This window comes from Rutidosis leptorrhynchoides, chromosome 7, assembly GCF_046630445.1.
Source record: "Rutidosis leptorrhynchoides isolate AG116_Rl617_1_P2 chromosome 7, CSIRO_AGI_Rlap_v1, whole genome shotgun sequence".
Lineage (NCBI taxonomy): Eukaryota > Viridiplantae > Streptophyta > Magnoliopsida > Asterales > Asteraceae > Rutidosis > Rutidosis leptorrhynchoides.
In genome coordinates, this window is record NC_092339.1 from 20572274 (window position 1) to 20644362 (window position 72089).

Below are 72089 nucleotides of genomic sequence, written 5' to 3' on the forward strand. Positions count from 1 at the left end.
AAAAATGTCCGTCCAGCAAAATGATTCAATCGCACGAAATGGAAAACAATGGGGTGGGCAGACCCCTAGGTGGTGGCTTGGGCGGTGCCGTGCCATCGGCTTCTTGCTGGGCGGCGGCCTGGGCGGAGGTGGAGACACCATCGTTGGGAGACCTCTTATAGTAAACGTGATACACTGATACGTATGTTTCTTGTTGTATTCATTAATCGACATATCACTAGAGAACTCATTAGCGTAGAGTTAGTCTAAAATTGTCTTTTTACACCAGTCTTCAAAGTATTTTTCGTTTTATTCAAGAATGAATAACATATATGAACTTGGTTATGCAAATTTTTTTAGATAAATAAATCAAAAAGTCCTCATATCCGAAAGTGTTTAGAGATATTCCTTTAAAACTTTGAAAATTAGAATAATGTCCTCTGATCATGCATCATTCACCAAGAATGATGCGTGCAACTTAATGTGTAATGTGTGTTCATCGAGCACTTAAGCAAGACAAGCAAATGGTAACACACACGGTGCATGTTTTACATTTATTAAAGCACCCAATTCTTAAAACTCACATGCATGAAAACCTAGAAATGCGCATGATACTACAATTTTTATGAATTCGTTCGCTTTGTCTGTTTTTTTAGGCCAAGGTTATATGTTCGGTGTCCAGACAACGACTCGAGCTATGTACACACGATTCTTTAGAATAAGGGCAGACGACCCACTAGGGCCAACACTCCTCTAGCCGAATGGGTGACCTTTGGTATGCTTTGTCTCATACGAATGACGTGAGGTACGGGAGACGGGAGTTATATTTAATGACAGGTTTTAGATTTGGTGTCATTACTGACATGAACCATTATATATATAGCGATCTATGAAGAAAAAAAAGAGGAAGAAGGGGCAGTAGCGTGATGAATGTTACACTGGTGATGAATAATATTACGTTGCTTCCCCCTCTTATCTCATTTTATTACTCCACCATGATCACTCTATATATATATATATATATATATATATATATATATATATATATATATATATATATATATATATATATATATATATATATATATAGCCTCTATCTAGAAAAGAAATCAAAAAAATCCGCCACCCTCACCAACTAATGAATAATGTTTTCACTTAGTCATTAACACCAAGTATCTTTTCTTATCATTACTCTTATAATTATCTCTTTAATTACATAATATGCTTATCTTTCAATTATAAAACCATTATTTACCACACATCCCTTGTCAATTATATATCCTAGCAACCCATAGTAATTTTTTTAACAGCGATATCGAAATCGTATACTCTCATTTGTCACCCACACACGCGTTAAGAGGAAACCCAATTCGCGACGATGCTGGAAGTACCATCGAAGGTTGGGAAAAACCCCCCAGAGACCTTCCCAAATCGCATTAATATTGGCAGTACCATCAAAGGTTGGAAACTCCATGCTTGGAGTGGGAACTGAACCTGGTTTGGCAGTACCCCAAGTTAAATCTCATCCCATACCACTCAAGCCAAGCTTCGGTGGTGCAACCCATAGTAATTAGTGAAGTAACATCTTTCACTCCCTAAATAACACCAATTATCAACTCCTTTTTTCATCATTATACTCTTACAATTACATAATATACCTCTCTTTTAATTATAAAACCATTATTCCCCACACACTCCTTATTAATGATAAGAATGTCCTAGCCATTTTCTCTTAGAGAGAGTAATTTAAGCTCCGTTGTATCTCCCATCTAATTTTGAGACATTATATTATATATTATATAAAACGTACTAAAAGCCATGACGGTGTCACTGTCCATAGTGACGGTCCGGTATTTATCCTCAAATTCAGAGGTAAATCGATAATTTAAAGTTTTTTTTTATTACCTTTTTTCATTTCTTTATTTATTTACTTTTTCCCTACTTACTTTCATTTTCATCTACTATGATGATTTTGAATAGACTACAAAATCATTATAATTTTTATTTTGAACAACGATATCGACATCGAATGCTCTTATTTGTCACCCACACACGCGTTAGGAGGAAACTCTTCACGCACCATCGCCGCATTGTGTTAGGAATTCGGTAGGCCCTAACAAGACAAGTGATTGATCTCAATCACTAACCCACGAACGACAAACGAATTAAAACGATAAATAAAGTACAAACGACACGGTATTTAACGTGGTTATATCCCAACTCCAAAACGCGGAGAAGGGTTTACTCCACGGGCACAAAATAGAGATTTTTCACTATTATTTTCGTGCACGCATTACAATGAGGCTAGAGGTTATAATTTACAGGAAGAGGTAAACTTGTCCACCAAGTTAAAATTATCCTTCAAGCAAAAGACATTCTATAATTATCTATTACTTGCTCTATACTACATTCCTACTAGAAGATTTAATTAAGGTAACATAATCTCTACGACTTGTTCACCAAGTCAAGCTCCTTACAACTTGTTCACCAAGTCAAGCCCCCTACGACTTGTTCACCAAGTCAAGCTTTCTTCGGATTAGTTGGGGGCTTTCGCTTAGTTTTTTTTATTTTAATAAAATTGTATATTGACACTTTTTTCCCCTAAGAAAAAGTAAGTTTGAGGGGTCCTTGTGTAAAATGAGGCAAAGATGAGGGACCGGATATAGTGTGAACGCAAACGTAAAACTACATTCTAAATACTTTGAAACTACAAGAACTTGTGTGGTTATTAGTATATGTAGGTAATAATAGGTAATAGGTAATTATAAACCACAAATGTACATTCCAACAGTATAAAGTAACTTGAAACATATCTATATCCAACCCGTTTAAGTTGTAGAAATACGATAAGATTCGCGAAAGTTATAATTTTAGTTAAACTGGATGATTCAAATATAAAAAGATGATAAAAATATTGAAAATTTGATATAATATTTGCACACTATATATATATATATATATATATATATATATATATATATATATATATATATATATATATATATATATATATATATATATATATATATATATATATTTTTTTTTTTTCACATCAGTTTGGGATCACCCAGAGGACCTAACCTCCCACGCATTCATCTCCCGTAGTTACATAACCCGCCCCCAACTACTGCCATGGAGGAAATCCAGACTAATCCGAGGGCATGGCCGGTAAAACCCCCATCCCCGCTGCCCCAGCACTAAGCGAAAGATGACCTGGATACAAGGTTACAAAAGACGTGAGAGGGGGTCGAGACGGTCAGGTCCTAAAAAGTATGAGACGGTCGGGTCGGGGGTCGAGACGGACGTTGACCAAAGTTGACTTTTAAATATATAAGTATATAAATGTATATATGTGTACATATTTTAAAGTCAAAAACTTTAATTAACTAATTTGTACCCATAATAGCTATCACCGTAAATATAATACAGAAAATTCAAACTAAAATACGACAAATTTGACCGATTTTACCGAATTTCTGGCTTTTGTGAATTTTGAGATCTTTGACCTGATTCTTTTCAACTTTGACCGGAATTTTGACCGTTGACTGTCATATTAGACGGGGTTTTCGAGACGGGAACGGGGTAATCATCAAACTGTCGCAACGGGTGTCCCAACGGCTCGAGACGGGGTGTTTTGCAACAATGCTTGGATGGATACTTCAGGTCAGGAATAACGTTGAGTGCAATGTTGCACTCTAGCGGAGTCGAACTCCTGACCTCTCGCTAAGAGAGTCAGACCACTACCAGCTGAGCTACAACTTAATGTTTGCACAGTATAATTTTAGTTATTCAAGTATTACATATTTACATTAGTATATTATTAGATATTACCTATTTTAGTCTGTTCTTAAACTAAAGGCATCCACAAAGTCTCTCATTTGTATATTATCTGAATCTGAATTTTCACGCTCTAAAAGAATATAATACTAGTTCCTAACTAATATCCAATTTCTCCTTTGCTTTTCTTTCAGAACGATAAATCCAAATCTTAATTGAGGTGTTATGAATAATCAACCATTTGTGATAGTAATTGTGACGTGACCAAATTGTGTTTTTTCCCCCTAAGAAAACGACCATGATGTGGTACAGTTGTGGGAAAAAAAATGTAGTGATGAGAATTGTTTAAGAAAATATTGTGAATGATGAGGTAAAATATAAATTAGAGTGAGTGAAAAGGTCAAAGATAATGCAAACTTATTATACACGTGTTTTATAGCTCGTTAACATCGATTTTTTTATTCGAGAAAGCCCCATTTTTGTTACGGGAGGTGATCCGTACACCACCTCTATTTTGCCATACACCACTAAATAAATTTTTTGAACATTTTTACCCTTCTTTTTGTTCACCACCAACTCCCCTTAACTTCTCAAAGGAAGAGTAAAACTATCTAAATAATTGTTTTGGTGGTGTATGACAAAAACAAGGTGGTGTACGGATCAACTCCCGTTTGTTATATAGTGCCTCTGGGTGTTCTAGGTGTTCTTTTTTTTTTTACGGCCAAAGAATAATTATATTAATAAAACGCTTCCTAGCAAGGCGCTAAGGGAGAAATTACAAAGGCATAGAGAGCCAAGTGTTCCAATTGAAAACTAACTTGCCCCTATGTTTTAACCAACGAAAAGAAAATAATCTAATAACATAAAAAAGACTATCTCTATTACAAAAAGCATCAACAAAAACAACGCCGTTTTGAAATCGCCATAACGCCCATAACAGAGTAACCACCGAAGCTATCACTTTCTTCTTTTGAACACATGATAATTGAACCCCCTCTAACCAAACAATGAACGTGTCCCATGAAGTCACAGGAGGCAAATCACAATTTAACCACACCCGTAAAAGACGCCATAGATCCGATGCCAACGAACAACTGAAAAAAAGATGATCACAAGTCTCAACACCATTAGTACAAACGGGGCAAACAACAGAGTTGATATCGATTCCTTTCGCTGAAAGATTCCAACGAACCGATAATGAATCGGGCCTAAACCTCCAAATAAACACATTGACTTTTCTAGGTAGAAACTTATACCAAGAAGTCTTAGAATTCGAAACAGGGAGGATTTTGCGGTCAATATAAACGCGTACACTCTTAACAGTGTATATACCATCGACCGAAATCAAGCAAGACCAACAATCTTCTCGGTCTGATAACGTCACACTATCAATGTCCTGGACCAACGCATTAAATAGCTGAATTTGTCTGGACCCAAGTTCCCTGGACCATGTCCAGGTCCAAACTCCATTTCTACATTTATTCGCTATAGAGTCATTTTTATTAACGTCCAGGTGATAAATACGATTGTACCGATTAGCTAGAGTATCGTTCCCGCACCATAAATCGTGCCAAAAACTAATGTTCGCTCCATTACCGACTTGTAAGCTGAACAGATTAGCAGGAATATTGTCGATGGTAGTATGTTTAAAGCTAGTCGAAACAATGTTGGACCAAACACTCGGATGATTAGCTTGAACCTTATCGAAACTTTGGCCGTGGATAGATTTAATTATTTTCACCCAAAGATCGTCGGGTTTAGTGAGATAACTCCACTTCCATTTAAGGACGAGTGCAATATTAAACACTTTTAAACTCCCAATATTCAAACCGCCATTTTCAAACGAAGCCAAAATTTTATCCCATTTCACCCACGACATCTTTTTATCTGACTCGCTACCGCCCCAAAAAAATCTTGCTCTTATAGACTCAAGAGAATTTAATACTTTTTCTGAACATTTAAATAATGATAACAAATAAATACCGAGGCTTCCCATAACTTATTTCACCAATGTGAGACGTCCGCCGGATGAAATAAGGCAAGCTTTCCAAGATGATAATTTAGAACGGTACTTGTCTATAAGTGATTCCCAGTTCGAAATAAAATTCATGTTCAACCCAATAGAATACCTAGACATTTAGTCAGAAAAGTACCTGCACTAGTCCTGTAAGCATTGGCAACCGAACAAACTTCCTCCTCGGTAACACCTATGCCAAACACATGTGATTTGGCTACATTTATACGTAAACCCGATGCAAGGTAAAATACTTCCAAAATAAGTAAAATTCGGTTCAATTCGTGTGTACTCCATTTAGAAAATATAATAACATCATCAGCATACAAAAAATGAGACAGATGGATGTTAGATTTTCCAACATTAATCCCACGAATAAGATTACATTGATTCGCGCGGTGAAGGGCTAAATGTAACCCTTCCATAATCCATAATAATAATGAAAAGAAAGGGGCTTAATGGGTCACCCTGACGAAACCCCCTTTTGATGAGGAATTCACTTGTCGGGCTACCATTAACAAGCACCGAAGTTTTCGCTGAATGAAGGCAATTAAACTCCAATAGCACCATGTATCACCAAAACCGAGCGACTTAAGCATGAACATCAAATACTTCCAACTGACCGAATCATAGGCTTTTTCGAAGTCTATCTTAAACAAGAGCATGTTCATGTTCATCTTTTTATACCATGCAATAATCTCGCTAAGCATTAGGGGTCCATCAAGAATCTGTCGCCCGGATATGAAAGCGGACTGAGTGGGACTAATTAATTCGTCAATGACAAGAAGTAATCGATTCGTCAAAATCTTCGTAACAATCTTGTAGAAAAAACCAACAAGCGAAATCGGTCGAAAATCCGTTATGAGTACCGGATTATGAACTTTCGGGATAAGTGAAAAAAAGCTGATTTAGCACCACGGGGCATAACACAAGTCGTGAAATACATACGCACGTCCCTACAAATATCAACCTCGAATAAATCCCAAAAATGTTTTATGAAACGAAACGATATACCATCCGGCCCGGGAGCTTTTGAGCTACCACAATCCCAAATCTCTCATTTAATTTCAGCATCGTCTACATCTCTTTCAAGAAAATTGTGTAAGTAACTAGAGGGGGGGTGAATAGTTACTTAATATGTTTTTAACACTTTTTCGATTGATCACGAAATTCGATTTAACTTCGATCAATCAACTCAACTCAAACTTGATGTGTATAGTGTCTATGTTCAAAATTGAAATGTCCCGTTCATATTGATTATAAACGTTCCATATTAATTGATTTCGTTGCGAGATTTTGACCTCTATATGAGACGTTTTTCAAAAACTGCATTTATTTTTAAAACAACCATAACCTTTATTTTATCTATAAAGGTTTAAAAAGCATTACGTAGATTATCAAATAATGATAATCTAAAATATACCGTTTACACACGACCATTACATAATGGTTTACAATAAGAATATATTACATCAAAAATAAGTTTCTTGAATGCAGTTTTTACATAATATCATACAAGCATGGACTCCAAATCTTGTCCTTATTTTAGTATGCAACAGCGGAAGCTCTTAATAATCACCTGAGAATAAACATGCTTAAAACGTCAACAAAAATGTTGGTGAGTTATAGGTTTAACCTATATATTATCAAATCATAATAATAGACCACAAGATTTCATATTTCAATATACATCCCATACATAGAGATAAAAATCATTCATATGGTGAACACCTGGTAACCGACATTAACAAGATGCATATAAGAATATCCCCTATCATTTCGAAAAATCATTCGGACATGATAAAAACGAATTCGAAGTACTAAAGCATCCGGTACTTTGGATGGGGTTCGTTAGGCCCAATAGATCTATCTTTAGGATTCGCGTCAATTAGTAGATCGGTTTACTAATTCTTAGGCTACCAAGCAAAAGGGGCATATTCGGCTTCGATCATTCACCCATATAATGTAGTTTCATTTACTTGTGTCTATTTCGTAAAACATTTATAAAACTGCATGTATTATCATCCCAAAATATTAGATTTTAAAAGTGGGACTATAACTCACTTTCACAGATTTTTACTTCGTCGGAAAGTAAGACTTGGCCACTGGTCGATTCACGAACCTATAACAAATATATACATATATATATATATATATATATATATATATATATATATATATATATATATATATATATATATATATATATATATATATATATATATATGTATATATATATATATCAAAGTATGTTCAAAATATATTTACAACATTTTTAATACGTTTAAATTTTTTAAGTTTATTAAGTCAGCTGTCCTCGTTAGTAACCTACAACTAGTTGTCCACAATTAGATGTACAGAAATAAATCGATATATATTATCTTGAATCGATCCACGACCCAGTGTATACACGTCTCAGGCTAGATCACAACTCAAAGTATATATATTTTTGGAATCAACCTCAACCCTGTATAGCTAACTCCAACATTACTGCATATAGAGTGTCTATGGTTGTTCCAAATAATATATATAGATGGGTCGATATGATATGTCAAAACATTTGCATACGTGTCTATGGTATCCCAAGATTACATAATATATTAGAATACATGTATAATACAATATAAGTTAGCTAGGATATGATTAATATAAATTTGTTACCAATTTTCACGTAGCTACAACAAGCAAAAATATCCAATCTTGTTTTACCCATAACTTCTTCGTTTTAAATCCGTTTTGAGTGTTTCAAGTTGCTTTGGTTTCATATTGAACGTAAGTTTATGAATCTAAACAGAAAAAGTATAAGTTTATAGTCAGAAATACAGGTTATAAGTCATTTTTGTAAGAGGTAGTCATTTTAGTCGAAAGAACGACGTCTAGATGAACATTTTGGAAAACATACTTCCACTTTGAGTTTAACCATGATTTTTTGATATAGTTTCATGTTCATAAGAAAAATCATTTTCTCATAAGAACAACTTTTAAATCAAATTTTATCATAGTTTTTAATTAACTAACCCAAAACAGCCCGCGGTGTTACTACGACGACGTATATCCGGTTTTACGGTGTTTTTCGTGTTTTCCGGTTTTAAATCATTAAGTTAGCATATCATATAGATATAGAACATATGTTTAGTTGATTTTAAAAGTCAAGTTAGAAGGATTAACTTTTGTTTGCGAACAAGTTTAGAATTAACTAAACAATGTTCTGGTGATTTCAAGTTTAAACCTTCGAATAAGGTAGTTTTATATATATGAATCGAATGATGTTATGAACATCATTACTACCTTAGGTTTTGTGGATAAACCTACTGGAAATGAAAAAAATATATCTAGCTTCAAAGGATCCTTGGATGGCTTGAAAGTTCTTGAAGCAGAATCATGACACGAAAACAAGTTCAAGTAAGATTTCCACTCGAAATAAGATTGTTATAGTTATAGAAATTGAATCAAAGTTTGAATATGAGTATTACCTTGTATTAGAAAGATATCTTACTGTAAATAAGAAAGATTTCTTGAGGATGGATGATCACTTTACAAGATTGAAAGTAAGCTAGCAAACTTGGAAGTATTCTTGATTTTATGAAACTAGAACTTATAGAATTTATGAAGAACACTTAGAACTTGAAGATAGAACTTGAGAGAGATCAATTAGATGAAGAAAATTGAAGAATGAAAGTGTTTGTAGATGTTTTTGGTCGTTGGTATATGGATTAGATATAAAGGATGTGTAATTTTGTTTACATGTAAATAAGTCATGAATGATTACTAATATTTTTGTAATTTTATGAGATATTTCATGCTAGTTTCCAAATGATGGTTCCCACATGTGTTAGGTGACTCACATGGGCTGCTAAGAGCTGATCATTGGAGTGTATATTCCAATAGTACATACATCTAAAAGCTGTGTATTGTACGAGTACGAATACGGGTGCATACGAGTAGAATTGTTGATGAAACTGAACGAGGATGTAATTGTAAGCATTTTTGTTAAGTAGAAGTATTTTGATAATTGTCTTGAAGTCTTTCAAAAGCGTATGAATACATATTAAAACACTACATGTATATACATTTTAACTGAGTCGTTAAGTCATCGTTAGTCGTTACATGTAAATGTTGATTTGAAACCTTTAAGTTAACGATCTTGTTAAATGTTGTTAACCCAATATTTATTATATCTAATGAGATGTTAAATTATTATATTATCATGATATTATGATATATTAATATATCTTAATATGATATATATACATTTAAATGTCATTACAACGATAATCGTTACATATATGTCTCGTTTCGAAATCATTAAGTTAGTAGTCTTATTTTTACATATGTAGTTCATTGTTAATACACTTAATGACATGTTTAATTATTATTTATCATGATTAAACATAGTATATCAATATCTTAATATGATTCATATGTATTTAGTAAGACATTGTTATAACGATAATCGTTATATATATCGTTTCGAGTTTCTTAATTCAATAAACTCAATTTTATGTATATAACTCATTGTTAAAATACCTAATGAGATAATTACTTATCATAATATCATTTTAACTATATATATAATCATATATATGTCATCATATAGTTTTTACATGTTTTAACGTTCGTGAATCACCGGTCAACTTGGGTGGTCAATTGTCTATATGAAACCTATTTCAATTAATCAAGTCTTAACAAGTTTGATTGCTTAACATGTTGGAAGCACTTAATCATGTAAATAAAAATTTCATTTAATATATATAAACATGGAAAAGTTCGGGTCACTACAGTACCTACCCGTTAAATAAATTTCGTCCCGAAATTTTAAGCAGTTGGAGGTGTTAACGTATCTTCTGGAAATAAGTGAGGGTATTTCTTCTTCATCTGATCTTCTCATTCCCAGGTGAACTCGGGTCCTCTACGAGCATTCCATTGAACTTTAACAATTAGTATCTTGTTTTGTTTAAGTCTTTTAACCTCATGATCCATTATTTTGACGGGTTCTTCGATGAATTGAAGTTTTTCATTGATTTGGATTTCGTCTAACGGAATAGTGAGATCTTATTTAGCAAAATATTTCTTCAAATTCGAGACGTGAAAAGTGTTATGTACAGCCGCGAGTTGTTGAGGTAACTCAAGTCGGTAAGCTACTGGTCCGACACAATCAATAATCTTGAATGGTCCAATATACCTTGGATTTAATTTCCCTTGTTTACCAAATCGAACAACACCTTTCCAAGGTGCAACCTTAAGCATGACCATCTCTCCAATTTCAAATTCTATATCTTTTCTTTTAATGTCGGCGTAGCTTTTTTGTCGACTTTGGGCAGTTTTCAACCGTTGTTGAATTTGGATGACCTTCTCGGTAGTTTCTTGTATTATCTCCGGACCCGTAATCTGTCTATCCCCCACTTCACTCCAACAAATCGGAGACCTGCACTTTCTACCATAAAGTGCTTCAAATGGCGCCATCTCAATGCTTGAATGGTAGCTGTTGTTGTAGGAAAATTCTGCTAACGGTCGATGTCGATCCCAACTGTTTCCGAAATCAATAACACATGCTCGTAGCATGTCTTCAAGCGTTTGTATCGCCTTTCGCTCTGCCCATCAGTTTGTGGATGATAGGCAGTACTCATGTCTAGACGATTTCCTAATGCTTGCTGTAATGTCTGCCAGAATCTTGAAATAAATCTGCCATCCCTATCAGAGATAATAGAGATTGGTATTCCATGTCTGGAGACGACTTCCTTCAAATACAGTCGTGCTAACTTCTCCATCTTGTCATCTTCTCTTATTGGCAGGAAGTGTGCTGATTTGGTGAGACGATCAACTATTACCCAAATAGTATCAAAACCACTTGCAGTCCTTGGCAATTTAGTGATGAAATCCATGGTAATGTTTTCCCATTTCCATTCCGGGATTTCGGGTTGTTGAAGTAGACCTGATGGTTTCTGATGCTCAGCTTTGACCTTAGAACACGTCAAACATTCTCCTACGTATTTAGCAACATCGGCTTTCATACCCGGCCACCAAAAATGTTTCTTGAGATCCTTGTACATCTTCCCCGTTCCAGGATGTATTGAGTATCTGGTTTTATGAGCTTCTCTAAGTACCATTTCTCTCACATCTCCAAATTTTGGTACCCAAATCCTTTCAGCCCTATACCGGGTTCTGTCTTCCCGAATATTAAGATGCTTCTCCGATCCTTTGGGTATTTCATCCTTTAAATTTTCCTCTTTTAAAACTCCTTGTTGCGCCTCCTTTATTTGAGTAGTAAGGTTAGTGTGAATCATTATATTCATAGCTTTTACTCGAATGGGTTCTCTGTCCTTTCTGCTCAAGGCGTCGGCTACCACATTTGCCTTCCCCGGGTGGTAACGAATCTCAAAGTCGTAATCATTCAACAATTCAATCCACCTACGCTGCCTCATATTCAGTTGTTTCTGATTAAATATGCGTTGAAGACTTTTGTGGTCGGTATATATAATACTTTTGACCCCATATAAGTAGTGCCTCCAAGTCTTTAATGCAAAACCAACCGCGCCTAATTCCAAATCATGCGTCGTATAATTCTGTTCGTAAATCTTTAATTGTCTAGACGCATAAGCAATTACTTTCGTTCGTTGCATTAATACACAACCGAGACCTTGCTTTGAGGCGTCACAATATATCACAAAATCATCATTCCCTTCAGGTAATGACAATATAAGTGCCGTAGTTAACTTTTTCTTTATCAATTGAAACGCTTTCTCTTGTTCATCTTTCCATTCAAATTTCTTCCCTTTATGCGTTAATGCAGTCAAGGGTTTTGCTATTCTGGAAAAGTCTTGGATGAACCTTCTGTAGTAACCATCTAGTCCTAAAAACTGGCGTATGTGTTTCGGAGTTTTTGGGGTTTCTCACTTTTCAACGGTTTCAATCTTTGCTGGATCCACCTGAATACCTTCTTTGTTCACTATGTGACCGAGGAATTGAACTTCTTCCAACCAAAATGCACACTTTGAAAACTTAGCGTACAGTTTTTCTCTCCTTAACAACTCTAGCACTTTTCTCAAATGTTCTTCGTGCTCTTGGTCATTCTTTGAGTAAATAAGTATGTCATCGATGAAAACAATGACAAACTTGTCAAGATATGGCCCACACACTCGGTTCATGAGGTCCATGAACACAGCTGGTGCGTTAGTCAATCCAAACGGCATAACCATAAACTCGCAATGATCGTAACTCGTCCTAAAAGCAGTCTTTGGAATATCATCCTCCTTCACCCGCATTTGATGATATCCAGAACGTAAATCGATCTTCGAATAAACAGACGAGCCTTGTAGTTGATCAAATAAGTCGTCGATTCTCGGTAGTAGGTAGCGGTTCTTGATGGTAAGTTTGTTCAACTCTCGGTAGTCGATACACAACCTGAATGTACCATCTTTCTTCTTGACAAACAAAACAGGAGCTCCCCATGGTGATGTATTTGGTCGAATGAAACCACGCCCTAAAAGTTCCTGTACCTGACTTTGTAATTCTTTCATTTCGCTGGGTGCGAGTCTGTATGGAGCACGAGCTATTGGTGCAGCTCCTGGTACAAGGTCTATTTGAAATTCAATGGATCGATGTGAGGATAATCTCGGTAATTCTTTCGAAAATACATCGGGAAATTCTTTTGCAACGGGAACATCACTGATGTTCTTTTCTTCAGGTTTAACTTCCTCGATGTGTGCTAGAATGACGTAACAACCTTTTCTTATTAGTTTTTGCGCCTTCAAACTACTAATAAGATTTAATTTCGCGTTGTTCTTTTCTCCGTATACCATTAAAGGTTTTCCTTTTTCACGCATAATGCGAATCGTATTTTTGTAACAAACGACCTCTGCTCTCACCTTTTTCAACTAGTCCATGCCAATTATTATATCAAAACTCCCTAACTCGACTGGTATTAAATCAATTTTAAATGTTTCATCCCCCAGTTTAATTTCTCTCTCCCGACATATATTATCTGCTGAAATTAATTTACCGTTTGCTAATTCGAGTAAAAATTTACTATCCAAAGGCGTCAATGGGCAACTTAATTTAGCACAAAAATCTCTACTCATATAGCTTCTATCCGCACCCGAATCAAATAAAACATAAGCAGATTTATCGTCAATAAGAAACGTACCTGTAACAAACTCCGGGTCTTCCTGTGCTTCTGCCGCATTAATATTGAAAACTCTTCCACGGCCCTGCCCATTAGTATTCCCCTAATTCGGGCAATTTCTAATAATGTGGCTCGGTTTTCCACATTTATAACAAACAGCGTTGGTATTACTTGCTCTGACACTATTCGTTTCGGCATTACTTGTTCCGACATTATTTGTTCCTTTAGTTCTGTTAAACTTTGGTCCGTAGACCTCATACTTTATCGCGATATGACCATTTCTTTTACACCTGTTACAAAATGTCGTGCAAAACCCCTGATGATTTTCTTCACACCTATGACATGGCTGTTTTTGGTTTTTGTTGCCGTTGTTGTTATTGAGGTTGTTGTTGGGATTGTTATTGTTGTTGAAACGGTTGTTGTAGTTATTGTTGTTGTTGGGATGTTTGTTGTAGTTATTGTTAGGATTGCGGTTATTGTTGCGATTGTTGTTGTGGTTGTTGGAATAGTTGTTGCGATTGTGGTTGTAATTGTTGTGGTTGTTGTACTGGTGACTCTTGTCACCGTTTTCCTCCCACTTCCTCTTGAGTTGTTTCGTGTTGGCTTCTTCGGCCGCCTGCTCTTTAATTCTTCCCTCAATCTGATTTATGAGTTTATGAGCTATTCGACTTGCCTTCTGTATAGAAGTGGGCTCGTGTGAACTCACATCTTCTTGAATCCTTACTGGTAACCTTTTTACAAATGCATCGATCTTCTCTTCATCATCTTCGAATGCTCCCGGACACAATAGGCACAACTCTGTGAATCGTCGTTCATATGTGGTAACGTCGAACCCTTGTGTTCGTAACTCTCTAAGTTCTGCCTTGAGTTTATTGACTTCGTTTCTAGGACGGTACTGCTCGTTCATCAATTGCTTGAATGCCGACCACGGTAGTGCGTAAGCAGCATTTTGTCCTACCTGTTCAAGATAGGTGTTTCACCACATTAACGCAGTACCTGTGAAGGTATGCGTAGCGTACTTAACTTTGTCCTCTTCAGTACACTTACTTATGGCAAACACCGATTCGACTTTCTCGGTCCACCGTTTCAATCCAATTGGTCCTTCGGTTCCATCAAATTCCAAAGGTTTGCAGGCAGTGAATTCTTTATAGGAGCATCCTACACGATTTCTTGCGCCGTTAGCTGCATTGCTAGATTCAGAGTTATTGTTGGTATGTAGCGCAGCCTGTACTGCAGCTATGTTTGCAGCAAGAAAGGTACGAAATTCCTCTTCGCTCATATTCATGGTGTGTCGAGTAGTTGGTGCCATTTCCTTCAAAATAGCCAACTAAATCGAGTAAATCATACAGAATATTAAGAGTAGTCAATAGTATTTCGTAGCATAATATGAACTCATTTATAAAAGCTTTTTCTTCATATTAGCGTTTTATAAGTTTAAATTCGGGTACTACCTACCCGTTAAGTTCATACTTAGTAGCTAATATACAATTCAACTACTACAATTCCATATGAAAAACTGATTATAATAATATATCACATACAAATATTCTTCAAACTTACAACTTCGCTATATTACATATAACATGAAATATAGTACATTTTGATACAGGACAGTTTTTGAAGATAAACCTAGTTAATACGCAAGTTGTTCAGCAAAGGAAATAAAGATACGTAGTTCATAAGTCCAGAAACAAGTCACGCATTCTGGTTTTACTAAGACGACTTCCCATCCTTGGTCTTGTGGAAAATAACCGTTATGACCATTGGCTAGGCAGCATGTTGTAATGTTGTCAAAAGGACGAGGGTTTCGTAATGTCCAACAGCCCCGTAATAATCTAAAAACCTTGTTTCTCACCCCAACTATTGAATCCGTCACTTGTGGGAAGGTTTTATTTAAAAGTTGCAATCCGATATTATTTTTCTCACTTTGGTAAGAAGCGAACATCACTAACCCGTAAGCATAACATGCTTCTTTATGTTGCATGTTAGAAGCTCTTTCTAATTCACGAAATCCTATGTTGGGATATGTTGAGTCAAAATAGGTTCTTAACTTGTAGCGTAAAATTGCATTTGGGTTCCCTGCATTTAAAGCTTTAAAGAAAACACGGCGTAACTTACGGTCTCCCCAATGTGATATACCCCACCTATCAAAGGAAAGCCTTTTATAAACTAAGGTATTTCTGGAAAGTCTTTCAAATGTTTAACAAGTTAATTTTGCCATAATTAATTGTGCTGATGAATTCTGACCGACTCTAGATAAGATTTTCTCAATCATATCCTCTGGTAGATCTTCTAAAATATTCGGTTGTCTACCCTTAACGTCCATTTTGTTTTTATACTGTAAAATAGACAAGGATTAGATTCGTAAAAGACAATTAACAAACAATACAAGCAATTTTTACATAGAACATAAAAGTACAAGCACACTACAATACATATAATACACAACATGATTACAACTCTCTATTCTGAATAACTGGTTTCTTCTTCTTCGGACTTGGTTCGTTTTCCTAATTTTCTAGGAATATATGGTGTTCCTCTAATACGAGCCGTCATTTTCCACAATGGTTTAGAAAAACCTGGTGGTTTAGAGGTTCCCGGGTTATTGTTACATTTTAGGAAATACGGATGTTGCCGATACATATAAAGTTCATCGGGGTTGGAATCGGGTTTCTCTATTTTTATTCCTTTTCCCTTATTATTTTCTTTCGCTTTATTAAATTGGGTCGAGGTAATTTCTATAACATCATCGGAATCCTCATCGGGATCCGATTCATCGAAAAATTGGTAATCTTCTCAATATTTTGCTTCCTCGGCGGAAACACCATTGACCATTATTAACTTTGGTCTGTTGGTTGAGGATTTTCTTTTATTTAATTGATTTACTATAGGTATCAATATTTCTTCCTCCGGAACCTCTTCTTCTTCCGGTTCCTCCTCTTCCGGTTCCTCCTCTTCCGGTTCCTCTTCTTCCGATTCCTCCTCTTCCGGTTCCTCATCTTCCGGTTCCTCTTCGGGAATTTGTGAATCTTCCCAAAATATATTCGACTCTTCATTATTATTAGGAGAATCGATGGGATTTGTACTAGTGGTAGACATCTATCACACAATATCAAACACGTTAAGAGATTAATATATCACATAATATTTACATGTTAATAATATATAGTTTCCAACAAAAAAATGTTAAGCAATCGTTTTTGAAGAAAAACACGGTCGAAGTCCAGACTCACTAATGCATCCTAACAAACTCGGTAAGACACACTAATGCAATTTTCCAGTTCTCTAAGACTAACGCTCAGATACCAACTGAAATGTCCCGTTCATATTGATTATAAACGTTCCATATTAATTGATTTCGTTGCGAGTTTTTGACCTCTATATGAGACGTTTTTCAAAGACTGCATTCATTTTTAAAACAACCATAACCTTTATTTTATCTATAAAGGTTTAAAAAGCATTACGTAGATTATCAAATAATAATAATCTAAAATATACCGTTTACACACGACCATTACATAATGGTTTACAATAAGAATATATTACATCAAAAATAAGTTTCTTGAATGCAGTTTTTACATAATATCATACAAGCATGGACTCCAAATCTTGTCCTTATTTTAGTATGCAACAGCGGAAGCTCTTAATAATCACCTGAGAATAAACATGTTTAAAACGTCAACAAAAATGTTGGTGAGTTATAGGTTTAACCTATATATTATCAAATCATAATAATAGACCACAAGATTTCATATTTCAATATACATCCCATACATAGAGATAAAAATCATTCATATGGTGAACACCTGGTATCCGATATTAACAAGATGCATATACGAATATCCCCTATCATTCCGGGAAATCCTTCGAACATGATAAAAAAGAATTCGAAGTACTAAAGCATCCGGTACTTTGAATGGGGTTCGTTAGGCCCAATAGATCTATCTTTAGGATTCGCTTCAATTAGTAGATCGGTTTACTAATTCTTAGGCTACCAAGCAAAAGGGGCATATTCGGCTTCGATCATTCACCCATATAATGTAGTTTCATTTACTTGAGTCTATTTCGTAAAACATTTATAAAACTGCATGTATTCTCATCCCAAAATATTAGATTTTAAAAGTGGGACTATAACTCACTTTCACAGATTTTTACTTCGCCGAGAAGTAAGACTTGGCCACTGGTCGATTCATGAACCTATAACAAATATATACATATATATATCAAAGTATGTTCAAAATATATTTACAACATTTTTAATACGTTTAAATTTTTTAAGTTTATTAAGTCAGCTGTCCTCGTTAGTAACCTACAACTAGTTGTCCACAATTAGATGTACAGAAATAAATTGATATATATTATCTTGAATCGATCCACGACCCAGTGTATACACGTCTCAGGCTAGATCACAACTCAATGTATATATATTTTTGGAATCAACCTCAACCCTGTATAGCTAACTCCAACATTACTGCATATAGAGTGTCTATGGTTGTTCCAAATAATATATATAGATGGGTCGATATGATATGTCAAAACATTTGCATACGTGTCTATGGTATCCCAAGATTACATAATATATTAGAATACATGTATAATACAATATAAGTTAGCTAGGATATGATTAATATAAATTTGTTACCAATTTTCACGTAGCTACAACAAGCAAAAATATCCAATCTTGTTTTACCCATAACTTCTTCGTTTTAAATCCGTTTTGAGTGTTTCAAGTTGCTTTGGTTTCATATTGAACGTAAGTTTATGAATCTAAACAGAAAAAGTATAAGTTTATAGTCAGAAATACAGGTTATAAGTCATTTTTGTAAGAGGTAGTCATTTCAGTCGAAAGAACGACGTCTAGATGAACATTTTGGAAAGCATACTTCCACTTTGAGTTTAACCATGATTTTTTGATATAGTTTCATGTTCATAAGAAAAATCATTTTCTCATAAGAACAACTTTTAAATCAAATTTTATCATAGTTTTTAATTAACTAACCCAAAACAGCCCGCGGTGTTACTACGACGGCGTATATCCGGTTTTACGGTGTTTTTCTTATTTTCCGGTTTTAAATCATTAAGTTAGCATATCATATAGATATAGAACATATGTTTAGTTGATTTTAAAAGTCAAGTTAGAAGGATTAACTTTTGTTTGCGAACAAGTTTAGAATTAACTAAACTATGTTCTAGTGATTTCAAGTTTAAACCTTCAAATAAGGTAGTTATATATATATGAATCGAATGATGTTATGAACATCATTACTACCTCAGGTTTTGTGGATAAACTTACTGGAAATGAGAAAAATAGATCTAGCTTCAAAGGATCCTTGGATGGCTTGAAAGTTCTTGAAGCAGAATCATGACACGAAAACAAGTTCAAGTAAGATTTTCACTCGAAATAAGATTGTTATAGTTATAGAAATTGAATCAAAGTTTGAATATGAGTATTAGAAATATATCTTACAGTAAATAAGAAAGATTTCTTGAGGTTGGATGATCAATTTACAAGATTGGAAGTAAGCTACCAAACTTGGAAGTATTCTTGATTTTATGAAACTAGAACTTATAGAATTTATGAAGAACACTTAGAACTTGAAGATAGAACTTGAGAGAGATCAATTAGATGAAGAAAATTGAAGAATGAAAATGTTTGTAGGTGTTTTTGGTCGTTGGTATATGGATTAGATATAAAGGATGTGTAATTTTGTTTACACGTAAATAAGTCACGAACGATTACTAATATTTTTGTAATTTTATGAGATATTCCATGCTAGTTTCCAAATGATTATTCCCACATGTGTTAGATGACTCACATGGGCTGCTAAGAGCTGATCATTGGAGTGTATATACCAATGGTACATACATCTAAAAGTTGTGTATTGTACGAGTACGAATACAGGTGCATACGAGTAGAATTGTTGATGAAACTGAATGATGATGTAATTGTAAGCATTTTTGTTAAGTAGAAGTATTTTGATAATTGTATTGAAGTCTTTCAAAAGTGTATGAATACATATTAAAACACTACATGTATATACATTTTAACTGAGTCGTTAAGTCATCGTTAGTCGTTACATGTAAATGTTGATTTGAAACCTTTAAGTTAACGATCTTGTTAAATGTTGTTAACCCAATGTTTATTATATCTAAGGAGATGTTAAATTATTATATTATCATGATATTATGATATATTAATATATCTTAATATGATATATATATACATTTAAATGTCATTACAACGATAATCGTTACATATATGTCTCGTTTCGAAATCATTAAGTTAGTAGTCTTGTTTTTACATATGTAGTTCATTGTTAATACACTTAATGACATGTTTACTTATAATTTATCATGATTAAACATAGTATATCAATATCTTAATATGATTCATATGTATTTAGTAAGACATTGTTATAACGATAATCGTTATATATATCGTTTCGAGTTTCTTAATTCAATAAACTCAATTTTATGTATATAACTCATTGTTAAAATACCTAATGAGATACTTACTTATCATAATATCATGTTAACTATATATATAATCATATATATGTCATCATATAGTTTTTACAAGTTTTAACGTTCGTGAATCACCGGTCAACTTGGGTGGTCAATTGTCTATATGAAACCTATTTCAATTAATCAAGTCTTAACAAGTTTGATTGCTTAACATGTTGGAAGCACTTAATCATGTAAATAACAATTTCATTTAATATATATAAAGATGGAAAAGTTCGGGTCACTACAAAAATGATAAATGAAGTAATGTAAAGAACATAGACACAAGGATTTATAGTGGTTCGGGTGGATGTTAACTAATCCACCTTAATCCACTCCCCGATTACACTAATCGGGATTTGTTGCTTCACTAAGCACTTTTCTCCAAACTCGGTGAAGATCCGATTTACAAGTCTTCAACTTCTTTGGTAGACAACAAACCTAATCTTTCTTTCCCTTTTAAAGATCAACTCCAACCTAGATCAACTTGTCTTCACCTTGGACAAGTATTAATCTCCAAATAAGATTAATCAACTTCTAAGTCCCTTTAAGGAAGTAGATCACTAAGCTAGCCTATGCTTCTACTAATTGAAGTTACAAGACTTATACACTTTGCAATGATGATCCTAACACAATACTAGGACATACATTACATTAAATAAACTCACAAGATAAATGATTTTGATTAGTAAGTTTACAACAACCCAATTCTATATCTATAAGATCATAGAATCTTCTCTTGCTTGATCACATTTGAGTAGTAATTGATGCACTTGTGATCATTGGAGATAAGCCTTTTAAATATACAAGAGGGTCAGCTTCAAATGCTCTTAAATGTTTGCCTTTTATAGTGAGATTCAAAAAATAGCCGTTAACACACGGTTGCCTGCACGGTCGACCGTGGTGCGACCTTACGTGCTCCAGTCCAAATTAGGTATCCATTGTATAGCCGTTTGACTCAAATTTGAACACCATATTTTGGCACCTTTACTCTTTCTAGCACCTGCAAAAGAAACCAAACATCCTATACAAGTACTATATGCATTAAGTGTGTGAGATTTGTTCTTAATGCATGAAAGTGACTAATCATTCCAAAAGTTGCAAACCCAACATTCTTGGAGAAGTATCGTGATTGATATTTTGGGAAATTTTAGTTTGGTCAAGACTTAGTTAGTCACATTAATGTCTTTGGTTCAATTCTAAAGACTAGTCACTATGTCATTAACTTCATAGTTTCAATTAATCACAAGTCATGTTCTTTTTAAGTTTAGTTAGAGATTAATTGAACAATGTCTCTATAAGATAATCATGAAGCATGTAGAGACATCAAAGTTAAGTCATAAGCAATCACCCTTAGTTACTTAGACTAGATCAAATAGATAATTGACTATACTTTCATTGTGAACCATTTTACACTTAATCTATTGGAGTAGGTTAGTTGCTTGAATCCTAACTAATGAGCACATAGCAAACATATTAATCAAGTTGACAAGTTTGTGAGTATTAAGCATATTGGCAAGTAGCAAGTAATACTCACATAGCAATAGATAGTTATTCTAGGATCAATCATATAGATACTTGTATAACTTATAATTTAAGCACTTAATAAGTTTAATGTGCAATATGACACATTACATGATTAATGTGTAAGCACACATTAATGTCCAATACATGTGCAAGGGAAGAGCAATCTCTAGTTGGGACTTGGTGACCATCCTAAATGTATCTAAGTGTGTTTTAGGACTACAAGTCATTACTAGTTAATCTTGAGAGCATTGTTCCTCATTTAGCCTTAATTAATCACTAAGTCATTTCTAATAGCAATCATTGTTCTAGTGACACTGGCTTAAGTGTGTTGGTACTTGATGATCATCTAAGGATATCTAGATAAGAATTAAGATCACAAGTTGTTGATTAACACTTATGTGTTATGCCTAATCTTGGTTAATTTGTCATTAAGATGTTATTAGGCGCAATTAATCACAATTAGTGTTTTTATGACCAAACCTCGGTTGAGTATGAAGAGGGTATCTATTCTAAGCATATTGAGAAAGGTTTCATGAATTATAAATGTCAGGAACTAGTCAAACTTTATTTGGTCGAAAATGGTAACAGAGAAAACTGCGGTCACACTGCGGTTGACCGTAGTGGCGACCGTGCAACTTGTTTTCACAAAACTGCGTTGCAATTCAGTTTGGGTTTTCACGGTTGACTGTGCGGTCGACCGTACCTCGATCGTGTGTTTAGCTGAAGTTTTAATTTCATTCTTTAACCTATGTTTGACTTGGTCGTTTGCAAGATAAAGTATGGATTAGTGACCTTGCGTGTTTTATGTTAAGATGTCAGTCATCACTTATGCATATGTATGTGTCATCATCAAAAAATATTCTTTGGTTAATCACACTTTGGTTAATCATACTTAAGTTTATCTTTTAGTGCATTAATCCACATTCAACCAACATTCTCCCCCTTTTTGATGATGACAAACATACAAGTGATGAGGGACATTTTGCTATAAATATGTAAGTGTTAACAATCACTTGTATCCATCTTTCTCCCCCTTTTGTGGAAGCAAAAAGGTTAGCTCCCCCTAGAACTAAGCTCGCCCTTAGAGCAAAACTCCCCCTTAAATTGTGCATATTGGAAAAACATATATATTAAAACACAACAAGCACACATTTTATTCAAGGTACGTACTAAGCACAGATAATTCATACATAGATAATACATGATAGTCAAAAGAAGCTCAATTTTTGTGATGAGAGGAGTGACCCTTGTCCTTTTCCTCAAGTCGTGATAATCTTCGACCAAGTTTTAGAATGTTTCCATGAATTACACTGTTTTATCCCTGTGTCGAAAGAGAACAAAAGTTGGGTGGATTTTCAAGAGGAGGTTCTTGGATATGCTTGGTTAAAGCTTTGCATATTGGATATGAAGAGACTTGAATGGAATGATGAAACGGAGATGTCATTCCAACATATGCGAAAAGCTTGGTTAGATGGAGACCATACGGAAGTAACATGCGGGAATGTTGACTTGCATGTTGCATTCTTGATGCCATGAAGTGTGCAACATTTACTTTCGTGGAGTTCAGAAGACACCATATGAAGGTGACTTCATTTGCATCCAGTCGATCCAGTAGTTCCCCCTTTCCATAAACATTTGCAGTGATGATCTGTTGCCAGAGATCATATGTCGATGCAAGATGTTGACAAAGGAATCCATCCTTTTTGATGAATCCGGGTCTAAGAGTTCCATTGCACATAATATCTAGTGCATTGTCTTTCTTTACCCATTCGGAAAATTCAATGAACGAATTTGGTTCTAGAAAGAATGTTCGACCTTCATTCGGAACATCCATAATATTTCCAAATTCTTTAAGCGTTAATGAATAACTTCTTCCATAAAGAGAAAATGAGATTTTCTCATTATTTTGTGAGGATTGAAAATTCTCATAGAATTCATTGATTTGAAGCGGATAGAGTGAACCTCTTAGATTAAGAAAGGCATCTCACTTGATGTTTGAGAAGCTTTCAAGAGAGTAAGTAGTAAGATGATGTGTAAGAACTTCTCTCCCTTCAACAATAGATCTCATTGTGAAAAAAAAACTTTTGCTTTGCAAAGAGATGTTTGGAGTAGTTGAAGTGAATTTGTTGAATGTATTTACTTTAATAGACAAATGATGAATGTTGTCTAGTAAACTTTAATGGGGTAGGTAGCTATATTGAGAGTACTTTGACAGAGATATCAATTTGTCCTCTTACAATCTATTGATCATTGAATTTGTGTAAGGTGTTAGGACAAATCAATTTTGTCAGGTGTTCTGCGGTCGAATCACGGTCGACCGTGGGAGAAGCCATACAGTGACGGATTTATATATTTACAAGCAAAACCAACTTAAGTACATAATAAACATCACAATACTAGTTATCTTACACATAATTGTTTTAGTGCCAACATTTAAGCACTTCACATAGTACACAACTAAAGATTATTATCCCAAACACACGAGTTATGACCTGTTACAAGAAATTGTTTTGACAAATCCTTTCAACACTTTCTTGAACCTAGAGTGATTTTCACTAATCTCTTACTCTCGCTTCAGAATCCTGTTGATCTTGGTTTCGAAATTCGAATTCACAAATTCTTGGTGTTCCCGTAAGTTTGCTTCTTCATCTTCTATTTCCTCTTCATCTGATTCTTCCTCTGGTTGATAGTTCTCAATCTCATCGAGATCCTCTTAAAGATTCAATCTTCTTCCACTAGAGGATTCTGCTCGATGACCACTTCGAATGATAGTTGACTTACCCAGTGGCTCGAATGAAGGTTGTTGAACAATAACATGTGTTACTTTGAGGTAGCTGAACAGACTGTTTAGATGCATTCCATACGGAAGAGATCTAGTTGATTCAGTCATCAGATTGCTCATTCGTGATGCCATCAAAAATGCCACATTAATCCCCATATTTAATTCAATTGCCCACATGACGAAAATTTGGGTGACATGAATGTGATAGTGGTTTCCTAGTCGACAGTAGATGTTGTGGTAAATGATTTTGTTTAGAATATCTAGATCTAATCGAAGATCCTTTCCGGTTAGTCCCTTGGATAGGATTTCTGAGTGATTGGCGTTAGGTTTGTAAAGCAGGGTTAATACATCGGTAGCTTGAATAAACCCAGGAAGATGCTCTAGTTTGTGTCTTCTACTGTAGAACTCCATTCCTTCAGTAGGAACACCCAGAATTTCACCAAAAGTGCTGAGTGGAAATTCCCACCACTTTTTGTTAAGATGAAATCTTACCATCTTAGTTTCTGTGTTAAAGCTATAGTTGGCATAGAATTCTCTTATTAACTCAGGATATATAGGTCCATTGATTAGAACGAACGAACCTAGATCTCTCTGAAACAGCTTGTCAATTACTTCAGGGAATGCTTCAAGACTTATCATTCTTCCTTCTGCTATTGTTCTTGTTTTGAGCCATTTCTTGTTGTAAAGTGTACGTTATCTTGCATCAGCTAGAGGATCATACCTTTTCTCACCGCCTCTTGACTGAGCACCCCTTGTTCTTGCCATTATCTACATGATGATACTCCAAATTAATTCAAGGTGTATAATTCAATTGTAGGCAACAAGTTTTGCAAACTTTAATTATCATCAATACTTAGGTGTTTTGATGTTAATATTCTTCACATTTTCACTCTTCATTAGTTTCAATGAGTTTGCAACTAGATTAAGATTTTCACAAAGTTCATATGTGTTCTAGACTTTTGAAATCATCATCAACACATGTTTTGACATTAAACATTATTACACTCAATTTGCAACAATGTCATTCATATCATATGAACAATACTTCTATGGAAATCTAACCTAGATGTATAATGAACCCTAGAATTATCCAAAGTTAAATTAATGCATAGATATACAATAATCATTACCACAATCATTTCTAAATTGTTCTTCAAGAACAATTTCAATTGTTTGCATCAATTTAGGTTTTGATTAATTCTAGTTAGGGTTTCTTCATAACCCTAATTCATCATATAAACACAATTGAATGTTAGGAAAGCAAGGATTAACCATACCGAAGGTAGGAATTGAAATTGAAGGAATGAGCGTTCTTCTCCGTGCGGTCGATCTCCTCAGCCGTGTGTAGGTGTGTGTGTTTTGAAGTGAGTTGAAAAGAAATAAAAGTGAGGGTTTAGTTTAATTTAAAGCAGAATCAGACCACGCACGGTTGAAGCACGGTCGACCGTGGTGTTAGCTGTGCAGATATTTTCACATGTACAGGACAGGAGTCTGCGGTCATGTATACGGTCAGCCGTGGTGCTGCCGTGGATCCTTCTGATCACTTGTTTCTTCACTTCTTCTTTCTTCGAATACGTTTTGAAGATTTTTAGGTTCTATAGAATACTTGAGGACAAGTTTTCTTTTCCTAACATTGAATGATTACATCCTCCCGATGTTTAATCATCAATGACACGTAATATACTATATCTATATGTATGTATGTATGTATGTATATATATATATATATATATATATATATATATATATATATATATATATATATATATATATATATATATATATATATATTCATATTTAATCATTCATACAGTATACACAAAACGCATTAATCTAGTATTTATCATGCAATACATATTTTCACATAAACACACAATCCTAAGGCAAGTAAGCTTTCTACACTAATCTTTTGAAATCATTTTTCAAAAACAATTTTGCATTTGTAAGAAAAACCTTTCATTAATACAAAGTCTTTTTGAGAAGGTTATTCTCATTAGCATTTTGATCATTGTTTTTGACTGATTTTAAGATTACCCAATCCTTGACTTATCCCTATCATGGAATTGCTAGCTTGGTCCATTTTTCCCATATTCTCAATTTTCCTAATAATGGACAATGGACTTTGATTACAAGATTTGTGTTTGCTAGAATCGTGACATATATTCATTTCATGTTTATCTCTTGATGAATCACAAATAGTTATTCTTTCAAGTTTTCTTTTTAAGGTGTTATTTTCATCAATTAAAACTTTGTTAAGTTGTCTAACTTTGTGTAATTCTTTCTCCAAAAGTTTTACTTTGTCACGACTACTATCATACACAAATTTAATGGTCTTGTAATCATCTAACAATTCTTCATAATTAGAAGGATAGAATACATGTACCTCATTGCAATCCATGCTTGAGACGTCATCTTCTTTGAATGGAGATTCAACCTCTTCTTCACTTTGACCATCTTGATCCAAATCATTCAAAGAACTCATGAGGCAAAAGTCTTCATTTCCATCCAACCCTTTTGCTTGAGAATCACCAACCTTTTCCAAATCCTTCCCAATTCCTTTACCCTTTAAACTTCTAGAGTTTAAATCTTCTTGAGAACATAGTGAATCCCAACATTCTTTAGCACTTTCACATAAAATTATCTTTAACCTTTCTTCACTAGGAAGAATTCCACAAAGTAGTGAAATTGCAACAAATTGTTTCAAAACATCATTGTTTTGAAATGTTGACTTCACTAGCCTTGAACTAGCTTGTGGTACAAAGTCTCCTACTTTGATTATTCTCCACAAGTAGTAATCCTTGGATTTGAGATAAGACTCAAATCTTAATTTCCACACATCAATATTCATCTTATCAAAGATTGGTGCTTCTTTCACCAATTCTTCCAAATATCCCATAGTTTGAGTTGATCCGAGAATCGTTGACTCAAGTTTTTGCACAAAACGAATTTTGACGCTTTCTCGATCGTTTGTAGCGCAATGATTTGAGCAACCGCTCTGATACCAATTGTAAGTAACTAGAGGGGGTGAATGGTTACTTAATACATTTTTAACACTTTTTTGATTGATCACCAAATTAGATTTAACTTTGATCAACCAACTCAACTCAAACTTGATGTGTATAGTGTATATGTTCAAAATGATAAATGAAGTAATGTAAAGAACATAGACACAAGGATTTATAGTGGTTCGGGTGGATGTTAACTAATCTACCTTAATCCACTCCCCGATTACACTAATCGGGATTTGTTGCTTCACTGAGCACTTTTCTCCAAACTCGGTGGAGATCCGATTTACAAGTCTTCAACTTCTTTGGTAGACAACAAACCTAATCTTTCTTTCCCTTTTAAAGATCAACTCCAACCTAGATCAACTTGTCATCACCTTGGACAAGTATTAATCTCCAAATAAGATTAATCAACTTCCTAAGTCCCTTTAACGAAGTAGATCACTAAGCTAGCCTATGCTTCTACTAATTGAAGTTACAAGACTTATACACTTTGCAATGATGATCCTAACACAATACTAGGACATACATTACACTAAGTAAACTCACAAGATAAATGATTTTGATTAGTAAGTTTACAACAACCCAATTCTATATCTATAAGATCATAGAATCTTCTCTTGCTTGATCACATTTGAGTAGTAATTGATGCACTTGTGATAACTGGAGATAAGCATTTTAAATATGCAAGAGGGTCAGCTTCAAATGCTCTTAAATGTTTGCCTTTTATAGTGAGATTCAAAAAATAGCCGTTGACACACGGTTGCCTACACGGTCGACCGTGGTGCGACCGTGCGTGCTCCAGTCCAAATTAGGTATCCGTTGTATAACCGTTTGACTCAAATTTGAACACCATATTTTGATACCTTTACTCCTTCTAGCACCTGCAAAAGAAACCAAATATCCTATACAAGTACTATATGAATTAAGTGTGTGAGATTTGGTCTTAATGCATGAAAGTGACTAATCATTCCAAAAGTGGCAAACCCAACATTCTTGGAGAAGTGTCTTGATTGATATTTAGGGAAATTTCAGTTTGGTCAAGACTTAGTTAGTCACATTAATGTCTTTGGTTCAATTCTAAAGACTAGTCACTATGTCATTAACTTCCTAGTTTCAATCAATCACAAGTCATGTTCTTTTTAAGTTTAGTTAGAGATTAATTGAACAATGTCTCTTTAAGATAATCATGAAGCATGTAGAGACATCAAAGTTAAGTCATAAGCAATCACCCTTAGTTACTTAAACTAGATCAAATAGACAATTGACTATACTTTCATTGTGAACCATTTTACACTTAATCTATTAGAGTAGGTTAGTTACTTGAATCCTAACTAATGAGCACATAGCAAACATATTAATCAAGTTGACAAGTTTATGAGTATTAAGCATATTGGCAAGTAGCAAGTAATACTCTCATAGCAAGAGATAGTTATTCTAGGATCAATCATATAGATACTTGCATAACTTATAATTTAAGCACTTAATAAGTTTAATGTGCAATGTGACACATTACATGATTAATGTGTAAGCACACATTAATGTCCAACACATGCACAAGGGAAGAGCAATCTCTAGTTAGGACTTGGTGACCATCCTAAATGTATCTATGTGTGTTTTAGGACTACAAGTCATTACTTGTTAATCTTGAGAGCATTGTTCCTCATTTAGCCTTAATTAATCACTAAGTCATTTCTAATAGCAATCATTGTTCTAGTGACACTGGCTTAAGTGTGTTGGTACTTGATGATCATCTAAGGATATCTAGATAAGAATTAAGATCACAAGTTGTTGATTAACACTTATGTGTTATGCCTAATCTTGGTTAATTTGTCATTAAGATGTTATTAGGCGCAATTAATCACAATTAGTGTTTTTATGACCAAACCTCGGTTGAGTATGAAGAGGGTATCTATTCTAAGCATATTGAGAAAGGTTTCATGAATTATAAATGTCAGGAACTAGTCAAACTTTATTTGGTCGAAAATGGTAACAGAGAAAACTGCGGTCACACTGCGGTTGACCGTAGTGGCGACCGTGCAACTTGTTTTCACAAAACTGCGTTGCAATTCAGTTTGGGTTTTCACGGTTGACTGTGCGGTCGACCGTACCTCGATCGTGTGTTTAGCTGAAGTTTTAATTTCATTCTTTAACCTATGTTTGACTTGGTCGTTTGCAAGATAAAGTATGGATTAGTGACCTTGCGTGTTTTATGTTAAGATGTCAGTCATCACTTACGCATATGTATGTGTCATCATCAAAATATATTCTTTGGTTAATCACACTTTGGTTAATCATACTTAAGTTTATCGTTTAGTGCATTAATCCACATTCAACCAACAAATTGGCTTCATCAATGCTTAGTTAGTACAGAGGAACAACATTAACAAATTCAACCCCCGTATCATGAATATTAAATTTGTCTCTAAAAAAATCATGAAACTGATTTTTTTATCAACAACGGGTCCGTAATCCACGAGCCATCAACCATCAAACCTTGTATATGTTGAGCACCACGTTTATGTTTTAAAGAACAATGAAAAAATTTCAAATTTTTGTCCCCTTCAACATCCCTTTTAATCCTAGCTTTTTGAATAGAATCAATGGATAATAATTTTGTTAAATCATCACGTTCCACATATAAAGTATTTCTCGAATTAACTAACGATTCATCCGCTTGCCCTGTATCAATAATAGCATCATAATTATTAATTTGATTAGTTAAATCAGAGAGCCTAATGGCTTCGGTTGATCTAGCAGTATGTATCCAATTCCTCAAATATGACTTGAGATTTTGGAACTTAGCAACTATATCTCTGTTATCGGTGGCCGAGATCTCGACCCAAGCTGAGCGAACAGTTGCATCAAAATCAGGTCGGGAAAACCATGACTCATAAATCTTAAAATATGACGGTCCAAAATTGACTTTATCTTGGAACAATAATATCGGGGAATGATCAGAATGCCCACGAGCCAACACGGAACGTTTCAAATCATCAACAACAAACAAAACGTTATTAGTAACAAAAAATCTATCAATTTTACTGAGTTTGTTACCCGCTTTATTTCGCCACGCGTGTTCAAGGTGTTCTACATTGGCACATAAGTAACATTAGCTCATTAAGATGATCTACAAAGCGACATTACCCCAAAGTATATATACTATTAGTGTAGTTAGCAATTTTTTTTTAGTAAGGTAAGACTATTTGTAACGGGTGCAAGTAACCCTGTTACTTGCCTACATGGATCAAATGTGTGGTGACCCGACCTAATCCATATGGACGAAGTCTTTAACAGCTGGCCCCATTGCGAGGTTCTGACCTCTATATGCCCTGAATGACTCCATGTGATTTGAGCAAATGCACAGCGGAAGGTTTCTTTCATACCTGAGAATAAACATGCTTTAAAGTGTTAACCAAAAGGTTGGTGAGTTCATAGGTTTATCATAACAATCATTTCAATATATTAATAGACCACAAGATTTCCGTTTATAAATATATGTACACTCGCAAGTGTATAAAAGTATTCTATAAGTTGTAGGCACCCGGTAACAAGCCTTAACGTTCATGTTTTACCCTCTGAAGTACACCAGATCAGGTGTGTTTAAAATAACTTCGAAGTACTAAAGCATCCCATAGTCATGATGGGGTTTGTCAGGCCCAATAGATCTATCTTTAGGATTCGCGCCTACCGTACATAGACAAGTAGTTTAATGTTACCAAGCTAAGGGTATATTTCTGGTTTAAACCCACATAGAATTAGTTTTAGTACTTGTGCCTATTTCGTAAAACATTTATAAAACAGCGCATGTATTCTCAGCCCAAAAATATATATAAAAAGGAAGTAATGAAACTCACCATACTGTATTTTGTAGTAAAAATACATATGACGTCATTTAACAAATGTAAGGTTGGCCTCGGATTCACGAACCTATATCACGTATATATATTAACACCAAATAGTAATCGAACAAGTTTATATATATTATTATTATTAACATACTTGTTATTTTATACATTACATAGATAAATTTATATTTAATCTATATATTTTATATAACTAATACTTATCATATTAAATTTTTATATAGTAGTTACTCAGTAAAATATTATTTAATATAATATGTAGTTATGTTTTATGTCATAATTATTTTATATAAACAATCTTTATTTGATATATTAATATTAATAATACTAATGATAAAAATAATACTAGTTATGATAAAAAATCATGATAATTTTTAATAATTATAATAATGATAATTTCAATAATAAAAATGATAATTTTTTTATAAAAATGTAAATTTCAATAAAAATATTAATTTTAACAAAAATGATAAATTTAAAAATAATGATACTTTTAGTAATACTTATAATAAAAATAATAATGATAATAAATAATAATATTAATACTACCTTTGAAGAAAAAGCTCAAAAAAAAATAAACTGCCACAGCCCGGGTTCGAACCCGAGACCTCTTGATTAAACCAATTCCCTCCAAACCATCGAACCACTCATTACTTTTCTTGAATAACTCCTACGACTAATTATTTAATACACTAAAACCAACTGCTTATCATTATATTCATATTTTCATCACCATAATTCTAACCGTGATCACCCTATTATTATCAACAGCAACGATTATCACCATTATTATCCTAATCATCATCATCTATCTCATTGTTACCCATAATCTCCGTATAACTTCGTGAATCATAAAATCATCACTAAAAAAAAATCCCTTCGTGATCTTCAACATATCATCATCATATCATTTTCATAACCGTTTATCATAATCATAATCTAACATCACGAACAGGATCAGTTTAGTTTAGAAATAGAAAACCGAAGTAAAAGGAAGCAGCAGTAACCATTATCGTGTATCAATATATATCTCGCTATCTATTACTTTCGAACCTTGACTAGTTCACCAGCGGCCCAATTAGGAAGCAAGATAATTAGGCCCAAGTAACAAACTAAATTGGGTTATGGTTCGATCAGACTATCTAACAGCTACCTCATCATCTTGTCATCACAATCATTATCATATTCAAGTTATCCCATCACCAAAGTTCGAATAGAATAGCAAGTGGATTTGATCAAGGTATATTAACTTAGGAGACCCACTAAGCAACACTTAGTTTAATTAAAGCCTAGATAAACTTTGAAGCCCAATTACTAACATGGGGTGTTGGTGTTTAAATAAAAAAAAACGAATACAGCCCACCAGTTACTTGAAAGGGTTCGGTTTCTTGTTTGCTTCAATGGTTCGGTTTTTAAACAACAAAACAACAACAAAAAATACAACGTATCCACTCAATTTCCTTGGATTCTCAAGCCACTTGCTAAGTGTATATCACCTCTTTTAAAAGCAAAAAAAAAAAAGGAGGACACCAACTACCACTTTATTTCTTCTTAATCTTGTCACTGTAATTGTAACAGAAACAGATATATGTTCGTAGCAACAGAGATAACCAGCGGTATTCGATTGGGATCAAGGTGACGGAGGTATGATAATTGATAGCGTTGGGTTTTGATGGTGGTGGTGTTTTATCTTCGATTAGGAACAGAAACAGGAACAAACATAGCAAGTGAGGCTGTTTTCCAGCTGTAAGTAGTCTTGTGGTATCTTCAATTTTAAACAGAAAACGTTTGCAGCAGTTATCGAATACAAAAAAAAAAAATTTTAATGTATAGGGTTAGAAAGAAACACGTATGGCAGTCTCCACTATAGCAGTTTGTTGTTCTTTGTCTGACTGAAACGAGTAGTAGTAAACCATCAGGTGCAGCAGCAGCTTGTAGTAGTAAACGATGTGTTGTTGTGCTGCAAAACAGGAACCCATAGCAGCGAGTTGTTGGTTCTTGGTCACAAATAGGAGAGAGAGGGAACGAGAGAGAGAGAGAGAGGTAGTTGTTCTCGGTGATTGTAGTGCTCACGGTAGTGGGTTGTTTATGGTGGTGATGGCGGGTGGTAGTGATTAAGGTGAAGGTGGAAGGTAGAAGAAGAGAAGGGTGTGAGGTGCCTCGTTCATCGGATATAAACAGAAGACGAAAGTAGCAATAGAAGAATATCATAGGTGGTTTTTGGGTGGTGATTCGTGGTGATTCTTGGATTCGAGTGCCATAGAAAACACACATAGCAACTGTAGTAGTACACAGTTTATACGAATGATGATAGTGGTTAAATGGTGGTGGTGTTCTAAATAGCAAGTGGTGGTTTGAAGTCTCAATGGTGGTGGAGAAGACGGTTTGATTAACGAAAAAAAATAGAAGTGGTTGTTCATGATCGATAGTGGTTTGAGTGACGGTTATAATTGTGGTGAGTTTGCAGAGAAGGAAAAACAAAAATAAAAGTGGTGGTGAATGGGTTTTCTAGTTCATCATACACATATATATATTAATTATAATTATAATATTAATAATAATAATAATAATTAATAATTAATATTAATATTAATAATAAATTAATAAACCAAAAATTCAAAGATTGAACAGTAATCGAGTTTGTGAAAGTAATAGTTCAGCAGCCACTTGTCTTTTAGTACCGACAGTTTTCCCCCAAGATTGTATCGTGTCCATTGTTAAACAGTTATTGCATAGAAGTGTTCCTAAAAATCCCAAATTTTTAGATTAAATATATTTAATTATTTCACTCATTAACTGTTTGAAACCTGATCAAAAAGGTTCGATAATTATTTATTTTCTGTTCCAATTTATATATACGGAGTACTAATATTTAATCTTAAAAAGGTAAAAATATTTTTAACAAATCTAACATCTTCGTAATCGATTTACAGTTCAACTTTTATTTCGATCCATCATGAACATATATTATTTTTATATTAAAATTAACGAAACGTCAACCGAGTATTACTGACGTTTACTAATTAGGCTCGAAGTCATTTATTTTCCATATACTATATGTATATATAAATATATTTTAATATCAAGTTTTATTATATAACTAAATATATATTTTCAAATAAATATATTTACAATTAATATTCATATATATATATATATATACATATATATGTATCTATTTACAAAGAGTTGTTCGTGAATCGTCGAGAAGAGTCGAAGGTCAATTTAATATATGAAACAATTCAAAATTTTTGAGATTCAACATTACAGACTTTGCTTATCGTGTCAAAATACCATATCGTATCGAGAGTTTGGTTTAAAATTAGTCGAAATTTTCTGGGTCGTGACAGTACCTACCCGTTAAAGAAATTTCGTCCCGAAATTTGAGTGAAGTCGTCATGGCTAACAATAAAAATGTTTTTATGATGAATATGAATTGATAAATAAAGTTTTATTATTATTGATTAATATAGATAAAACAATTCGATTACTTGAAGCGTATGAGTGGAGCTATCACAAATGAGTGAAAAGTTTCGTCTTAACTTTTGACGTAGTCATGGTGAATTTTCAGAATTCAAGGAATTTAAGGAAATCTTCTAATCAGAAAGAAAATGTAATAACACGATTTATTAGTAACTGTTGGAATTACGGAAGAACAGAAATATCAATGAAATATTTTCGTGATATGCTTAGAAATTAAGTAGAATGAAAGAGTCGTGTAACATGGCACATGATGACGTTATGATATGTGAATCATCATCACGTTTCATTAGAATTTTCAGCATGACTTACTGTAATATAATCACGTTGGCCAAGTGTCATTATATTATACTAATTCATGCTTCAGTTCCCAACACTTCTCCAAAATCATTCATAATTTGTACTTAGATTTTACAGAAGTTTCCAATATAATGGAATACATATAGTACGAAGAGGTATATAATTTTGGTAGAGAATATTTAGGAAAATATCCTCAAAAATATCGAAGATATTTATGATGATATTTTGGAATTTCTAAGTTCGAAGATTGATGGAGAAAATTTTCCGCAAGATTTTAACGTGAGTACGGAGCAAGATATTCTCTAAAGATTTCATCAGATTCAGAATTACCTGGATTCTTTGAATATAGAGTCTGGTCCTTGTATTTGTCCTTGGTCTCCTTCATGGTTAGCTCACTTCGTTTTTTTCAGTACCAATTTTTTTTAATCGAGCATTCCCAACACTCCATTATTTATCATCAAACTCTTGGCCATTTAGGCCATCTACAATTTTACTGTTTCCTCTGCTTTTAATGCAGCCATATCTGAATCGTCAGTTATTAATCCGAGGTGGTTTTTAGGAGAATTGTATTTTTAGATGATTAAACGCTGATGGTAGTATGGTGGAATATAAAAGGTTCTCTGGTAACAATAAATGAGCACGCATATATATCAAGATTATAATAAGACTAGTCTGACTGAAAAGTCGAAGTTGACTTGCTGGAGTTGTGACAAAATTTGCTACCTTGAAAAGGAATTGTAAAGTTATTTTGGGTAATAATAATGCTAAAGGAGCTAACACAGATACAGGTTAAACGTTTTACTCAGGTTCCAAGTGTTTTCAAATCCGTATCTATATTCATCATTCTTTTCTTCCGTAGATGGAGTGCGGTTGGTTCATTCTCTCGACTGAAGTGTTGTCAAGAATCATGAAAACTTTGAACGCAGATTAGAATCGTCAAGATACAAATGAGGTTTAAGATGAAATCAAGTGGCAAACTTGAAGAATTGTTTAGTTTCATATATCATAATCAATATTTTAATTCATTTTAATTGTCCAATGTTATTAGTCCACAGTCGATAGTCCACAATTAACAATCCAATAATTCATATATAGTTTAATATATAATTTTCGAATTAATTAATAAGTATCGTGACCCGTGTACATGTCTCAGACTCGATCACAACTCAAACTATATATATTATTGTAGAATCAACCTCAACCCTGTATAGCTAACTCCAGCATTACTGCATATAGAGTGTCTATGGTTATTCCAAATAATATATATAGATGCGTCGATATGATATGTCAAAACCTTGTATACATGTCCCGATATTTAAAGTGCGTAAAATAAATAACAGAAATTAAATGACGATAAATAAAATTGCAATAAATAAAATGCGATAAATAAATGCGATAAATAAATTACGATAAATAAAAGGTAATACGGAATTAACAGTTAGCTAGGAACAGTTAGCGTGGATTCTTAATAGAATTTCTCATAATTAATTCGTTTGTTTCTAACAAATTTTATTTTGTCCAGTGTTTTCCTCATTATGCCACTTGTTGGATTCTGATAGGTCAAAATCTAAATATGAAATTGAATGAAAATAGTTATTCTGCGGTGAACGGATACGTATATCGGTGGTTGTAAGTAGGATAGTAAATGACTGTTGAATCAGATTCGAAGATTGTACAGTGTAACTTATTAATGTGAAATCTAAATATTTCTCGGGTATTACCTACCCGTTAAAATATTTTCACCATTAAAAGTTTGTACGAAAGAATTTTTAATTACAATCTTTATGAAAAAAAATATATATATACCTATATATTTTCTTCAGATGTAATCATGGATTTAATGAGTCAATATGATATTAAACTCATTTGATTTACCGTTAGAACAAGAATATATAATCTCTAAAACATTAAAGATTACATAATTGCCATGTCGAACGAAGGTAATTGATGTAGAACGATTCGTAGAACAATGATTATACTCGAGGTACAGAATGAGATATTGAGGCATGGATTGTTGAAACTTGGGTTATTGGTGGTACTGGTGCTGTTACTGATGATACTGTAGATACTGGTGATGTTGCTGAAGCTGGTACATTTTGCACCATACTCTCCAAATTGATTACTCGAGCGCGAAGTTCTTTGACTTTTTCCATTATTCCAGAGTGATTGTCGGTCGGAACGAGCGAACGAATAAGATCTAGAATTGTGGATAGAATATAATCGTTGTGGGATATCCTGGCAATGAGAGTGGATATGGTGTTTCGAATAGATTCGCCGGTAAGTGCTTCAGGTTCTTCACTAAGAGGTGAATTCGGTTGGTGGAAAGGATCGACTTATTCTCGTCTTCATTGATTAAGTCGACTACGAACCCATCAGATGAATTGGGGATGGCTGATTGGTTGATTCATTCTGGTGACGTTGCTTCCGGAGCTTAGGTGAATATCCATGTCGGAATAGCTGTCGGAATAACTATCGGAATAGCTATCGAAATTTGAGGGACTCGAACTGGTTGAGGGATTCATCTCGTACGATTAGATGAAGGATTTTCGATAAGAAATAGATTATAGGATGTAGATTAGTACCCTGCAATACATAATTTACATATGCATATATAATACTAAAATCCCATAAGTTATGGAGGAATCTACGGAAGTTGTCAGGCAAAGTCTACAGTAACAGATATGCTAAGATATGAATTAGCAGATACGCTAAGATACGAATTTTGTCTATACACTATTCATGCAATCATTGCAGTAAGATGTGTCTAGACTAAGAATGATAAGCAGGTAATTTCCTAAGGATGATAAGCAGATGATTTTCGACACGAAATGATAAGCAAAACTTTTGACATGCAGACACGGTCGAAGTCCAGACTCACTAATGCATCCTAATAACTAACAGTTAGACACACTAATGCAAAACCTGGTTCGCTAAGACCACCGCTCTAATACCAACTGTGGTGACCCGACCTAATCCATATGGACGAAGTCTTTAACAGCTGGTCCCATTGCGAGGTTCTGACCTCTATATGCCCTGAATGACTCCATGTAATTTGAGCAAATGCACAGCGGAAGGTTTCTTTCATACCTGAGAATAAACATGCTTTAAAGTGTCAACCAAAAGGTTGGTGAGTTCATAGGTTTATCATAACAATCATTTCAATATATTAATAGACCACAAGATTTCCGTTTATAAATATATGTACACTCGCAAGTGTATAAAAGTATTCTATAAGTTGTAGGCACCCGGTAACAAGCCTTAACGTTCATGTTTTACCCTCTGAAGTACACCAGATCAGGTGTGTTTAAAATAACTTCGAAGTACTAAAGCATCCCATAGTCATGATGGGGTTTGTCAGGCCCAATAGATCTATCTTTAGGATTCGCGCCTACCGTACATAGACAAGTAGTTTAATGTTACCAAGCTAAGGGTATATTTCTGGTTTAAACCCACATAGAATTAGTTTTAGTACTTGTGCCTATTTCGTAAAACATTTATAAAACAGCGCATGTATTCTCAGCCCAAAAATATATATAAAAAGGAAGTAATGAAACTCACCATACTGTATTTTGTAGTAAAAATACATATGACGTCATTTAACAAATGTAAGGTTGGCCTCGGATTCACAAACCTATATCACGTATATATATTAACACCAAATAGTAATCGAACAAGTTTATATATATTATTATTATTAACATACTTGTTATTTTATACATTACATAGATAAATTTATATTTAATCTATATATTTTATATAACTAATACTTATCATATTAGATTTTTATATAGTAGTTACTCAGTAAAATATTATTTAATATAATATGTAGTTATGTTTTATGTCATAATTATTTTATATAGACAATCTTTATTTGATATATTAATATTAATAATACTAATAATACTAATGATAAAAATAATACTAGTTATGATAAAAAAAATCATGATAATTTTTAATAATTATAATAATGATAATTTCAATAATAAAAATGATAATTTTTTTTATAAAAATGTAAATTTCAATAAAAATATTAATTTTAACAAAAATGATAAATTTAAAAATAATGATACTTTTAGTAATAATTATAATAAAAATAAAAATGATAATAAATAATAATATTAATACTACCTTTGAAGAAAAAGCTCAAAAAAAAATAAACTGCCACAGCCCGGGCTCGAACCCGAGACCTCTTGATTAAACCAATTCCCTCCAAACCATCGAACCACTCATTACTTTTCTTGAATAACTCCTACGACTAATTATTTAATACGCTAAAACCAACTGTTTATCATTATATTCATATTTTCATCACCATAATTCTAACCGTGATCACCCTATTATTATCAACAGCAATGATTATCACCATTATTATCCTAATCATCATCATCTATCTCATTGTTACCCATAATCTTCGTATAACTTCGTGAATCATAAAATCATCACTAAAAAAAAATCCCTTCGTGATCTTCAACATATCATCATCATATCATTTTCATAACCGTTTATCATAATCATAATCTAACATCACGAACAGGATCAGTTTAGTTTAGAAATAGAAAACTGAAGTAAAAGGAAGCAGCAGTAACCATTATTGTGTATCAATATATATCTCGCTATCTATTACTTTCGAACCTTGACTAGTTCACCAGCGGCCCAATTAGGAAGCAAGATAATTAGGCCCAAGTAACAAACTAAATTGGGTTATGGTTTGATCAGACTATCTAACAGCTACCTCATCATCTTGTCATCACAATCATTATCATATTCAAGTTATCCCATCACCAAAGTTCGAATAGAATAGCAAGTGGATTTGATCAAGGTATACTAACTTAGGAGACCCACTAAGCAACATTTAGTTTAATTAAAGCCTAGATAAACTTTGAAGCCCAATTACTAACATGGGGTGTTGGTGTTTAAATAAAAAAAAATGAATACAGCCCACCAGTTACTTGAAAGGGTTCGGTTTCTTGTTTGCTTCAATGGTTCGGTTTTTAAACAACAAAACAACAACAAAAAATACAACGTATCCACTCAATTTCCTTGGATTCTCAAGCCACTTGCTAAGTGTATATCACCTCTTTTAAAAGCAAAAGAAAAAGGAGGACACCAACTACCACTTTATTTCTTCTTAATCTTGTCACTGTAATTGTAACAGAAACAGATATACCTTCGTAGCAACAGAGATAACCAGCGGTATTCGATTGGGATCAAGGTGACGGAGGTATGATAATTGATAGCGTTAGGTTTTGATGGTGGTGGTGTTTTATCTTCGATTAGGAACAGAAACAGGAACAAACATAGCAAGTGAGGATGTTTTCCAGCTGTAAGTAGTCTTGTGGTATCTTCGATTTTAAACAGAAAACGTTTGCAGCAGTTATCGAATACAAAAAAAAAAATTAATGTATAGGGTTAGAAAGAAACACGTATGGCAGTCTCCACTGTAGCAGTTTGTTGTTCTTTGTCTGACTGAAACGAGTAGTAGTAAACCATCAGGTGCAGCAGCAGCTTGTAGTAGTAAACGATGTATTGTTGTGCTACAAAACAGGAACCCATAGCAGCGAGTTGTTGGTTCTTGGTCACAAATAGGAGAGAGAGGGAACGAGAGAGAGAGAGAGAGAGAGAGAGAGAGAGAGGTAGTTGTTCTCGGTGATTGTAGTGCTCACGGTAGTGGGTTGTTTATGGTGGTGATGGCGGGTGGTGGTGATTAAGGTGAAGGTGGAAGGTAGAAGAAGAGAAGGGTGTGAGGTGCCTCGTTCATCGGATATAAACAGAAGACGAAAGTAGCAATAGAAGAATATCATAGGTGGTTTTTGGGTGGTGATTCGTGGTGATTCTTGGATTCGAGTGCCATAGAAAACACACATAGCAACTGTAGTAGTACACAGTTTATACGAATGATGATAGTGGTTAAATGGTGGTGGTGTTCTAAATAGCAAGTGGTGGTTTGAAGTCTCAATGGTGGTGGAGAAGACGGTTTGATTAACGGAAAAAAAATAGAAGTGGTTGTTCATGATCGATAGTGGTTTGAGTGACGGTTATAATTGTGGTGAGTTTGCAGAGAAGGAAAAACAAAAATAAAAGTGGTGGTGAATGGGTTTTCTAGTTCATCATACACATATATATATTAATTATAATTATAATAATAATAATAATAATAATAATAATAATAATAATAATAATAATAATAATTAATAATTAATAATTAATATTAATAATAAATAAATAAACCAAAAATTCAAAGATTGAACAGTAATCGAGTTTGTGAAAGTAATAGTTCAGCAGCCACTTGTCTTTTAGTACCGACAGTTTTCCCCTAAGATTGTATCGTGTCCATTGCTAAACAGTTATCGTATAGAAGTGTTCCTAAAAATCCCAAATTTTTAGATTAAATATATTTAATTATTTCACTCATTTACTGTTTGAAACCTGATCAAAAAGGTTCGATAATTATTTATTTTCTGTTCCAATTTATATATACGGAGTACTAATATTTAATCTTAAAAAGGTAAAAATATTTTTAACAAATCTAACATCTTCGTAATCGATTTACAGTTCAACTTTTATTTCGATCCATCATGAACATATATTATTTTTATATTAAAATTAACGAAACGTCAACCGAGTATTACTGACGTTTACTAATTAGGCTCGAAATTATTTATTTTCCATATACTATATGTATATATAAATATATTTTAATATCAAGTTTTATTATATAACTAAATATATATTTTCAAATAAATATATTTACAATTAATATTCATATATATATATATATATATATATATATATATATATATATATATATATATATATATATACATACATATATATGTATCTATTTACAAAGAGTTGTTCGTGAATCGTCGAGAACAGTCGAAGGTCAATTAAATATATGAAACAATTCAAAATTTTTGAGATTCAACGTTACAGACTTTGATTATCGTGTCAAAATACCATATCGTATCGAGAGTTTGGTTTAAAATTAGTAGAAATTTTCTGGGTCGTGACAAAATGAAACGCCAAAACATGCGGTAATGGGGCGGCTCTTTGTGGCGTCTCTTTGGCGTTTGGGAGAAAGCAACGGTACAAGAAACATGGTGTTTCTTGTTTTTTTTTATTATTTAAAAATATTATTTTTATTCTCTTTTAATACTAAACCCAATTATATTTTAGCACATCATCAAAATACTCTTAACCAACACCAAAAGGAAACACCACCACTACTCAATCTAAAAAAGAAACATATCTTAGTCATAAAAAAGTGCAAAAATCAAGAAACACGAGCAAGAAACGTCACTCATCGTTACAAATGGTCTAAAGAACCTAGTGTGGCGTTAGTTACTCACAACTAACGGCGTCACTCAAATACTTGATGAAAAATTTATAGTCATTAGATTTTTTAAGGAAATACGTAACACTTTTTAATTGGTGAATATTTATTTATTTATTAAATTTGTAATCATATCTTTGCACATCACCTAAAACTTTTTTATAAAAATTTGATACAAATCATTATTTACATTTAAAATTTGACATTGTCATGTTAAAGTCAAAAATCATATCGTATATATATTAGGTTTTTTAGTCTGTGCGATACATGGCCGTTGAAAAATCAATTAAAAGATTAATTACGATAAATCACATTGATTTATATCATTAAGCTCGTGCGATTCACCACCAGTAAAAATGATAAAACAATTAGTTATGATTTATTTAAAAAAAATAGTTTTATTTAAGCTAAAGAGTGTAAGTGTATATATATATATATATATATATATATATATATATATATATATATATATATATATATATATATATATATATATATATAAGTAACAAAATAAACATAAAAATAAAAGGTCATAAGACTTAATGTTCTACATGGATTATTCGATCAATACAATAGTTGTTTACTAGAGACTTAATTTTTAAGCTAGACTGACGTACATACTATTCTATCATTTCAGCATTAGATGTCCAATCTTGTCAATATACTTTCAACATCACATGCACTTCTTTTTTTTTTACATGTAACCATCCACCATCTGCATGTATTTATTTACCATATTTGCTATTGAAAAACATAGACAAGAACTTCGATCATCCATCAGCAAATCAAATCAAACGAAAAAGAATTTTTGATATACCCATTTAAAACCTTAAGCTTATATGAAGGATACACAAGTCACAAGACGGTGTGGAGTGGCGAACTCACAGGACATAAGGAATACATCAATTTTCACTCCTATTTATTTATTTAATAATGACGATGAAAATAATAAAATGTTAAGAATAATAAAAAAATAATAATAAATATATGATAAGATAGGTATTAGTAAAGGTTTCAAAGTTTAGTTTCAAAATTTATGTAACATCTATATTTTAATATAATATGCATAATTTATTTGATTTAATATACATGAATAATTTATTATCAAATATAAGTAACTCAAATTTGATTTTGGGTTTTACCGCGAGAATTCGGGTTTTTCTCGAATGATCTCCATTTACTTACTAACTATCGGGTTTCACGTTTTTCCCGGGAGTATTCAAATCCCATATATATAGTCAGTGTTGTAAATCTCATTATTTCTCTCCGAGATCTCGTTTTTTGAAAGTCACCAAGACGAGAAGCCCATCTCCCGAGATTTCTCGGTCGTCGGGGTCAAACTTGGTCAAATCCACGATTTCTCGAATTTTCTTGCTCATTTCCCGAATTTTCCCGCTCATTTCTTCGATTTACTTTTAAAATCTCGTAAAAATGTATACAAATGTACATATATTTATTTATTTATATATTTATATATTTATATTAAAAAACTAAAAAGTCAACGTAAGTCAACGTTCGAAATCTCGCCGAGATTTTTCCGAGATACCGAGATCTTCCAAAATAATAATATATTTATAGGTTTTACAGAAATAGTTTTAATTCTTTTTTTATAAAAATAGGTAAACTGGGCATTGATTTGCCGGTTTGTCAGTTTGGACACCAAACCGTCTTTTCAAATGCCGGTTTGGGTGTTTTTATACGAAACTGGTATACGGTATTTAGGTTCTCGATGTAGACCCGTAGAAACAACCAAACCGGCATTTGAAATGCTGGTTTGCATGCTATTTTTTTTTTAGTTCTATTTAAATTTGCATTCTAATTACCATTTTTTTTAGTTCCATTTTTTTGTGTCGTAAAATTACATCTCAAACTATAAGTTGTAATAGGTTTGAGTTATTTCATTATTATCATTGTCATTATTACGAACAACACTTTTATTGAAAGCATAAGTACGGTTACAACAACATAACTACGCTTACAACAATTGTTTACAAATAACTATGGTTACAACTACTTCCTTTCTTAACCGAACCTACTAGGACACGAATTCCTGTTATGACCTAGTTGTGAGCAAAAACCACACCTAGGTGGACCTGTATCTCTATTGTGCCTTTCATCCATCTCATTATGGTGTCGTCGTGATTGTCTCCTGCCCCTGTGTGTGATTAATCGTGTTGGATCGGCCTTCATTTTCCAGTTTGTTGTAGTCCAGTATGTGCATCTCTTAGTGGATGTAAGTGATAACTATATTGTTCCCTCCACGTGGTAGTAATGTAGTATATACTAATCAAGGTTTTTGGATGTTTATTTCTCATGTGACATACTGCAATGCCATGAGAGCAAGGCATTCTTTGATGTTGCCATCTTCCACAAGTGCACTTTTTGGCCAAATATGTAACAGTGTACTCTGTCCCACAATCACCGCTTCTTTGATATGTAGATTGAACCTTGTACACCCCTGTTTGCTGGTTATAGCATGTTACCGTGTAAGCAGAAGCAATTTTTCACGTTCTTGAAATTGTGTCCACATAGACTTCGATAGTGGTGCTTGCCATTCATGAGCGGTTGTTTCTTGCGTGTTGAAGTGCTCTCTTATGTAGTGAAATGTATAATCCATACACGCTTTGACTGGCATCATACGTGCATGACGCAAAACATTGTTCAACGACTCGGCTGTGTTTGCTGTTAAGTTACCCCAACGTAAACGAAAGCTGTCTCTATACAAAGTCCACTTATAAATATCAGCGTCTTCTAAATATTTCCAAGCCGCCTCACTCAATGTTTTGATTCCACGCACTGCAAGTTTGTATCTATTACTTTGTATCGTGGAACCGGCCCTCCAACACTACTTCTTCAACTCGGTGTTTCTGTTAAACTTTGTCATCAAGTTACTACGAATGTGGTGCAAGCAATAACGATGATGCCAACCATATTGCTGGTTAGCCATCGCATTAAGTATACCTATATGACGATCAGATATAACACACAAATTTCTTTTACTGACATTAACATGTGTTTGGACCATTTCCAAAAACCAAGCTCAACTTTCGTTCGATTCATTATCAACTACTGCAAATTCAACAGGCAGAATTTGCCCGTTGGCATTTTCGGCTATCGTTGTAAGCATTTTGTCAATGTAGTTACCCTTCAAATGAGTCCCATCAATACAAAGTATAGGAATACATTGTTGGTACGCCATAATAGCGGGGCCAAATGCCCAGAATACATATTTAAATGTGTGGACACCATATTCTACTTGAGGGTCAAACTCCCATCTAACAATAGTATCCGAATTGGTGTGAAACAATTCATCGACATATGTGGGCAATTCTGCCAAGTTGCTTTGCCAAGTTCCAAACAAACGTTCAATTGCAATACGCCTTGAATTCCAAGCCTTTGCATAAGAGATATCCACTTTCCAAACTTTTTTTTACGTGAGTTTAGATGTGTTTAACCTCATACGCAATATCTTGACTAATATAAGATATAATATTAGTAGCAATTATACTGGAGGTTAAGCAATGATTGTTGTTACTTTGCACTCTTCCATAACAAATGTGTCCCTCAAACCATTTTGTAATTTTCCACACATTATCCTTATTTTTCATTGTAGCAGCTACCATCTAAGGACTTCGTCTATTTTGGTTTGGACCATTGTAATGAGGACTGTTTGTGTAACAAATTGCTTTATAATATTTTGGCTTGCTATCTTCAACAAATATTTCTCTCTGTCGATCGATATTTCAAATCCTAACAGCGGATACAAGTTCTTTTTTATTTCTAAAAACCCTTCGTTTTCTAATTACACCGTCGTCGTTATAACAATCCCATCCTAGCCCATCATCCTCATCGAACGTAGGTTGGCCAGAATCTTTTTCAACATTAAGAAACCCAAAATGATGGTTCACGATAGGTTGGATCGGTCTGTCGATCAAGTTTTGATCATCTTCTGATATATCACCTTCAACAATATAATTCTCTACGGAACCATCACTCGTTGTTGACGCACCATCGTCGGAATTTACTTCTTTATTTTGTTCTTCACCCACCTCTTCATCTTCATCTTCATCTTCATTACAAACACACCTCGTGATTAAGATGTCGATATAGCACCGACCCCGATTTGTGTAACTTGAGAAGACTAAATTAAACTTTGTAACTGATCAACAAAACCAGATCCTTGTGTCGGAAAGACTTGCTTAAACTGAATTTCAATTTGACCAATGTAACGTGCATTTTGACCAGCCTAAAGATACATTGATTTCAAAGACCTATCATCGTGAATTTCAGTCGGACACGCATTTTCGAAGTAATCATTCCACATAATCATCTTCAACGTATGTGTTCTTGGATCAACACCCACACATTTATAAGCCATTTCATTTAACTGCATGCAATTAATCTTTTGGTATAGTGGAAAACTTGTTCTAAGTGATGTTTCATCCAGTTAACCACCCATTTTGAAATGTAACTCTACCACCCCAAATAAAATGAACCATAAAACCAGTAAATTCGGCCATTATATGTGATGAATATAATGGTGTTTTAGTGTTTTCAGTAATATGAGGAGGTGTTTTAGTGATTAAAGAACAATATGTAATCACTATGGATTTTTTAGATTAATTGATTTCAATAATAACTCTATAAATACAAATTTTGGCTGGCAAATTCAAATGCAAACTCAAACAATGACATGATAGATTGCAGCTTTGCAGTAATAGTACACTGAAAAAACAGTGAAATATCAGGGTTCAAACCGGCAAATGAAATGCCGGTTTGCAGTAAACATCAGCATCTGTCAGAAATGTACTACGTATATTAGGGTTAGGGTTTACGAGAACACAAACCGACATATGAAATGCCGGTTTGGCCCTACACTGACAAACCGACGATTTAAATACCGGTTTACCTATTTCTATAAAAAAAAAAATAAAAAAAAAACCATTTCTGTAATTACTCTAAAAAAATCATTTAAAAAAAAAAAATTCAAAATATGTCTAAACGAGATCTTTCTGAGATTCGAGATCTCCAACTTGTATATAGTTAAAGTAACCAAGTAGAGTAGTATCTTTCAAATTCTTTACTATGTGAAAATTTGAAGTGGTAATCTAGTATAATGTACGCAAGTTGGTTAAATCAAACATTAACTTTAATTAAGCATCATGGTCCAACATTACAAAATTGGTTTTCTCTATTAACAAATTAATCATCAGTTGCAACTAAAAATGATACAGTAATACAACAAGTGCTCAATCAAGTATATGAATTGGGATCTTTTCGGGTATACAAGTCGGGTAACCAAGTTTATGTCTAAAACCGTCCCCAAACCCAGATAAAAATTTTAAACTATCTCCATACTCGGCCCACGGACCCGTAAACCCGTCTCAAACCCGACCAAAAAATATCGGGTTTCGGGTATTCCCGTCGAGTACGGATCTTTTTGCCATCCCTACTCTCAGGTAGTCATTCGTACTAATACTCCGTTTGTCACGTGAATCTTTTCTTCAGTGAAATCATCTAAATAATAGGGCAATGGATTTGCATAGTAGCTTAGAATATCATTCATAATTCTAAAAAAAATACGTCGTCGCATCTGAAACCCTTGTTTGAAATTTTCATCATGATTTTTTCAACCATCGTCAAAATAATCGGCCATCAAACGATCATGTGTTTCATAAACGTATGTAATGAGGTGAATTTACATCATCTTCAAGAGAACCGTCATCATATAGTAGGTTGAGTGTATAGTATGTGAAATCGACGTGGGAAGAACTTGAAGAAGACAACATTCTTGAATTATAAAAATAAATAATATAATGCTTTAAATATTGAAGAGAATAATCAAATAAAATGGTGAATAAAATGATAGAATGTTAAATGGAAGTGGTAAATAAAATAAGAAAATGAATGGTAATATTTATAGGAAAAAACAAAAATACAAAACTACCCGTTAATGGCTTAAATTTATAAAATTAAGTTTCAAACAGTCAAAAAAGCAACTGTCCGTGACACGATTTCGGCAAACGACGTCGAGATCGACGCCGGCCTAGTCTCGATCGACAGTCGATCCTGGCTTCGATATAAGACGACTGTGAAAATGAATTTCAGACACCGATTGCTCAAAGCAGGACTCAGACCTTCAACCTCCTAATTAGAAGGGCTATGTCCACACTCTAGGTCAATGACCCTATAGTTTTCCATTTTCCAAATATTAACACTTGATTTTTCATTTTCCAAATAAAGAGTTGTAATATATTCCGTAATTTACACTTTACTTATATTTATTTTGATAATTTTTTTTTTTTTTTTTTTACGAGGAACCCCACTATGGGCCAGAGCACATTGGCCCCCCCCCCCACCGCAGGTAAACCCCGGGTAAACGGCAAGCCAACCCTCCACCGCTACCGGGTAAAGCATCCTCCAGCTTTGGTCATTAAATGCGGGCACCCCTTGGAGTTGAACCCGAGACCTCCACCTTCATGGGAAGTGTTGGTGGCCACCCAGGCTAGGCCTGGATGGTTTATTTTGATATTTTGTAAAAGAAAAATAATGATATTCCCTTTATAAATAAGAAAACAATGTCTTGAAATGGAAAGGTCGAAAAAGTACGTCAATGGGAAGAATCATCAAAACACATACAAAAAAAGGATGAATTATTATAAGAAATCAAATTAGAGCCATCACAAAATTATGCAACTTGTAGAAAAAATACTGGAAAAAAGAGATAAAGAATTATACGTCTTGATAAAGAAAAAAACAACTCGATAGAGACATACATTTATATGAATACTTGGATCAAATTCAATTTTAAAAAATAAATACGATCGCCAAACATTTGTATGACAAGAGTCGTGTTTACCTTGACAACTTAATGATTATCATTTGGATTACGACTGAACAATTCTTCACGTCAGCCACTATCTCTTTTCTCGATCAATTATTTATATAAATTCTGTTATCGATAATAATAACTAGTCCGGACCGGCCCGCGCGTTGCAGCGGGGGCTTTCGGGCTGCGTATTCATATTTAACGTAGCGTTGTGTATTTACAGAGTGGGAAACGGCTCATGTGTTAAACGCCGTTTTAGATGTCGTTGTGTTAAGCAATTTTTAAAAAGTATCCGTTTCGAACATAGTTAGTTTTGTTTTGTTCAATAATTTTTTTTCGAGTGTAACGGTGCTGTCGGAAAAATTTAACTCGCGGCGAGCAGAAAGATACGGGCTGTCGTTGTGTTAGGCGTTTTTTAAAAAGTGTCCGTTTCGAATGTGGTTAGTTTCGTTTTGTTCAAAAAATTATTTCGAGTCTGACGCTGCCGTCGAAAAAATTTAACTCGTGGCGAGCGGGAAGATACGGGTTGTCGTTGTGTTTAGCGTTTTTTAAAAAGTTGTCCGTTTCGCGTATAGTTAGTCCCGTTGGGTTCGTAAGATTTTTTGTAATTGAACGGTAGTCTCGAAAAAATTTAACTCGCACCGATCGAGAAGATAGGGCCCGTTATAAATTCGGGTGGAATTAGTTTCTTTTACTTTAATACAATTATATATTTACACTTTTAACCCCTGAGAAAATGTAAACCTAAAGGGTCGTTGTGTAAATATAACCGAAGTTGAGGGACCGTTTGTAATATGAACACAAATTCAAAACTACAATCTCATATAACTAAAACTACAAAGATTCCCACCACATTCGTTTGTAATGTGAATGTGAATGTGAATGTGAATGTGAATGTAAATGTGAATGTGAATACAAATTCAAAACTACAATCCCATATAACTAAAACTACAAAGATTCCCACCACATTTAGTATATAAGGGTTAATAATATCGACCACCACACCGCCCTATCTGCAATTTACCATGACAATCATTTTGTTAGTGTCATCTCATCTATTATTTTTTTCTCTTCTTTAAATAACTTTTAGTATTAAATTTAGATAGAATAAAATATGTCGATACATAGATAGGCTAGGTAGCTAGGTATTGATCATGCACAAAATTTGGACACTCCGCAAACATCGGATGCAAGATACTAATGTCACTCCCTATCGTAACTAAACTATTAATCCTCTTAACCTTCCACATCAGCACTACACCAACACCCAAATCCTATAATGAACTCATAAAATTTTATAACTACACACTGTCTATAATGGCTAAAATATCATCTTCTTAACTGCCACGTCATTAATTGTACATATAATCACATTTTTTTAAAACAACACTTTTATTAATAAACACAAATACGGTTAAATATATATGAATGCTTGTACAATATGGATTAATGCTTGTACAATGCTCATAAAAAAGGTTGTATAATATGCATTAATGTTTGTACATATCTTGAATGGGGTATTTTGTTACAAAAAGTTACTAGTAGACCCCACTAATGCCTATAATGAATTAAGAGGCACTAGTTAAATCCATGGTGAAAGCCCTATAACTAATGTCTATAATGAATTGGTGCATATGGCATTATGCGGGTAATGAACGGGTGGTGACGGGTAACTACCGATAATGCTCCCATAGGGAGTGGTCTAATACTCAATCAATAATCAATAATTATAGTTATGTTATAATTCAGTAGGCTTATAACTACCTTTAGTGGTTCTTGACTGTAGAAGGTATATAGAGATAGAGATACTGTAAAACGGAGAAAACAAAAGGTTGAACAAAAGGTATGAGTAATTGGTTTTTTATTTATAGAAAAATGTACAATGAGAGTTTGGTGGTATTTGGAATCTAGAGAGAGTGTGTGTTTTTGTTAACCAAAAAATACATCCCATAAACTCTAACTCAACACACCTATTTATACTCAAAAAAATATACTATGCAATATCTATAATAATAATAAAATTATCATCCAATTATTACTTTTATAACACTCCCCCTTGGATGATAATTTTATTAGTGAATAACTAGTACTGCCTCGTTAAAAACCTTGCTAAAGAAAACCCTTTGGGATAAAACTTTAGCTAAGGGAAAAAGAGTGCAGCATAGAGTTGACTCCCCCTCAAGTAGGCAACGCCTGAGTTGTTACATCTTCTGAACATGCCTCATGCCAATATTATGAACGTGTGTTCTGAAAATAGCAGTTGGAAGTGCTTTGGTGAAAAGGTCAGCAGAGTTTTTGCTGGACTGAACATATCTCATTTCAATCTGGTTGTCCTTAATGAGATTTTGAGTGTATGAGAAGAATCTAGGGGGTATGTGTTTTGTTCGGTCACTTTTGATATACCCTTCTTTCATCTGTGTTATGCAAGCTACATTATCTTCATAGATAGTTGTTGAACTTTTATTGCGTTCTAGTCCACAAGAATCAGTAATGAGTTGTGTCATTGATCTCAACCAAAAACATTCCCGACTGGCTTCATGTAATGCAATTACTTCGGCATGATTTGATGATGTTGCAACAAGTGTTTGTTTTTGAGAACGCCATGATATTGCGGTACCTCCATTTAGGAATACATATCCATTTTGAGATTTAGCTTTATGTGGATCAGATAAATAACCTGCATCTGCATAACCAACCAAATCTTGTTTTGATTCGTTAGAATAAAATAATCCAAAATCAGTAGTTCCTCGAAGGTATCGAAATATGTGTTTGATCGCATTCCAGTGTCTTTTGGTAGGAGCTGAGCTGAACCTTGCCAACAAATTAACTGCAAAAGAAATGTCAGGTCTTGTACAATTTGTAAGATACATAAGAGCTCCAATTGCACTAAGATATGGTACTTCTGGTCCCAGGATATCTTCATGATCTTCACAGGGACGAAATGGATCAGTGTCAACATTAAGTGATCTAACAACCATAGGAGTACTTAATGGTTTTGCCTTGTCCATATTAAAACGTTTTAAAATCTTTTCAGTATATGTTGTTTGATGTACAAGTAAACCATTAGGCATATGTTCAATTTGTAAACCAAGGCAATACTTGGTTTTTCCGAGATCTTTCATTTCAAATTCTTTCTTTAGAAGTTGAATGGCTTCATGGATCTCTTTATTTGTACCTATGATATTAAGATCATTGACATAAATAACTACGATATATATCTGGTCATTGTTTTCATAATTAAAACACATGTGCAAATAAGTTTATATGTATACACTTTTCTTATCAAGTAATCACTTAATCCGTTATACTATTGTATCAACCCATATAAAAATCTTTGTGATTCAATGGAATACATTTCTTTAGGTTTTGCGTTAGATGTTTCTGATACCTTAAACCCTTCAGGTATATTCATATATATCACTATCAAGTGATCCATATAGATAAGTAGTAACAACATCCATGAGATGCATTTAAGTAACTACCAGGTTGATTAAGTATCTAATAAGTAATTGTATCCATTACATAAGGATAAGTTTTCCTCATAATTCATTTCTGGTCTTTGTGGGAAACCTTGAGTTACAAGTCTAGTTTTGCCTTGTATCTTCATTTGCACATTTCTTTTTCGGATAAAAATTCATTTATATCCCATACATTTCACATCTTTAAAAGTGATAACGATTGATCCGAAAACTTTTCTTTTATTGAGTGATTCTATTTCAGCTCGTATTGCTCCTTTCTGTTGAGCTCAATCATGTCTATTTTGATATTCAATGACAGATTTTGGTTCCAGATCATCATCTTTATTCATGATGTCATTGTAACATTATATGAAAATATCTCATCAAGATTTTTCATTTCATTTCGGTTCCATAATATTGCATAATTTATTGCAATTTATGTATTTACATTTATCAATATCCTCTGCAGAAGGAATATTGATTTGTGGTTCTTCTTGAACACTTTTTTTTTTACCTCATTATCAGCTGATTTTTCTTTTCTAGGATTTTTATCTTTGGAACCAATTTGTCTTCCACGTTTCAGACGTGGCGAAGACTCATGAGTGACATTATTGCCAGCTTTTGGAATTTCAATTCTAACTTAAGCATTTACTGCTGGTATATATGATTTAGTCACTCTTTTTGTATCTTTAAATGCATAAAGTAATTAATTTGCAAGTTCTTGCATATGCATTATTTTTGAACTTTCGTTTCGCATTCTTTTGTGCGAGTTCTATATACCTTAATTGATGTTCACATAATGAAGCATCTTTTTATTTATTTTTCATTTCTCCCCCTAATATAGGGAACAATGTTTCATTAAAGTGACAATCGGCAAAATGTGCTGTAAAACATCACCCGTCATGAGTTCAATATATCTTATGATTGAAGATGTTTCATATCCAACATATATTTCCATCCTTCTTTGAGGAATCATTTATTGTGGTGGTGCAATTAAAAATACACTGCACAGCCAAATGTTCTAAGATGGAAAATATTTGGCTCTCGACCAAAATTAAGTTGGTAATGGAGAATATTTATGACTTGCACTTGGTTTAATGCGAATTAATGTCGCATCATGTAATTTTACATGTCCCCATATAAATATTGAGAGTTTTGTACTCATTTCCAATTGTCTAGTTATTAGCTGCAAGCGTTTATCTATTGATTTAGCTAAACCAATTTTGTGTATGCACATGAGTAACTGGATGTTCAACAACAATCCCTGTAGACATATAATAATCATTCAATACTTGAGATGTTAACTCACTAGCATTATCAAGTCTCATCCTTTTAATGATGTAATCAGAATAATGTGTTCTCAATTTAATAATTTGTGCAAGAAACTTTGCAAATGCCATATTACGGCTTGATAACACACAAACATGAGACCATCCGCTAGATGCGTCTATTAGAATCATGAAATATCAAAATGGTCCACATGATGGATGAATTGGTCCATATATATTCCCTTGAATTCTTTCAAGAAATATTGGTGATTCTTTCTCAATGTGCTTTTCATTAATCACCATATGTGATTTTCATTAATCACCATATGTGTTTTTCGTTAATCACTATATGTGCTTTTCATTAATCACTATATGTGCTTTTCATTAATCACCATATGTGATTTTCATTAATCACCATATGTGCTTTTCATCATAAATCATTTTCACCATATGCGCTTTTAATCATATGTGCTGCGCTTTTCGTCATATGCACTTTTCATTATATGCGCTTTTAATTATATGCGATGCGCTTTTCATCATATGCGCTTTTTATCATATGCGCTTTTAATCATATGCGCTGCGCTTTTCATCATATGCGCTTTTTATCATATGCGCTTTTAATCCTATGCGCTTTTCGGTGCTACATAGATATTTCTCATTTTCGATTATCATTGACTGATAATCATATCCACTATGATATATATCAGAGAAACTTAACAAATTTCTCTTTGATTTGGGAGAAAACAAGACATTGTTTACCAAAAAATTCGTACCATTTGGTAATATGAAATTTTGCCTTTTTCGTTTCTTATATCAAGTTTGCAAGAGCTGGTATAGTATTTATAATTCCTTCATTTGATTTAAATCAATGAAATATTTCTTAGATTTGATCATAGTGTGTATGTTACTACTATCTGCAATACATAGGTCTTTACCATTTAATTGATGTTGTATTTCTGCAGGATTCATACTAAAACTTCAAATAAGATAAGTAAATAATGAGTTATATTTCAGCAAGATAATCAAATTATATTACCTGCAAACAAGTTATAATCTGAAGTACATAAAAGATAACACTTAATAAAACATATGCGTTATGGTCTAAAAACATTTATTTATGAGTGATACATAAAAAAAACTAGGCATCTTAGAAAATTCAAACCATTCAAGTCTCAAGGTAGCTCAGGGTTAATTTAATCAAGATTTGTCAACAGATTCACTCTCGTTTTCTTTTCTTTTGGGACTTATTTGTAGAGCTAAACAAGATGTTCATGTATTCAAGAAATACTAGACTGATGATCCACGTTACCAGATCATTAATAAGAATCTCCGGAATTCTTATAAGAGCGTCTACTAATATCTTTAATTTTATTCTTTCATGGATCACCGTTATTATTATTATTATTATTAATTTTTTGATAATTATTAACGTATCTATCTTTGAGTATTTTCCATAATACACTTGGATTTTCGATCATATAATATGTAGATTCTAAGGACTCGTCAATATGTTTGCTAAGAAAAATACTTACTATTGCTTTCTCTTGTTCGGAATAATTGTTATTTTCATTCAGGGTTTTTAAAATACCGTTTGATTCGAGATGTTTTTCTACATTCATAACCCATGTTAAGTAGTTGTTCCCACTTGTTCTAAATGAGCAAATTTAAGCCTTTTCAAATTCGACATTTTCTATTATCAAAAAGATGAATAACATAAATTATAATCATAATCAACTTCTATTCATAGACAAATAATAAAATGAAATTAGAATCATTTTAAATTCATAAGTAGCAAACAACAGAATAATGGTATGATTACAAATAATAAAACCACAAGGGCAGGATAGAATATAGGTTCACCCGGTGGTATATTAGCAACAATGATGATAGTTAATATGATCAATACAATAGGAAAAATCATCCTTGTGTGAATCATTTTTACAAAAACCTTTTGAGAGTAGTAATCTGAAAAATAAAGATTGATTTGTGAAAATGTGAAAACGGAGATGTTTATTTTATATTTGAAAAATATAGTTGTTGTAACGTCGTCAGTTGACGTTAACAACCGTTATGTATATATGACCGTTGTAACGTCATTAGTTGACGTTAACGAATAAAGTCACTATATCAAAACGCGTATGAGTAATATAAAGGACAAGAATTTTTTTTTCTTATTTTAACTTTTAAGATTTACTTTTAATAAAAATACAAACTACTTTTCTTATTTTATCTTTTAAGATTTACTTTTAATAAAAATACAAACTACTTTTTCTTATTTTAACTTTTAAGATTTATACTTTTAATAAAAATACAAACTACTTTTTCTTATTTTAACTTTTAAGATTTACTTTTAATAAAAATACAAACTACTTTTTCTTATTTTAACTTTTAAGATTTACTTTTAATAAAAATACAAACTACTTTTTCTTATTTTAACTTTTAAGATTTACTTTTAATAAAAATACAAACTATTTTTTCTTATTTTAACTTTTAAGATTTACTTTTAAGAATAAACATTAGTATGCATGAAATAAATAATGATTTATTGCATAAGTAATCATAAATGTTAGATAACATATAAAGACCCCATCGTATTCGTATTGATCGGAATTAATCTCGACCCATGGTACCGTGTTGTCAAATGACGTGTTGCGTACATAAAGTACCGTGTTGTCAAATGACGTGTTGCGTACAATCATGAGGTCTTACTAACATAAATATAAATGTTAGTGAAGTTAATAAGAGTTAGATTACAGAAAATATAATTCAGGTGGTATAACCGACCATATATAACTTAAATAACATAAATATAAATGTTAGTGAACATAACTGTAAATGTTAGTATACATAAATAAATGTTAAATAACATAAATGTAAATGTTAGTATACATAAATAAATGTTAGATAACATAAATGTAAATTAGGCGACAGTGTCGACCATATATCATTTAGGTGGTATAACCGACCATATATTAGTTAGGTGGCAGAGCCAACCATATTTAGTATAAATGTTGAGATAATCGTGCTGATAACGTGTTATAATTCAGTAGGCTTATAACTACCTTTAGTGGTTCTTGACTGTAGAAGGTATATAGAGATAGAGATACTGTAAAACGGAGAAAACAAAAGGTTGAACAAAAGGTATGAGTAATTGGTTTTTTATTTATAGAAAAATGTACAATGAGAGTTTGGTGGCATTTGGAATCTAGAGAGAGAGTGTGTTTTTGTTAACCAAAAAATACATCCCATAAACTCTAACTCAACACACCTATTTATACTCAAAAAAATATACTATGCAATATCTATAATAATAATAAAATTATCATCCAATTATTACTTTTATAACAAGTTATAATTAAATTACTCATCCGTCCCAAAATAAGTGTAATGTTTAACTTTTGAAAGTCAATTTTTTTAAGTTTTGATTTCAAATATTTTATAATTTTTGCTATATAATTTTTGATGAAAATTATATAATTAGATTGATTTTTTAATTTTGTTTTCATTGGTATACAATTAGAAAGATATTTAACGTCAAAGTTGATGAAGAAAGACTCAAAACATCAAACCAGAACATTTATTTTGGAACAGAAGGAATAGTTTAGCAAGTGGGGTTTTGTTATACACAACTAAATTGTAGTGACCCGAACTTTTTCATATTTATATATATTAAATGAAATTGATATTTATATGATTAAATGTTTCCAACATGTTAAACAATCAAACTTGTTAAGACTTGATTATTTGAAATGAGCTTTATATAGACAATTGACCACCCAAGTTGACCGGCGATTCACGAACGTTAAAACTTGTAAAAACTATATGATGATATATATATGGATATGTATATAGCTAACATGATATTATGAAAAGTAAGTATCTCACTAGGTATATTAACAATGAGTTATATACATAAAATGAGACTATTGAATTCTGAAACTCGAAACGATATATATAACGTTTATCGTTGTAGCAACGTTTTACTAAATACATATGTATCATATTAAGATATTGTTACACTATATTTAACATGATAAAATGATAATTATATATACCATTAAGTGTGTTAACAATTAACTACATATGTAAAAAAACAAGATTACTAACTTAAGAATTTTGAAACGAGACATATATGTAACGATTATCGTTGTAACGACATTTTAATGTATATATATCGTATTAAGATATATTCATTGTTGGTGATTTGTGTCACCAATATGATTTAAGTGTAATGGGATTAATTTGTTAACCAAAATAACCTTGATAAATATCGAACAAGTATGGGAAGTGTGGAGTGCACACTTGTTTGAACTTATCATGATTATGACGGTGGTTCGGGGGCAGCGCCCCCGATAGCGGGGTCCAAGGGGTGGCAACCTCTGGCGGGGTCCAAGGGGCAGAGCCCCTGTTTGGGTTAATATCGCTTTATTAAAAATGTGTTAAAATTTGATTTAAAGCTTTCAACTACATTAAATGAGATCGTTAACTTAAAGCTTTCAAAAACAACACTTACATGTAACGACTAACGATGACTTAACGACTCAGTAAAAACGAATATACATGTAGTGTATTAAGATGTATTAGTACACTTTTGAAAGACTTCAAGACACATATCAAAGTACTTCTACTTAACAAAAATGCTTACAATACATTCTCATTCATTTTCATCAACAATTCTACTCGTATGCACCCGTATTCATACTCGTATAATACACAGCTTCTAGGTGTACTTACTATTGATACATACACTCAATAATCTGATCTTAGCAGCCCTAAATGACTCATCATCCATTATAGAAACATGTAGGGATTAACCTTTGTCATTTACCATGAATGATTAAGCTAAATAACAAAACTAGAAAAGCCTTTGTTGACTAACTAAAAAAACGTGGGATTAGCATGGATATATACATCCATTTCATGCTAGATTACTACATCATATTACTCTCTAAACACACACACTTCCACCTCTTCTAACTCTCATCATATTCAGCAAGTTTTGATCTCATAATCAAAGCTTAGATCACCATAAAAAGAATCATTCAAGAACACATCAAGAACACTTCAATAAACCTTTCAAGATTTCAAGATTACTTTCAATCTTTCTAATCCATTCAAAGTAATCATCTAAGATCAAGAAACCTTTGTTATTTACAGTAGGTTATCTTTCTAAATCAAGGTAATACTCATATTCAAACTTTGATTCAATTTCTATAACTATAAACTATCTTAATTCGAGTAAAAATCTTACTTGAACTTGTTTTCGTGTCATGATTCTACTTCAAGAACTTTCAAGCCATCCAAGATCCTTTGAAGCTAGATCATTTCTTATCACTTCCAGTAGGTTTACCTACAAAATTTGAGGTAGTAATGATGTTTATAATATCATTCGATTTATATTTATATATATATAACTATCTTATTCGAAGATCTAAACTTGTAATCACTAGAACATAGTTTAGTTAATTCTAAACTTGTTCGCAAACAAAGTTAATCCTTCTAACTTGACTTTTAAAATCAACTAAACATATGTTCTATATCTATATAATATACTAACTTAATGATTTAAAACTTGGAAACACGAAGAACACCGTAAAACCGGACATACGCCGTCGTAGTGAAACCGGAGGCTGTTTTGGGTTAGATAATTAAAAACTATGATAAACTTTGATTTAAAAGTTGTTCTTCTGGGAAAATGATTTTTCTTATGAACATGAAACTATATCCATGAACATGAAACTATATCCAAAAATCATGGTTAAACTCAAAGTGGAAGTATGTTTTTCAAAATGGTTATCAAGACGTCGTTCTTTCGACTGAAATGACTACCTCTTACAAAATTGACTTGTAACCTGTATCTCCGACTATAAACTTATACTTTTTCTATTTATTTTCATAAATTTCAGTTCATTATGAAACCATAGCAACTTGAATCACTCAAAACGGATTTAAAACGAAGAAGTTATGGGTAAAACAAAATTGGATATTTTTGCTTGTTGTAGCTACGTGAAATCTGTAACAAATCTATTCTAACCATAACTTAACTAACTTATATTGTATTATACATGTACTCTAACATATTATGTAACCTTGATAGACCATAGACACGTATACAATATTTTGACATATCATATTGATGTCATCTATATATATTATTTGGAACAACCATAGACACTCTATATGCTGTAATGCTAGAGTTCGCTATACAGGGTTGAGGTTGATTCAAAAAATATATATACTTTGAGTTGTGATCTAGCCTGAGACTTGTATACACTGGGTCGTGGATTGATTCGAGATAATATATATTGATTTATTTCTGTACCATTAACTGTGGACAATTAGTTGTAGATTACTAACAATGGACTGCTAACTTAACAAACTTAAATCATTAAAACGTAATAAAAATGTTGTGAATATATTTCGATCATATTTTGATATATATGTATATATTTATAGGTTCGTGAATCGACCAGTGGCCAAGTGTTATTTTCCGACGAAGGGATAATTTGTGAAAGTGAGTTATAGTCCCATTTTTGCTATCGAATATTTTTGGGATGAGAATACATACATTTTTATAAATGTTTTACAAAATAGGCACAAGTACTTGAAACTACATTCTATGGATGGATTATTAAACCGAATATCACCCTTTTTAGTCTGGTAATCTAAGAATTAGGGAACAGAAACCCTAATTGACGCGAATCCTAAAGATAGATCTATTGGGCCTAACAAACCCCATCCGGGTTACGGATGCTTTAGTACTTCGATTTTATCATGTCCGATGAGAGTCCCGGAATGATGGGGATATTCTAGATGCATTTTTGTTAATGTCGGTTACCAGGTGTTCTCCATATGAATGATTTTTAATTCGCGGGTTACGCTTATTATTTTCTACACGGGTTACGTGTGCGGTTATAATTGAAATCTTGTGGCCTATTATTATTATGATTTAAGATAAAGATTAAACCTATAACTCACCAACATTTTTGTTGACGTTTAAAACATGTTTATTCTCAGGTGATTATTAAGAGTTTCCGCTGTTGCATGCTAAATAAAGACAGGATTGGAGTCTGCATGCTTGTATAATATTGTTTAAAAACTGCATTCGAAGACTTATATTGTAGTGTAATATTATTGTAAACCATTATATAATGGTCGTGTGAAAACGCTATATTTTAGATTATCATTATTTGATAATCTTCATAATATTTTAAACCTTTATCGACAAAATAAAGGTTATGGTTTGTTTTAAAAATCGAATGCAGTCTTTGAAAAATGTCTCATATAGAGGTCAAAACCTCGCAACGAAATCAATTAATATGAAACATTTATAATCATTATGAACGGGATATTTCATAAATACTCTGATGATATAGAGTATTGTAGCTTATAATTTATAAAACACATTTACTGATAGGGTGTATATGATTTAAACTAATGTTGTAAATAGAGATGATAATGTATTGGTTATGGATTGGATGATGTTGTATATATATATATATATATATATATATATATATATATATATATATATATATATATATAGGCAGGTTCAAACGAGAACCACTAAAAATGTGAGAACTGCGAGAACTATTTAATTTAATAGTTTTTATGCGTTTAAATACAACAAATTACATGAAAATGTTAATTAATTCACATATCATTAACAAACATATGGTCATTAGCTCAAATTACATGTTAAATTGTTAATTATATGAAACTGTTCACATGTTCGGAAACAAATATGCACATGTGAATGAGAAACTATATATTTAATTATATAGGTAAAATATAAGTGTTTTTCAACTATTTTATGTTCATTCATACTCTTCATCAAGGTTTATGTGTGATTCAATCTATTTACATGTGAAAATCGTTATAAATTAAAAGTTCTTGCAGTTCTCACCTTTTTAATGGTTCTTGTTTGAACTTTTAGCTATATATATATATATATATATATATATATATATATTCCTTTAAATTTTATTCATCATATTCATACATATTCATTTAATTTCAGTTCATCAATCCATATCCATATCAGTTGAATTAAACAAATCCATATTAAAAATGTTATAATATTTACTAATAGGCAATGAAAACAAAAATGTAGTATAGAAAAAATAAATATAACATAACATAATTAAAATCTATCCACAAGAATATGTAATCTTTGTCGAATATAGAACAGAATTTGTTATTAAACATAGATTATTAAATATGTAATTTCTATGTTCATTTTGTTAGATATACGTGTTTTATTGTGATATATCATGGTTATTTCATTATAAATTTGTTAGATATACGTGTTTTATTGTGATATATCATGGTTATTTCATTATAAATTTGAAGAATAATGTAAATCTAACGGCAAATTTATTTATAATAGTAAATATGTAAATATATATAGATATCCATATTTATGCATTTGTATATGTTTTTCGAGTATTAATGGATATATTCATGGATGAAACTTTTCATTCATATCCATCTATGTTCATCTATATCCGTATCCATATCCATCACGAAGCAGATGAATCTGGTGGATATCTACTGATCGGGTGGTTATTGCCATCCCTAGTTGAACATATAATCATTCTTCTAATTGTATTTTTTCCCCTTCTAATTGTATTAAATTTATGTTTACCTCTTAATTGAATGGCTCAACATTAGGTGATGAACCATTCAGCATTTGGCGCGTTTGTTTTCGAAAATTGAATGACAAATGGTTCTGATTTGTTCAGTATTCAGTGTTGAATCATTCAGAGCTGATATTTTTATCTTAACCATTAAGCACTTAAATTATATGTAATATTGTCTTTAAATTATATTAACAACACTTATTAAACAAGTATATTGTACTATTTTTAATGTCAAAGTTTAATAATACTATTTTTATTTCATTCATGTCGTTCAAAATGATTATCAAATATGTTATTTTTATTATGAATTAATTCAGAACTTTTAAATCATTCAGATTATGAATCAATTATATTATGAATTATTTAACCTTTAAATATTCTATTTTATCAAAGCATTTTTAGACTTGTATACAAATGTTAAGTTTTCTTGTATGATTTTTGTTTGACCATTTTGAATAACTGTTTTGGAACCCGACGTTATCTAGATTAAGGAAAAGACATTGGAATGGGAGATGTCATTAAAAGAATTTGAAATTATGCCAGCTATATTTTATACTCCGTATTATTTCCCCATCGGTCCTTGAAAGACTCGCAATTGTTTTTACACCCATAGTTATTATCTATTTTTATCGAAACAATTCATTTATTCGATTCATAACATGGATCTTCATAAGCTGTTAACTAGACTCGATCGAATGTTAACTAAACATAGATTTAAATTAGATTACATATATCAAATGAAATGAACAAATATCTAATAGTAGCGAATGGGAGGGTGGAGATTGTTCCAGAGAGATATATAGAAGGTGTTAAATGACTAAAATAACCTTTTCAAATAAAATAATGAAGTGAATAGAAAATAAATACTTTGTATTGAACAAGCAGGTGGCCAACCGCGCGTTGCGGCGGCCACCTTCAAAGTCATTATGTGCTGTAATTGTGCGGACATATATTGTATTAAAATACCTTCTTTCGTAATCATTTTCCATAGATATATCACACAGAGTAATTCTCTTACTAATTACATTGTAGTTGCATAGTTAAAGGCTAATATACATTAAAAAGTTAGTATTGTTTTGGTTACAAAAGGCAATGAAAGTTGTTATTGTGATAATGATATATTTACGAAGAAAAGGTGCATGTTATCTTCATTTCACCTATGTGTCCGACCTTCTTTTACTTCGATTTACATGTGCCAATATACATTAAGTTATAATGATAACTTGTAACCTCTTAATATTAATGAAACATTAAAAAATAACTTACAAATGCCATAAAGGTGGAAATGGGCCTGGAAGATGTGTGTTGCTCCTTCAAGGGGCTTGATGGGTCGTTGGAGTTGGTATGGGTCATCGTAACCCATTTCAAGGGCCATTGTTTGTATCTCCTGCCGAAAAAGTGTGTTGTTTCCAAATAGAAAGTGAAATCGGATGTTGATGTCGTGGTTGCGATAAGCGCCTTGAAGCAGTAGTTGTTTATGTTTTCTGTTTCTCGTTGGTGATGGAGTAATGGTGATGTAGTTGTAGCTTTTACTTACAACAAATCTTTAATCTGTGCAGTATAAACTTTTATTATTTATAAACAACGATCAGAAAGCATTCATAAAAAAACATATACAAACCGTGTTCCAATTGAACAGCTAGATCAAAAGAACTAAATTCGATTATTTGTAAAAGGAATCTGCAAAACGAAAGACTATAATAATAGAAACCTGAAACACGCTGAGATGCATGTGAAGCCGATATAAAACTGTTGCCTACACAAATAATATCAAAAAAAGTGAAGGTAAGCACCAAACATCTAAAAATCAAAGGGAAAAAAATAGAAAATAGTAACATATTTGTAGATAATAGCTTGTTGAGTACGATTACTTTCTAAAATGAAATACCACCTTTGAGACAACTGTCTTCTAGACATAGACAATACCAACAAATCCCACTAATGGAGTCTTGACAATACAACCAACAATCAATATTTATAAAACGAATATAAAAAAAAGAAGTCTATATTTATAAATCAAACAAATGTGTTGCTAAATTAATGTTATCATGACTCCTTAAATAAGCATTGAAACTGAAAGGTTTGGGAACTGAAACAATGATAGCAATCCTGGAATATGTATCCTTACAATGAAAAAAGCGCTACCTCGATTCTTCCTAAAACACAACAGTAGCAACAGTATGAAGGAATGTCATACATACTATAACTATAAACATCAGTCAAAACAAAACAGTTGTCATAATAGCAAATTAATAATCCAAAACCAACAGCGACGACGACAATAAAGATAAGTAAATAATAAATGGTTACCAAAGTGTATCAGAACAGGAGAGAGCTCATACTTGTAGTACATATACAGCAGCGACTACAATAGTGGTGGTCATATTGCTTTCCGACAGCAACTTACTTGCTGATAACAACATAAAGATAAGTGCAACAACTGAAAAGGGAATCAAAAGATGAACTTAGGCATTAGTTCAGGCTGTAAATGAACATGCAACTCATATATTGTCCGACACTGACAAACTGCCATAGGAACCGAAAGGCAGCGAACATTCGACAGATGGTGTAACTATCCTAACTGCTACACACCTACACATGTAGACATCAGCATAAGTGCGGATCAAAAAACGTGAAAGGGCTAAAACAAAATAACACGATTCCATTTTAACCATCAAACCAATAAAAGAACCTGTCACTGGTTCACAACTTTCACCACGTGTCTGTAACGATGGATGTGACCTTGAAGACGTATACACTGATTTGTTAGAAAAAGCATTGGACACACAATTAGGGGTGTTCATCGGTTCGGTTTTCGGTTTTTCGGTTTTGAAATTCTAAAAATTAAAACCAAAAACCAAACCGAAACCAAATTCAAATATCAAAACCAAAACCAAAATCGAACCGAAAACCAAATTTGAATTCGGTTAAAACCAAATCAACTTCCACATCGATTTTTTATTTTTATTTTTACTTTTTTCTCACGATGTAAATAAACAATATATTATTAACTTTGTAAGTATCATACTAAAATAATATATATAATCGAACATATATACGTATTTTAGAAAATAAGATAAGCGTATATAATATCATAATACAATACATTTTATATCAAAAATAAACAAAATCAATACCAATAACAAAACTAAAACTTTCTCTGTTTTAGTCATAGTGTATATTTTCTAATAATAAACTGTTGTAAAGCAGTGTATATAAATTTGATTGATTCAACGTGCAAACACACATAAATTGAACTGAATAGCAAATCGACTTGAAATGATTACATTTTCAAATATGTGGAGTTAAAAGGAAAATTATGAAATTAAAGATTAAAATAGGATCTCAATCCAAGTAAATCGAATTTGACTTGAAGAGTTAAAATATCTATTCAAAATCGTTTCTCGTACAGGTATACAATAATATAAATAACTTAAAATATTTATTTAATATTGTATAAATTGAATTCGGTTTTATATTCGGTTTTCGGTTAACCAAATTAAAAATTTTTAAAACCGAAAAACCGAATTAAAATTCGGTTTCGGTTTTTCTCGATCCAAAAACCATTTTTCAAATTCGGTTTGGTTTTTTCCAATTTGGTTTCGATTCGATATTCGGTTTAAATAGTTTCAAACCAAATGGTGCACACCCCTACACACAATCAGTAACTACACCAACACAAAAAAATTGTATGTTAGAAGCCGCACTAAAAATCCTACCTTTAAAAAAATATTATTCATAAAAAAACAAACGGAATATAAAAAAAAAACCAAATAAATGAGGCTCAGATCCCTGTATAAAATCAAACAACGGATCATAGAGCGCCATGGCTGCAACCTATAGGTCGCCCCGCCAAAATACGAATTCATTTTTCACGTTGCTCAACCCAACTCCCGCCTATTGATCATCATAGCCTAAATTTTTTTAACCTTCTTTATGTAAGCCTCGCTTATCTAGATTTTGATTGGGAGTTGTGAGTAGCTTCATAAATTTACTCCGATAGTTTACAAACAGAGACGCTGCCATGTCCAAGGACTGCAGCCAAAATACGCATAGTGGATGCAATGTCCAAAGACGGTAACGAAGCTGCTCGAAACAATCTGAAGTCATTGAGTAGAACAAACAGCAGTCACCTCCCACAATCATTACGGACCTGCATTTAGTCCAACAACTTAGAGTTTTGAAAAAAAAATAACTCAATGTCTAACACATTGGAATAATGTTCCAGCAAAAAAATGTATGCACAAACCAAAACAATATCATGACAATTCAAAACACCCATATTATGAGAGCATTACTTCATTTCTAACAAACAAAACAGTATATATAAGAAAATAAAGCCATAATAGATTATGTATCATATGCCTTTCTTGCATCATATTTGTCTACATAAATGTACCAATATCGTAAAATTCAAAGAATTATATACCAAAATTGAAGTAAAATGGATTGAAACAAAACCGTATATGTAAAAAAATCCCCTGTATCAAAGAAATGTACATAAATTACCATAAGAGTATCAAAACCTCATCCTACTAATTTTAAAGTTCACTACAAATGAAATGGGTCTTCATGGGTTAACCGGATATGTACAATGTGATGAACTAAATTCCAAATTTTATAGCTGGCTAATTGTGTTTCTGTACAATGATTTTTTGCATAGATTTTATATAGAAAATGTTACATGTGTTTACTTATTCCTGCGATAGATAGGTCTTCCTTTGACAAAAAAGTCAATAGTACCACTGCTAAATATGCAAGAACCTCAAAACCACACATGTAATCTATAAACAAATAAAAAAAATATATGGTTACCGAGATGTATTTTTACGGCAATAGCAACGACGTCAACGGTGGCGATAATATTGCTTTTTCGGCGCCAACTTATTAAAGCGGTGGTTACCAACAAATAGGGGAGCAGAAACGCAGACATCACCGTGTAAAAATGGAGTAGTTATATAATTATATAAGCGGTGGTTACCGATATCTTCATTTTGAGCAACTCCTGCACGTTCCAAATCCCAAATACATCATGCATATTACCAACTATGAACAGAAAAGAAAAAAAAAATCAACTCATTGCAGTAATCTAGCAGGCCTTATAATCACAGAAAAGCTGAATATAAAATATCTGGCATAAAGTTAACCTTGACATGCTTTGGGCCTTGTTAAAAAAAAGTCGATATAACGATACACAACATGATACACTGTATAGAGATTTGATACCACAATTGAAGTTAAAAGACAAATATTAACGAAACACAAAATTTCACTTTAGGCGTGACTAATTTTTTTGTCATCTACCTCATCATCACCTTCCCCTTATCTTCAACCAAGCATTCATCTTTAATAAAAATTGACCCAAATCAAATATTAAGAAATTAAAGCCTAAATCGTATATAAATATAAGTTTTTTTAGATCAGCAAAAAAAAGCCAACAATTAAATAAATGAAATCATACTCGACCAACAATTAGATCAAATCCCTAAAATCTAAGATTTTACAAACTATACATTATATCAACAAAAGGAAAGCATGTAACAAAAGCAAATTTTACATGTTTGTCTGAAATTTTACATGTTGCAACAGGAAAACTTACATACGGAGAAGACAATCATGGTTGTGAAACTGACGGTCGTTAGTATCCCCAATTCTGAACCCGTCGCCACAACCATCCACGCTACAAAAATAAAAAACCCTAATTAGCGAAAAAGAATGGAAGGGAAAAATCAGCGACAAACAAACCGCTAGGTGGGTGATGAAGAACAGAAAGATCGCCAGAAGAATCTCGAGGATTAAGTGTGGAGGAAATATACGTAGCATAATAAGTTAGGGGATAAATATCTTTTAGTGTGAAAGGACGAATATACCCCTACTGTTGGTGAATAGTAAAATGAATTTGCTCTAATGTAATATGTATAATATATATATATATAATTACCCAAAACAATATAATTATTTTATCTTTTATTTAAATATATAAAAAGAAAGATATGGAGTATATATTTTATGAATGAAATAGCCTTAGATTGAAACTTCTTTTATTCGAACGAATATGAATATTCTAGATCGCATGTTGATCTTCTACGAGGTGCCATTGTACCAATACGTTTCTCCGTATTTAAAAGTGTGTTTTAACTCTTCACATTAAATTAATAAATCATTTAAGCATAAGTTGCATTACATTTATAACATCAAATTTACTTTCACTCTCATTTATCTTAAAAAGAACTCCATCCCTCCGATAAAAAAAATCCACTTACTATTTATATATGTCCCAAATTAAATTTATCTTACTTAAAATAACACTAAAAAGTCACTGAAACTCCAATTATACCATTTTTATATATGGAAGTCAGCAACACATTTACTCATAATTTATTATCTCACTAACTTTATTTAAAAAAAACTAATTAATTCGGATAACGTATTAAATGAAAGACAAAATAGACATTTTAACAATATATCTTAAATTCAACATTTTTTGTTGAAGGACCCTCTTTGTGAGACGGAGAGAGTATTTCACTTTAACTTTACTGTTATGTACGTTATTTACATTCATTAATATCAAGTCATTATCTAACAATTCGAAAAACCTAACCATTTTCATTCTTCGTCAAATGTTATTCTCGAGTGGTTTTGGTCCCCTGATTCAATCTCAAAAGGATGCAACGCCTCTTTCATGACCCTTATTTCAAAGAAAAACGATCCCATGGGACTAGGAGACTATAGGCCAATTAGCCTAATCGGAAGCTACTATAAGATTCTAGCAAAGATTCTTGCAAATCGATTATGGAAGGTCATCCATAAGAACGTAGGTCACGAGCAAAGTGCCTTCCTTAAAGGAAGGTATATATTAGACGGTATCCTAGTTGCAAATGAAACGGTGAGTGAACTTCAAAGGACCAAGAAGAAATGCTTAATTTTCAAAGTCGATTTCGCGAAGGCTTTTGATAGCCTCAATTGAAATTTTTTAGATTCGGTAATGGACATAATGGGTTTCGGAGTTAAATGGAGAAGATGGATGAAGGAATGCCTAACATCCGCTTCTATCTCGATCCTTGTTAATGGCTCTCCTACGAAAGAATTCCACCTTAAAAGAGGGTAAGACAAGGTGACCCACTCTCTCCTTATTTGTTCATCTTAGCGGCCGAAGGACTCAATCTTTTATCGAAAAAAGCTACCGAATTGAATATCTATAAAGGAGTAGTAGTGGGAAAAGACAAACTAATGGTGTCTCTTTTGCAATATGCGGATGACACCATTTTCTTTTGAGAGTGGAGTCGAGTTAATGCTAGGAGCTTGATGAAGATACTCTTATGCTTTGAAAAGGCTTCCGGACTAAAAGTTAACTTCTCGAAAAGCAAGCTTTATGGAATTGGTTTGGCCAAGGATTCGGTTGATGCCATGGCATCTTACTTAAGGTGTAGTTCGGACTCTCTTCCTTTTACTTACCTTGTCCTTCCCGTTGTATGCAAAATGAACAAATTAAAAGGTTGGGACTTGGTGGTTGAAAAATTTTAAAAAAGATTATCGGATTGGAAAGCTAAGTCGATGTCATTTGGTGGTCGGATTACCCTTATAAAATCGGTACTTAGTAGTCTTCCATTGTATGTTTTCTCCCTATTCCGCGCTCCTCAAGGTGTCATAAACTTGCTCGAAGGTTTGAGACGAAACTTCTTTTGGGGCGGGTCGGGTGAAACGACAAAAATGTCGTAGGTAAAGTGGGAAACCATTATTTCTTCATACAAACAGGGCGGGCTAAATGTGGGGTCTCTAAACTCAAAAAACTTAGTTTTATTAGGAAAATGGTGGTGGCGTTCTCGTTTAGAAAATGGCGCCTTTTGGGTCAAAGTTATCCAAAGTATTCATGGGCAGGATGGGGGTTTGGGTACTTACGGTGGCACTTCATTTGATAACAAATATTCAATTTGGAGAGGTATCCAAAAAATTGGTTTGGAACTCTCGAAATTGGATATTAATTTCTCTAATGCTTTTGTCAAAGTTATTTGCAATGGTGAAGATACTAGATTTTGGAAGGACAAATGGTGCGGCTCAACACCCCTATGTGTTCGCTTTGAAAGACTATTTCGTTTGGAAGTCGAAAAGGATGTGCTTATCAAGGATCGAATCAGTAGCAACGGATCTACATGGAATTGGCATCGTCATCCAAATGGAAGAACTAACTCGGAACTGCTGCAACTACAGGAACTCATTGCTAACTTCACGTTCGAAAATGGAGCAAAAGACACATGGAAATGGACCTTGCATAATAGTGGTACTTTTTCAACAAAACTCCTCTTTGATATGCTGGAAGAAACTGGTCAGCCCCAGACTTCAAATGCTGTGGAAACCTTGCGCAACAAGCTACTTCCACAAAAAATTGGTGTGTTCGTATGGCGAGCTCAACAGAATAGATTGTCGGTCCGTATCGAGTTGGACAAGAGAGGTATCGACCTTGATTCGGTTAGATGTCCAGTTTGTAACAACGAAGTCGAATCAATCAACCACTTGCTAGTGCAATGCGACATTGCAAAGGCAATTTGGGACCGCATATATAATTTGTGGGGTTTAAATATACCGTCTCAGTTGGATGTAATCTCAGTTTTGGGAGAATCTCAAATGCCATCGATTCCGAATCATATAGCACCTATATGGCAAGCATGTCGATGGGTGTGTGCATATAAGTTATGGCAAAACCGAAACAACAACGTTTTTCGAAAAGCTACCTCAACGGTTCCTCTTATGTTCCAAGAAATACAACTACGGAGCTTCGAATGGGTATCAAATCGCTCGAAGAAGTTGAAACTAGATTGGTTGCAATGGATGGACAAACCATACTTCATAGACGACCATGGCTAATATCTCGAAGTGGATAGTTATCTGCTAAAATTTTCGCCTTCGAATGTTTTTTACTTCTGAAGCTTTGTACATTTATTCCTCTATAGCTTGTAAATCTCGTGTCCGTTAGATGTTCATGCCTTTCTCAGGCACCAGTTGTACGATCTTATCATAATTTTAATGATAAAAAGCTTTGCTTTAAAAAAAAAAACAATTTTCAGTTGTTACCATCGTCAACAAGTAAATACGTAGCCCAAAAGTTTAATTATAATATAACAATTAGGTACCGATCAAGCCATTGTGAGAGAACCGCTTCTCTACATTCCTCTAACGTGGCTAACCCATTCGAGACTATAACTTAC

The 72089-nt window shown here is 32.9% G+C and overlaps 1 protein-coding gene across 1 annotated transcript; it reads right to left on the minus strand.

The window, feature by feature from the left end:
- Window positions 1–30144: 30144 nt before the first annotated feature.
- Window positions 30145–44879, minus strand: LOC139859007 (uncharacterized). Its single transcript, XM_071847829.1, has 2 exons — window positions 44783–44879; window positions 30145–30800 (listed from the first exon to the last, which is right to left on the minus strand). Exons 1-2 carry the CDS (start codon window positions 44877–44879, stop codon window positions 30145–30147), a joined length of 753 nt encoding a protein of 250 aa, XP_071703930.1.
- Window positions 44880–72089: the final 27210 nt, after the last annotated feature.

Bases quoted from the DNA above. Each gene is read 5' to 3' on its own strand.
- LOC139859007 (XM_071847829.1), bottom strand. From the start codon at position 44,879: ATGAAGGCCGATCCAACACGATTAATCACACACAGGGGCAGGAGACAA. The intron at 30,801-44,782 runs GTCCACCTAGGT...GTGCCAATGTAG, and splicing joins AAGGCACAATAGAGATACAG to AACACCTTGAACACGCGTGG.